The sequence below is a fragment of the Aegilops tauschii genome, chromosome 7 (genome assembly GCF_002575655.3).
Source record: "Aegilops tauschii subsp. strangulata cultivar AL8/78 chromosome 7, Aet v6.0, whole genome shotgun sequence".
NCBI classification, from domain to species: Eukaryota; Viridiplantae; Streptophyta; class Magnoliopsida; order Poales; family Poaceae; genus Aegilops; species Aegilops tauschii.
Window position 1 is genome coordinate 623,445,164 of NC_053041.3, and position 69,797 is coordinate 623,514,960.

Below are 69,797 nucleotides of genomic sequence, written 5' to 3' on the forward strand. Positions count from 1 at the left end.
ACTAATGTGATTAAAAGTAGTACGTGTGAACTTTATTTGAAATTATACTCTCAGTTTGATTGGATGATTTTTCACTTGAGTCATAACAATGTCAGATTAGCCATATTACTTCCTTTTAATTTTTTCTGTACGATATCAGATTACACGAATGAAGAGCAAACAATAAGGTAAAGAAAAGCTTGACCAAGTGGTAGCAAGTAAGAACATGTTCTTTGTAATCAACACTCACCAATGATTTTAGGAGTAAGAGCCACGATCTGGTACATAAATATTAACCATTTTTTTGAAACTGTCTTCAGCACGTAGTTTATTATTATCTGACCAGATTATTTTGTTGACCAATCCTCTTTTATATGCATCTGAAAATATATAATGTCCCTTTTTTCTGGTATTGTCTGCATGTTCAGTTGCAAGATCATTTCTAGAGGAAAAATGTCTGATGCGCAAGCTAGTGTTGTCGTTGCATCCACTTTGTCCCTTTTCAGTAGGCCAAGTTGTCTCTCTCAGATGTCAGGGGAGCTACATGCTGCTCAATGCACTGCAATGCATTAGTACATAATGTACCTCTTGTTGTAAAACTAATTGATGCATATGTGGACGAAGAGTAGCAAATAAGAGTTGAACAACGACAAATTATATCACCGTGGGCCTTCTGTTCAAGAGAGTTGTGTAGAAACAAGTTTTCTTTATGAATTATATTACCTGGTGTACACATTGTTTGAACTCTTTTGTATCTATGACAATATCATACAGAAATTTAAATATGATGCTGTCAAATTCCCTGGAGTTTATTCAATACACATCCTAATTTGATTAAACTTTTATGACACAATTGTATCCTGAATGAGATGAGTTATTTTATCTTGAAGCCTAAGTGCAACTTCTCCAGTGAGAATCAAACTTGATGTGCAATTCAACACTGTCAAACAAAAGCATCCCTTGATATTGTCATACAAATAAGCAGGTTTGGAACAATATCACAAAATATATGATTTTTGTTTTGTGGTTTAGCCAAGGATGCAGCTTTGTTACCTCACAATAAGCAAAAGCATCCCTTGCACAAATAAAAACAACAAGCAAATACAAATTTGTAAAACCCTTGATCAGTCTGTACGTTCACCTAAATAGCCAGTCAATTAGTCCCCGGTCTGATTAAACTACCGAACAATTGTCAAGCTGCATCAACGTATAAGTGGACAGAATTCAATAAACCTCCCGCAACACAAACAGTAGAAGGGAGCATCAAGTTGCATCGAAAAAGAGAACTAAATTTATGCAAAGATAAACAGTCTCGACTTAAACCGCCTAGTGAGTTGTTCCAACTGGAGAAGAACGTAAACTGGAACATCATTCAACAATCTCTCAGGTTGGATATCAGTTGTATTTATACAGCTGACAAACTCTACATATGAAGTCAGAAATAAATCTTGTTTGAGTCTTCTCTCAGTTGCTACAGTACAGTGCAAGAATTTCAGATGAACTTGCTAAAGTACAGAGCAAAAATTTCTGATGAGCATGTTCTCACTTAACTTGAAAATTTTCAGATGATGATGCTAAAGTATAGAGCAACAAGACACAAAGGAAAATAAATTAACAGTGCTCAGTACACATAGTAATAAGGTCGCACTAATTCAGCAAGTAGGCACATGAGCATGACATATAGCAGGTTGGCTACAAGTAACACAGAAAGACAAACCAAATGTTGGAATCTACATTAAGCTAGGCTTAGCAATCCCTTTCCATTGCAAATGAACGGAAATACATCAGTTCCAGAAACTTCCTTGTCAGGTCATACAATCTTTTCATCCCGGTTAAACACGACGAATGAGACATGGTTCAGTGCTAGCAACTTCCTGAAGCTAACAGTAAGTGCATCCAGAGTTACATGCATAGAACATATGCATGCTTCAGTGACACACTTTCAAATGTGAGCTCCTGGAAAGAACACAAGTAGAAAACCTCATCTCCTACAAATACCACCACCATTTCCAGCAAGAATGTGGACAACTGAATGACTTAAATAATTATCCGACCATCAAATCAGTGAAACCACCACCTCTACTTATCTGGGACCTTTTGGATGATATTTGCCCTGTAAAGAATAAGAAAACCGCATTAGCAAAACCGTAGAAAGGACATCATCATTTTTCAAATTTGTTCATTTTACTGCACTAGCATTGCCATAGAAAGTTCAATTGAACATTCCAGATGCCCTTTCCATTTAATATCAGCAATGTGGAAGAAGTTCATATAGTACACTAGTTCATGTACAATAACCCCGCAGGAACAACCAGTAATTAACCTACTCTTTCCATTACTAGTAGGCTTCTAGGAAATCAGTTTTTTCACATATATGCCGAGTCGTTCATGTACACACTAGCAAAGGTATATGAAAATTGTATGCAAATGAAGGAACAGAACACACAGAGCACATCCTCTCAACTATTTGCACTAATTGTTGTGATTACCTCTAAAAATTCACCATTATATCTACATCTGCCACATCAATTCCGTGCTCATACTATTCATATTCCCAAATGCCACTGGTTATTCTTTACTACAAATACAAATTAAGGTTCAGAACACTGCTTATTCAAGTTTGCATAGACTATTTCCACAATAATATCTGCAGCCGTGTATCTCATACATAAATCTGGTGCTCATACCACTTATTCAAGTTCGCAATGACACTAGTCTGGAATGAATTGGGGGGAAAATCGCAAAATTTGGGAAGAACCCAATATGACCATGATTAATGGATAATGTGATAAGAGAACATACCCTAGATTCTCGAGGCGCAGAAGATAGCCGGCTCCTTCGGGTAGTTCCGTCGTCGTCCCCCGGAGCTACAAGACAGCGGCGCTACATGTACGCGCTCGCCGGCGGCAATGGCGTCTTCGCTGGGAGCGACTCAGAGGAGAGGAGGGGCGCTGGTGCTTTAAAGACGTCGGAACTAGATACAAGATAGAAGGTGGAGAAGGTCCAGGAGAGGGGGCGAGAGAGGCAACGGAGCAGGCTCCCCGAACCCTAGCTCGCAGCTGGAGGGCCTGGTACAGAGGAGAACAGAGAGAGGTACAGGAGACAGGCAACGGAAGGAGACGATAGGATTCGCGCAAATGATTAACTATACGAGGTGCAAGCTGTAAAATGTACGAACCACCCATCTTCTAATGCATCTGGTCCATTAATTCTCGATCGAGTGGCTCAGAATCTACTGGTGCATCTGGTGCACCAGTCTGGGCATTTCATAGGATACGTTCTCATGGCTAATGATTATGTTTGGTCGACCGGTCTCAGCCTTTGGCGGTCGTGTCTCATGTGCAGCCCATCTCCGAGAAAGGTGACGACATAGCTGGGAGGGAAACAAGTCTGAACCTCGTTTAACACAAGGAGCTAATGCGTCGCCGACTGCCACCGACAACATACAAAACACGAACACGGAGAAGTCTGAAAGAAACCATGCCGCAATGAAAAGAGAGTGTCTTGTCGGGTGACGCCATAATGGCACGACCGAGCAATGAAACATCCATCACCGTCACCGGTAGGCATAGCACGTCCTGAAGAAACCAAAAACAGACGTCAGCCCTCACCGGCTCACTATGGCAGGGGCATTGTAGCAATAATCCTAGACGCAGAGAGCCATACAGGCGTCTCAAGGCTAATTAATCTCGCCCATTTTCATTGGGTAGGCCCTGCCTCACTCGTAAACTCCAATAAAAAACTGCCACCCAATTACAGTCAGTTGATTCCGTAACAAGAAGTCTGTGCGTCTACCACTGTCGTTGCGTTCAGTTGAGCCCAACAAAAAACTTGCCAGCTAGGTGCATGTGTGTGTATTGTACAACTTACTTGGCATGAATCCAACAGAAAATGAAGCGTGACCACATCAAGCTGCCAAGCCCACGTGAATGGACTAGTAAAAGACCCAAAAGCCCAGGTAGAAATCGTCTCTGGTGCCTACTACTACCAGGCTTGTTCGTCACTTGATCAATAATTTGGAGGTAATAGCATCCCAGGTCCTAGAACTTGTCTAGGATATGATAATTTGGTCCTACGACTTGCAAAAGACAACTATTTGGTCCTAGAACCTGCCTCAGATGTGCAAGTTTAGTCCTGAGCCAATCACACGCAGCCAAGTAGCGCCAGTTGGACCGAGCTAATCAAGTGTTGAACATTTGCAGATACCTCCTTGCCGTTTTGTGAACTCAACCCGCACCACCCACCCACCCAATGAAAAACGACCTCTCAGACTGTACACTATTGCCGGTCTGCCGCTGCTGCTGTAGATGGCAGCACCGAGGTTTCACCAATCCAGCTCCTTGAATTTGTTGTTTTGAACATGGACATTGTTGCCCTGAATAAGACCTGGCGACGAGCCAGGCACGTCGGGCGCGTGTATGGGCGCGCGTCAGGTCCGCGGCGGGTCGAGTGTGTGCGTGCATGTGGAGTGCACGGGCGTGTCCGTGGACTTGTACACCGTAGGTGTGTGTGTGTTTGTTCTGTTGGCAAGCTGTGCGGTCTGATCGGGCACGATCCGTTGAAGCTCACCGCGAGACGGGCGATTCCGGGCGCGGCGCGGGCGTGGTCAGAGCGAGGAGAGTGCGGGCACGATCGGGGGCGAGTGGAGGCGTGGGTGTGTGCCCGGTGCGCTGGCTCGGGGTATAAAGCCGCACGGTGGCGTTGTAACAGAATGATAAGTCGAGTTCGTGCTCGAGGGAAAGGAAGGAGGCGTTCGTGCGCCGGAAAATTCATGTGTCCACTGTCTCCCCTAGTCTTCTTCTTCCTCCTTCTTCTGTTGTTCGAGCGCAGAGAGTGAGCGAGGTGCAGAGAGAGAGAGGGGTAGAGCTAGGGTTTAGGGTTTAGCACCAACATTTGGTATCAGAGCCACGTGGAGGTCGGAGCTTGCCGACGATTTCCCTCGTCCCGTACGCCGGCGGATCGGGCGGATCGCTACCGCAGCCAACCCTGCTGCTCACCGGTGAGAACTACACCGCGTGGACGATGAAGGTCGAGGCCAACCTTGACGCAGGGGGGCTGTGGGAGGCGGTGGTGGTGCCGGAGGACGCGGCGGCGGTGATCGCGAAGAAGGACAAGCCGGCACGGGCTTACCTGCTCGGGGCGCTCGTGGAGGACCTGCTGTTACAGGTGGCGTCCAAGAAGACGGCGGCGGAGGTCTGGCCGAGCCTCAAGGCCAGGTTCGTCGGCGCGGATCGCGTGTAGGCGGCGCGCTGGGCACACTCCGCGGCGAGTTTGAGCTCCTGCACATGGCGGATGGCAACACGTTGGATGGATTCGCCGGCAAGCTCGGCGGCATGGTGGCGCGCTTCGCGGGGCTTGGCGACACTGGAGGACGCCGCGCTCGTGAAGAAGCTGCTCGACTCCGTGGCGGTGGCCGGGATCGAGCAGTTCCGCGACGTCACGACGATGCCGTTCGAGGAAGCGCTCGGGCGGCTGAAGGCCTTCGACAAGCAGACGGCGTGCTGATGTTCATGGCGGCGCATTGGTGAGCGCGGGAGCGGCAGCAGGGAGGTGCACGAGACGACGATGACGTGCAGAGCGTGGCGTCGGGCAACCGAGGCAACCGGCTCGGCCACTGCTACAAGTGCGGCGAGCGTGGCCACTTCAAGCGGGAGTGCCCGCTACTGCGGAAGGAACCGGTGGCGGAGCGCGCGCTACTGGCGGACGGCGTCGTCAAGGACGACGGGCTCCCCCTAGCCATGGCTTAGGGGGGTGAGTGTTGGCCTGAATAAGCCGTGGCGATGAGCCAGGCACGTCGGGCGCGTGTATGGGCGCGCGTCGGGTCCGCGGCGGGTCGAGTGTGTGCGTGCGTGTCCGTGGGCTTGTACACCGTAGGTGTGTGTGGGGGTGTTCTGTTGGCGAGTTGTGCGGCCCGATCGGGCGCGATCCGTTGGAGCTCACCGCGAGATGTGCGAGTCCGGGCGCGGCGCGGGCGTGGTCAGAGCGAGGAGAGCGCGGGCACGATCAGGGGGCGAATGGAGGTGTGGGTGCGTGCCCGGTGCGCTGGCTCGGGTATAAAGCCGCGCGGTGGCGTTGTAACAGAATGATAAGTCGAGTTCGTGCTCGAGGGAAAGGAAGGTGGCGTTCGTGCGCCGGAAAATTCCTGTGTCCACTGTCTCCCCTGGTGTTCTTCTTCCTTCTTCTTCTGTTGTTCGAGCGCAGAGAGTGAGCGAGGTGCAGAGAGAGAGAGGGGGGTAGAGCTAGGGTCTAGGGTTTAGCACCAACAGACATCTCCGAATATCCTTTGTTTACCGCTACTTGCTGGTGCTGCTGCCGTCGCGACATCGCCGGATGGTTGATGGTTGATTAGCAGCTCATCGCTTCGCACTTCACCGCCATGGGCGGCCGGTTGAACCGGCCGCAGGACAGCAGCGTTCCGCTCTGTCTTGGGAATCTCTGGCACGACTGCTGCTTCTTGTTCTTCTTGCGTGGTCGCGGACGCTGCGGCTTCTTCTTCTTCTTGCTTGGTCGCTGACGCTTCGGCGGCCACGGTGGCAGCCAATGCAGTGGCGGCGGCATCTTTCTGGCCCTCTGCCATGCGGCGGCCTCCTCGTCCAGCACGACGGACATGATGTGGGAATAGCCCTTTTGCAGCATTCGGTAGAGGAACAGGGCCGACATGCGGACCTGGTCGCGGTGCTCGTCGACGAGCTCCAGCCGCTCCGTGAACGACGCCGACCGGTCCGGCTTGAGCTTCAGCATCAGCTTCAAGGCCATGAAGGTATATCTATATGCATGATGTATTTTTGCTCTTCTTTACCGTCATGTTCTTATGTATGGCTAACTTCTGTTTGACGTTGCAGGAGGACAAGTTGAAGAGGCCGCTCTCAGACATTGAGTCGTGAAAGCTGGCCTGCGAGCGGAGTGATCGCGAGGATGGCGAGAGCCAGTACTACGGCAAGACCGAGGAGCACCTGGAGTCTTACACTCAGAACTATCAGAAGTTGCATCCGGATGTTCCTGTTCCTGAGGTCGCCCAGTCTCAGATCGACGACACAGCGGTGGTGGCCATCCAGGGGAAGTCACATGACCGGTATCCGTGTTTCGATGGCTTGATCACTCCTTCGATCTCGTACACACGGCTTCGGGCTACCAACCCGAGCCAGTTAGAGAGTACGATGTCGATGATGATAGCCGTGCATGTGGCAGTCGTGCCATACTTTTATGTTCATGAATGTTTCATGTCTTGCACTACTTATATGTTCATGAACTTTCGCCGGTGATGATCTTTAGATGATGAACTTGACTATGTTTAAATGATGATGATGAACTTGAGTATGTTTAGATGATGAACTGTTATATTTCTGCATAATCCCATATTATTCTGCTTTGAAATGCTGTCAAATGAATTGAAAAAGAGAAAACAGGGAAAAAAACTATGACTATGGCAAAGCCGTCGGCATAGTCGACGGCGCCGTCTGTTGCCGTTAGGCGAAAACACTGCCGACGGCTGACGCTCGGCCGTCGGCATAGACCCCTATGCCGACGGTCTGACAAGACTACGCTGACGTGATCTACGCCGACGGGGCTATGCCGACGGCAGCCGTAGGCATAGATCTATGCCGACGGGAAATGACCTATGCCGACGGCCCAGGGCCGTCGGCATAGGCCGCGAATCCGGTAGTGATGGGCCCATGGCTCGGCCCACCAGACAGGCCGTGGCGAAGGAGTGCGGGAGGATCCACGGCCTCAGCGGGGAGGCCGACGGAGCAGGAGCTTCACGTGCGCCAGCAGCTATGACACCGAGTCCGCCTCGCTTGCCGGCGGCATCCCGGTCGCCTGGCTGAACTTGCATGGCGTCCTTCTACTGGCGGCAGGCACATTGGCTGTCAAGTTGGACGGCTAGAAGTTGTCCTCTGACCAGCACACGCGTCCGGTCTGGAGGAGCACCACTGCGTCCTCCATTAAGCCGAGATGGAAGCAAGCCTGGCCCAAAACCAAGTACCTGCACACGAATGAATTGGCAATGGCAATCGGCACTGCTTGTTAAACTCACAAAACGGTAGGGGGTATCTGCAAATGTTCAACAGTTGACTGGCCCGGTCCAACTGGCACCACTTGACTACGTGTGATTGGCTCAGGACTAAACTTGCACATCTAAGACAAGTTTTAGGATCAAATAGTTGCCTTTTGCAAGTTGTAGGATCAAATCATCACATCCTAGACAAGTTCTAGGACGTGCGGTGCTATTACCTCAATAATTTGGTTTATTGTCGATCTATAGCCTGTATGATGATGGCAGCCGCTGGCCTTTTTGCTTCCCCAACTTGCCTCCCTCTGCTTGTCTCATCCTGCCTTATGTTCGCCCGAACGCCGGCGGCAAGCGTTCAATTGCAGATTGACAGCGGCAAGCACATAACTGCTGTTCAATTTCGAGGTAGTAAGATCACATCGGCACATCTTCCCCTCTTGTGCATGTTCTATCTAGTCCAGTATGGTAAAAAATTTGCCCTAGTTTTCTAATTGTTTTGCTTATGGACCTTGATTGATCTAGGCTATGGAACGGTATTTGATGCGGGCTCGCCAAGGTCACTCGTTAGACGTAAAATATATCAATTGTCGCAGCAAAGTAATCTCCTGAAGTCTTCCATTCAGAGAGAGATTGATTTAGATGAATTGCCTTATGATGCGACTCATCAGAAGAGAATTTAAGAGTACACACAAAATCCTAAGAAGCAAGTTGATATTTTAACAAGGGGATTTTACAGGCCACCATCTAAATTTTTTTATCCACATAGGGCACTGGAGATACTTGCATTGATAATGTGCGAGCAAATGAAAAGTTTGCCAATTTAGATGAGATTGCTGATCTTGCTACGTTAATGATCCAGACAAATACGCATGTTACTTTTCCTTTGGTCTATCAATTCTAAAGCTAGTATTAGTATTGCCAGTTATGAATATTGTCAATGAAAAGTTGTATCATAAAATGGGTGATCAGTTCATGAGTAATTGTCTAATTTTCGTGTGGAAAAAGTCATGTTTTCTACCATTAGTAACGGTGATATGTTTGAATGAAAGATCAAAAAGGGATGTCCCGAAATGTGAGTGACTTCACATGATTCTTTCGCATGATGATACTTTTATTTAAAACTTGTCAAACTAACTTATTATTTGTTGGTTTTTATATAAAGTGGAGCGAAACACTTTGTCGAGGAACTAACTTGTTGTTTTATTTAATGTTCCTAGGAAGAAGAGAAGCTGCATTTGAAGCCAAGAAGTTATTTCAGTATTACCCATTTGATTTTATAATTTCATCCAATTGGTATATCTCACACTCTTCAATTTTAATGTAACAAGTATTTGTTATAAGGGATATCATATTCCTATTCATCATGGTTTCTATGATAGTTATAATCTTGTTGTGATATGGCGTAAAATTGGACTTAGTTCAGTACCAAGTTTTCACAACTAGTCAATGAGTGAACCCAATGGCTAAATTTTCTGACTACGCCCCTGTTACTGGGCGTTGTAGTGGTTGGTCCCATATGTATGTCAATCAAAGAATGTTGACGTGACAGGTGTGTTGTGATGGATAGGCTGCATGTTTAGATAAATCATGCAGTGGGGATGAATTTCTTGGGTATATAGGATGTCAGTCTTTACTTTTATTTACCTACTCTATACAAAAGAAGTATGGACACACAGAATTCAGATGGAATCTGTAACGGGCGCTAGTATTGCAAGAAACTGGACGAACAGAGGGAAGAAACTTTACCCCTATGACAACGCCAGGTTTCCCTATATATATACTGGAAAAACGATCCGGCCGGACGACGCGCTTTCACGACAGAGAATGTCAATGGTTTGGTGGCGTTGCCGGTTCAGCCCCTTGTTTTTTAAACTACAATTTTCAATTTTACTTTTCCCTCTCTGATCGCTACAGGTCTCAAGAATCCCCTCATCATCATCATCAAAAACAAATAGTCTCCAACATCCCCAGCGGTACAACCGTAGCCCTCAATCCCCTTCCTCCACTTCGGCTGCCATGGACTCCATCCCCATCCCGGACGTCCTCTTGGAGGAGATCTTTCTCCGCCTGCCCGCCCCGGACACGCTCGTCCGCGCCTCTGCCACCTGCACCACCTTCTGCCGCGTCATCAAAGGTCGCGCCTTCCGCCGCCGCTTCCACGCGCTACACCGGCCTCCCCTCCTTGGCTTCATGGACGCCGCCGGATTCCACCCTGCCGAGGCACCGCACCCCTCCGCCCCGCTCGCCGGCGCCCTCACCCCCTGCGCTGCCGATTTCTCCTTCGTCCCGGCCGTTGTTTCTTCATCCTCTTACTACAAGAAAGATGACGGGAAAGGCCCCCGCTGGCGCCCCCGCGACGTCCGTGGCGGCCGCGTCCTCCTAGACTGGATCTCCCTCCACCCCCGCTTCATCAAGAGCTGGAGCTATCACTACGGCTCCGACATAAGCATCCTCGTGGACATCAGCGACGTCCTTGGGAGGGGACCCCACCACACGTGGACCAAACGGGACATGTGCAACGCCGCTGACTTCCACCTCGCTGTCTGCGATCCGCTGTCCCGCGGATTCATGCTGCTTCCAACAATACCCGAGGACCTCGCCGCCCTGCCGCAAGACCGCCTTGGGGCATTCGAGCCCGTGCTCGCTCCGGCAACCGGCGACGAGCCCTTCAAGGTGATATGTGTGGCAAGATACGAGACAAAGCTCGTCATCTTTGTGTTCCCGTCCACAACTATGCAATGGTGTATGGTTGAGTCCCCTGTCGTCCCTTCTTGGCACGTCATGTCCTGTTTTGACTGCGTGGGCAGCTGCTTCTACTGGACAGACCGTTATGACTGGACTGACCATTTGATGGTGCTGGACACACGTACTTTGAGGTTTTCAACTGTCAATTTTCTCACTGGCTACCATATGGAGCTCAGAGATGCTGACCTGAGCATTGGTCATGATTGGCGTCCGAATGCAGTTGTTGTGGGTAGTGAAGGAGCCATTGAGATGTTTTCTCTTGTCCCTCAGCACGGGTCCTTTGCTCTCCATCATACCTCTCTGCAGCCTGGGCAGGATAGTACTCATGAATGGAAGCTGGAGAAGATCGTACAGCTACCTAGGCAGGGTCATGGCTATTCCATTTCCACAGTGGGTGCGGCCGAGGGATTCTTGTTCTTCCAAGACATTCCTGCTGGCCATGAGCTTGAGAATTTTGATTGTTATTCAATGGAGGTCAAAACATATGAGATTATCAAGGTCTGTACAAAGGATTTCTTTGACAGTGCACGAGCTCATCCCTACTTTAGCTTCCCACCGGTGTTATCGGAACCAACTGTTTGATCAACTGGTAAGCCTAATTATTTTATTTTATGTTGCCATTGGGTCCACGCTGTACTTGTTCTACTCACATGATTATGTAGAAAGCTAATTATTCGTTCTATTGGGCTTGATTACCTTGTCAAACTAGTTTGGAGATGTCGCTAATCCACGGTTTGTCTCTGCATGCTTGTTTAATAATTGTATGTGATTGAGAAGGTTAATGAAAATAAAGAAAATCGCATACTCCTTCATTTTCATGATGTAGTGCATACAAATTTTCTACAAGTCAAACTTTACAAATTCTGACCAAAAGTTTATAAATAGAACTATTTATATCTACAATACCTAATATATACAATATGAAAGTATGTATTTTGATGTAGTATATAATGATATGTATTTGGATTTTAGATGTATATGTTTTCTCTACAAACTTAGTCAAAGTTTGTAAAGTTTGACTTTAAAAAAAATCTATACGCATTACATTGTGGAACGGATGGAGTACGATTTTGGAATCTAATTCTTATCGCTCCATATCTTACGATAGAAAATGGCTTTCACGCTTGCACCTTCATATGGCACATCTTTAGTCGTACTTAGCACTAACATATCATTCATTCAATTGAATGATGATGTTCAAGACAAGAATGTTGCATAAGCAGTAATTTGATGTATGCAGGTGTTGAGTCTTCTATTTATGAGTACCATTTACGAATAAGCAGCTTCTGCGCCTCTATTCTTAAGGTGTATAATATACGTCGAAATTTAGCACATGCCTCCTTCCAAAGGAAAATGGGGAGTAGTAAAGATTCCTGTTGCACCAACTACAGTTTATTCAAATTTCTTACCGTATACATGTATGCAGATCTGAAGTCACTCGCTACTTGCTCATTGGTCTTGCTTTGGGCCATACATGGAGTTGGATGGCGGATGTTCAGGATGGCGGAGATGTAGTTTGATATGTCTGTATTAAGCAAGATGTTTGTGTTGGAAGATTGGCCGATTGTGCTGACTTTGGTTATGTTAGTCTAGATGGTTTGTCGGTAATTGGGAGTACTAGAGTTTCTCTGTATGAGTGGATGTGTTGGTTAATTTCTTATATTAAAATGCTTGTGATGAGTTCATCTGTAATGCCTGCCAAATTCTGGATGAGCTGCTGTAGTTCAGTTTCTTGAGCACTGAATATGGATGTTTTTGTTAGCACTGTGCAAAACTACAATAGCCTGATGCATACAACCTGATGTTTTTGTTCTTTGGGCGAAGCGCGGCGGCTAGCGGCATGCGAGAATGCTCAAGGAAGCCCCGGCGAGTCATGGAAACTGCAGAATGCTCAAGGAAGCCCCGGCAAGTCATGGAAACTGCAGAGTCGAGTGTCGCCTCAATGTGTGCGTGCGCGTTGATGGATTGTGTGATGCCCAGCCGATAGACGATGGTGGATGCCTAGGGATAACTGCAAATTCTCATGAAGCAACCTCAACCATTTAATAGAGGCGAAGATGTTCTGTCTTTTGATGAGATGATAATTGTTGTTTTGTGTGGAGGTTGACTTTGATGATGCGACTACAGATGTGCAAAGACATCGCGCCTTAGCAATCGCTAAACCAACTCCGAGAGGTTATTTAGCACGATCAACCTGACTACGAGGGTCTATTTGGTCGTTGGACACAAACGAAGGACGCACAAACCGACCCTCACCCTCCTCCGTCCTGGAGGCCCATTTATATTTTTCTTTATTTTCTAGCCTTCAATAGGTGCATGAGGTAGGATTTGAACTACATACCTCTTCGTTTACTTCCACCCGTTGTAACCAACTGGGACAACTCACTTGTTGTACTTAGTTACTTCTTTTATCCTTCTTGTTGTGCATCTTCTCATTCCATTTTTTTTCCTTTTTTTCTTCCGTTTATTTGCTTTTTATTTCATAATTTTTTCCTTTTATCTTTTCTTTTTCATTTGCTTAAATTCGTCAAAGTTTTCCAAAATTCGTGACTTATTTTTGAATAAGTGAACTTTTCTAAATAAATAAATGTTTTCACTTTCACAAACTTTTTTCAAATTGTCAAATTCATGAAAATTTTAAAATTGATGAACTTTTTTTAATTTCATGAACTTTTTCAAATCTGTGAATTTTTTTATCAAATCCACAAAAAAGTCAAATCGATGAATTTTTTCCAAATTCGCAAACTTGTTGTCACATTCATGTACTTTTTTCAAATTAATGAACTTTTTTAAACCTGTGAACTTTTCTTTAATTCATTAATATCATTTTGAATTGTAGAAACTGGCAACCGTGTAACTAGACTGCCGAAGTGGGACTAAAACCACGAACGGCACATAGTGCTTCCTAGAGGTACTTACATGCAGACTGCAACAAAAGTGCCAAAACAAGTGTATACCTCGCATGCAAGTGATCAGCTTGGCCAATGGAATTGACGTCCCTGCCGCATGCGTGTTGGTTGTTACATGTGGCAGATAACTACAATAGCAACAAAAAAAAATGGTTTTCTTGGGTTTGCTATCGGTTCGGTCTTCGCCTCTTAGGTTTGTCAGTTTTTATGCCCACCTCTAGCTCCAAGGTTGAAAAAAGTTCACAAAATTGAAAAAGTTCATCGATTTGAAAAAAAAAAAGTTCGTGAAATTGAAAAGTTCAACGATTTGAAAAAAAAGTTCATGAATTTGGAAAAAAATCATGAATTAATACTTTTTTCATAGGAGAGTGCCTGATTGGGTCGGTCCATTGTGGCGTGCGGAAACAAGAAAAAATATAAAAATATATTTTTAAGTACATGTTAAATTATGAATTTTAATACCTTTTCCCTCAAACATTGCATGAATGCATACCATGGTTATGCCCACCTGAAGGCAAAAGTTGAGCTCATTTCATGAATGTCCAAAAAAACTAGCAAGTCCAATGGGGGGTGTTCGAGTAGGCCATAATGCTCCATCTTAGAGCATGCTATTTCGCGGCATCCTTTAAATGGCACTAATTTTTTCCATGGCCTTGTATGACCAATTCAAGGCACCATACCAAGTTGTTTGACTTCTCAACAATTCTTGTATTTTCAGGAGTTTTCTCGGTGAAAAATGGCCGATAATCGTCGGACGTTGCACAACTTGCATGCGTTGTCGAAATTCGTTCAAACCTCACATGGATACCTATGATGTGCATGCCCACCTACTGGAAAATTTTGGGGTCATTTCATGCATGTCCAAAAATAGACCATGTTCAACGGAGGGTGTTCGGGTGCTAAAAGGCTCCGTTTGATAGCACGGTTTTTTTCAGCATCCATCAAATGACCCCAAATTTGATGTGCTTATGTGACCAATTGAAGGCACCATGCCAAGTTGTTTTGATTTTTTGACAAATTTTGCATTTTTCAGGAGTTTTCTTGGTCAAAAAAGGCCGATAAATGATCGGGCGTGTCGCAACTTGCATAGTGTGTCGAAAGTCATTCAAACCTGCCATGGATGCTTACCATGGCCATGCCCACCTGCTTGCAAAAGTTGGGGTCACTTGAAAGATGTCCAAATATAGACCATGATCAATGGAGAGTGTTTGGGTTGGCGAAAAGGCTACCTCTGAGAGCACGTTGTTTCTCGATGTCCTTCAAATGGACCCAAAAAGTTTTCACCAGCTTCTACGACTAATTAAAGGCACCATGCCAAGTTATTTGAGTTTTCGACAATTGTTGCATTTTCTGGAGTTTTCACGATGAAAATGCCCGGACGTGACGCAACCTGCATATAGTGTCAGAATTCGTTCAAACCCGGAATGGATGTCTACCATTGTCATGCCAACCTACTGGAAAAGTTTGGGTTATTTCATGCATGTCCAAAAATAGACCATGTTCAATGGCTGATATTTGGGTAGGCCATAAGGGTTCGTTTGAGGGCATGTTTTTTGGCATCCGCCTAATGACCCCAATTGTTCCATGAGCTTATATGACCAATTTAAGGCACCATGCCAATTGGTTTTGGTTTTCGACAAATTTTCCATTTACTGGAGTTTTCTCGATAAAAAAGGCGGCTAAATGATCGGACGTGTCACAACTTTCATGTCGTGTTGGAAATCGTCCAAACCTGGCATTGATTCCTACCATGGGCATGCCCACCTGCTTGCAAAAGTTTGGGTCATTTTAATAATGTCCAAAACTAGACAATGTTCAACGGAGGGTGTCTGGGTAGGGCCAGTAGACTCTGTCTGACAACACATTGTTTCTTGACATCCTTGAAATGGCCCCAAATTTGGTTCATGATCTTCTATGGCCAATTCATGGCACCATGCCAATTTGTTTTGGTTTTGCATAAACTTTCAATTTTCCAGAGTTTTCTCCGTTAAAAAAGACCGATAAATGGTCGGACGTGTCACAACCTGCATATAGTGTCGGAAATCGTTTAAACCTAGCATCCGTCAAATGACCCCAAAATTTCCCACCAATTTCTATGACCAATTCAAGGAATCATTCCAAGTTGTTCGAGTTTTCGACAATTCTTACGTTTTCTGGAGTTTCCTACCATGGATGCCTCATATGTGTGTGCCAGGCTACTGCAAGAATTGAGGTCAATTATCCGTAATCCAAGAAAAACACCAGTTTAGAGCAGTGTGCTAGACTACGCTAGACAGGTGCGTCCATGAGCATGTAGTTTTTTCTTATTTAAATGCGTATATTATTTGCAATTTCCATCATTATCAATCAACACGAACATTTCCTTATATCATAACCATTCCTCAAAATTTGTAAACAAGTTTGTAATTTTCAGTTGTGTATGAAAACTTAAAAAATTTGAACAGTTTTTTCCAAAAATGTTAACAAATTCCCAACAATTGATATTGAACAAAAATTGCAAACCACGTACTTTTTTAAAAAATTATCAAATTTTTAAACACAAACATTTCTTATTTTTGTGAACAAAAAAATTCAAAAATAGGCACTTTATTGAACAGTTTTTATAGTTGTAACAATAACTGAAAACAAGAAGATGTTTTGGTATTCCAAACGATTTTCTAAATTTTTAACAGGTTTCAAAATGAATAATAAAGTTCAAAAATAAGAGAAATGAACTAACAAAAAAAATAAAAAAATAGAACAGAAAAAAATGCTTAGCCCTTGGCCCAACTAGGGGACCGCATTGCTCCCATCGGGCGCCTGTTGGGCTGGCCCAAGTGTTCGCATATTTGAAAAAGTTCATCAATTTTGAAATACAAATGTTCATGACCTTTTTAGAAAAATTGCAGGATTTTATTTTTTTATAAAATTTTAAAAAGGTTTGCTGATTTGAGAAAATTTGCATTTGTGAAAAAAATTCAGGAATTTGAAAAAAAAAATTCACATATTTAAGAAAATTTTCACGAGTTTGAAAATTTCACAGATTAAGGAAAAAAGTTCAGGATTTTATAAACAGCTCACAAATTTCGAAAAAGAAAAGTAAAAATGAAAAAAAGTGAAAGAAAGAGAACATATAACAGAAGGAAAAGCAGAGAAACAATGACCAAAAAAAAAAAACAACCTCCCGTTGGTTAGTGTTAGTTAGTGTTATAGTTTCCCTATTTGAAAAAAGAAGGTTAGTCCAGTTGGTTACTGCGGTTGTACCAAGTGTACATGTGTTGGGTTTGAATCATGTCGGGCACTCATTTTTTTGAAGGTTTTACAGAAGAGGGCCAAGGCGGTATGTACACAGGCCTCGTATCGTGCTCGACGCAGGTGACATACTTCTAAAAGAGACCATCGTACCCTTTATTATGAAGAGGTATGGAGAGATCTCCTCCGTTAATGTGTTTGGGTGTGGGGGGGGGGGGGGTGTACCTAAGCAGAAGTGTTTTGGAGGGCTGGCTCTTCATGATGCAAAGAGATGATATACTACAGCCTGTTGCAACTTGCAAGCAAACATGAATTTCTCATTAAATTTCAGACTACCAGGTTTCATACGGATGTTCTCAAATTTGAGTTGAGACTTGAGGGCATCAGATTTTCTATCAGTATGTGACAAAATCTAGAAACCTACTTCTACATGTTTAAAAGGTTGCAAACAGGAGCTATAAAAAGCCACTATTCAACAAATTTGCCAGCTATTCTAACAAATCAATCGACTTTTATTTGCAAAAAAAAAAATCAATCAATTTCCACTGACTGTTCTAGCAAACAAATCACTGGAAAAAAGAGCATCTTCTCTGTGTTTTACGACACGATTTAAACAAACATTGTCTTTACCCCTCAATAAATCCCAATGTGGTATACTACACAACCTAACATCCATGGCAAAGTGAGTCGAGATCCTGCATGCGCCTACGTCATGGTAGTATCGGCAGTAGGTCGCGACTGGGATGCGTGAGCCCGAGCTTCTGGCGCTCTCTCCAACACCTTGAGCAGGTGTGCTTCCATGTTCCTATTATATGTCGTCATTGATAATAGAGATGTACCATTCCCCAAAACATTCGTTTTATTTTATACTCCAAGTAAAAAAAAACTAATGTACACATAATTTAGAGGCGCGTCTTAAATAGATTGCAGAGCATAAATAGCTTTCGTGTTCAAGGAACCTTGTGTTACTTTTCATGGATGAGATGAATCACATGGACCTCAGCTATGCCACTCTCAAGTTAGCCAAGACATGGTATGACTTACATCAATTGTGTTTTTGTAGATTTCATTCAGCAAATCCACTTGCATGTTGTTACTTTCCACCATTGGTGGATCTATATATTCTTGCACCAACTCCATGACATGATTGTCCGTTGAAAGAGGTTCATTCCCCATGTTTGGGATGACCCGTAGTCGTGACCTTGCAGCGTAGGTGGTGCCCTTCTCGTGGTAGTATGGCTACTCGCAACATCCATGATGCTTAGCGGCAGCTCGTGGCGTATCCCAACCTTGTAGTGCTGGCCCAACGAGCAGGAGGGGAAGCGGGTGCCGTGGGCCTAAGATGGTGAGAGAGGGATGACGCAGAGGAGAAACCGGATGAATGGCCTGGAGAGAAGGAGAACAGTTACAAGGTGGAGCGATGTGTGGGCCCCCACAGTGGCACGCGCGGTCGGTTACGCGATCTCAATCATTTTCGGAAAGGTTATTTGCAACACAAAAGAACTTTTTGAAATAATAACCTACAAAACTGGGTCATACACCCAAGTCCATCAATTAGTCGCAAAGCCGCACCCGAGTTGAACAGGAAGGACAAAAGCCGCATCGATGACAGGCGGAATGGTACGCCTATCGCGATCCATACCTTTGCCCCGCAACCACACCATTGATAAAACATAGCGCCACACTGGAGAAGGAAAGAGAACAGGCGCCGCCCACCCGTCGCAACATGTTGGAAGTGAGAAGACACAACCACAACCGTGCAGGGGCCCTGCGAGGGAGGGGCACACATCTCGCCCGCTGCACCCCACAATGAAGTTGCCTACTCGCCCGCCGCAGGGGTAACCCCCTTTTCTGATTCCTCACCATGCCCACAAAGACACGTTTCCTGGCAAGTGGGGCGGCACGAAGGAAAAATATAGCGACCAAAGGTCGACGAAGATGGCCACATGCACCCCAGATCCCCAAGGCACAAGAAAGCTCCGTAGACCCCCCGACTGCTAACCAAACGGATCCACTAGTGGGCAAATTTACCCAACGCACGACCTGGTCGAAATTGATCGAGGGCAGCCAGGCAAATCGATCGCTCCTACGAGCTCCAACCCGTGAGAGCTTAGTAATTTAAACAAAGAGAAATTGGTCACTAACTAGGCCCATATATTGATCCATGCACTTCAAGGCCTGTGTCGACCACCGTTGCCGCAAACAATCTCCCAGGGCATTCTATCGAGAGAGGCAGAGAGGAATTGGTGGAGACGAGCTGCCTTATGATCCGGCTGCTAGGCAACGAATTTTAGAGGAGGGGGAAATAATTCTCCCCTCCCAAGGGAATTGGAGAGTTTTTTTTTTTTTTTTGAGGGTGGGAATTGGAGAGAATTGGTGGCATTCTAACTCGCAAGGAAGTTGATCCTCTTCGAACCCCTTAAATCCAAGTAAGATGAGGTCGGTCGGTCCATCGGTCGCAAGCCGCACCCGGGTCGAACAGCAGGGGACTCCGGTCCGGCGGCACCGAACCGAACGCCTCTTCTTCATCTTGCTCCGCAAGAAGCCCACCCCGGCCGCATAAGCCCACTTCCCCCGACCAGCAGCGGCGGCGACCCCCTCCCCTCCTCCTCCTTCCCCCAATCGAACTCGGCGGCCCCCGTTCCGGCGACTCCGGCCATGTCGGTGAGTACCCCTGACCTCCCCCGTGCCGCCTCCTTTCAGATCTCGATTCGCCCCCCGTCTGACGGCCCGCTCCCCTCGCCCCCGCGCAGATCTTCGAGTACAACGGCTCCGCGGTGGTGGCGATGGTGGGGAAGAACTGCTTCGCCATCGCCAGCGACCGCCGCCTCGGCGTGCAGCTGCAGACCGTCGCCACCGACTTCCAGCGGGTCTTCAAGATCCACGGCAAGCTCTACATCGGCCTCTCCGGCCTCGCCTCCGACGCCCAGACGCTGTGAGCCGCTCCCCAGATCCCCCCGCCCTCTCGCCTCTGCTCGATTTGTCTTGCTTAGGGTTTGTTTGTTTGCTTGTTTGTTGGCGTCGGCGCGCAGGTACCAGCGGCTCGTGTTCAAGCACAAGCTGTACCAGCTGCGGGAGGAGCGCGACATGAAGCCCGAGACCTTCGCCAGCCTCGTCTCCTCCATGCTCTACGAGAAGAGGTGAGGGTTATTACCACTAGTGCGACCACAGCCCGAATTTTATCGAATTATTATTCACTTGTGCAGAAAGATGAAAATTTGGACATGTTAACTGTAGTGTTATATGTTGGTGTAGCAATTTGTTCCAGGCTTCATTTATTCTTAGGTCGCTTATAAGACCTTTGGTATACAAACTGTAGAGTGATTAGAGGCAGCTAGTTTTATGACAGCATAGACATTGGCAATAAGTAGCATCACCATATAGCTTATGCTTAGTCTAATGTTTACGACCTGTATGAACATATAGGCGTATACTAAGAAGTAAGAACACAATTGCAAAGCAGGCGCCATTACCTTGACTATCAAGTGATTCATTTTGTGCCAGATATATATAAATCTCCGCAGGGTTTATAGCTTGCAAATTTGCTCAAAAGTACTATCCAGTATTTTACAGTGTAGTGACCTTTTGGAGGGTGTAGTACTACTTGTACTTAAGAGCTACATGTGGATATGCAATGATGTAGTACATGTACATTTTAGACTCCCCCCCTTTGTCCTTTTCCACTAAAGAGCTAATTAGGATACTTTTAACATGTTAGTTATTAACCTGCAATATATACAAATGTTACTTTTTCTTATTAAGAATCCAGGGGTAGGATGTTAGCTGAGCATCAATAAAATTTATAGATAGCTTACAAAGTAAATCTGGACACTTCTGGAACTAGAACCATAAGTCCAGAGCTTCCTTTTTCCAACAGTGAAAATCCTGGTGTTTAGCTGGCCAATTGTGTTAGATATAAACCACAATTTCTGATTGATAAGCATGATTCTTTAATGTTTCTACCTATGCAGTAATTACGACTTCTGGCATCGTGATAGTTAGCCTTTGCATATAGTAGTGAGCTCAGTCGTTGGCCTTTCATACTAATATTGACCTATGTCTTATCTATGCTAAACCGTGTGTCTTCATTATATATGATTTGATAACGGAGAGAGGTTAATCTAACTTTTTTGTGCTAATGAAACACTCCAGATTTGGGCCGTATTTCTGCCAGCCAATTATTGCTGGACTTGGACAGGATGACGAGCCATTTATTTGTACCATGGACTGCATTGGTGCAAAGTAAGTATCAGTTTCTTTTGTGTGTGTATGCTTTTGCCTTCTGCACATATGTTTTCCATGTATTTCATACACATGGTATTCTGGTTGATTATCTGCTTCTCATTGCTACCGTTTACTTTGTTGAGTACTATGCCTGGTTTGGTTCATGGGGTAAGGGAAAGTTTCCTTTACAATTTTTTAAATTATATATAGGTTCTTCAACTTTGCCAAAAGTGACCTGACTTAGGAAAATCAGTAAATCATCAACAAATTGGCTCATATGACTAACCATGACAGGAGGTTATTTTGCTTCTATCTCCAAAGTGAAAAACCTGATTTTTAAAGCACATAGAGGATTTGATTTGTATACCCACATGAGTAGTAACATGGCTAATTTCTTCTGGGAATTTTTGTTGAGCATATCACTACCCAGAATATTGCTTATTTGACTCACCAACCAATACCACACAATTGACACAATCTCTCTGTCCCATATAATTGGTATGCTAGGCAGTGGTAAACTCCCTTCAGCTGTTTCTTTACTAAAGCTGGCAATCATTTCCCCTTCTCATTCGTACGTTTCTTAGCCATATTGAAACGAGACCCTGGTACTTTTCATCTGTTTCATAGAGTACATCACTTAATTATGCTTTCCGCTGGGTATCACTATGGTTTGTAGATGTCGTTATGCCTTCCACACTCATCTAGTCATCTTCTTGCAAGCTAATTGTGGATATTTATTCATATGCAGGGAACTTGCTAAGGATTTTGTTGTCTCAGGGACAGCATCAGAATCTCTGTATGGTGCTTGTGAATCCATGTACAAACCGAACATGGTACGCATTTGTATTGCCAATTTTAGCCAGTGCAACATGCTTTATTTACTTGTTCTTGTGAGATGAAATCGTGGGATACATCAAAGTCACATTTCTCTTGTGGGGCTGCTATATTTTATACTGTTCCTTCGGTTACCATTGCCTTGTACTTTAGGCTGCAAACTTTTCTACCATCATTTCGTGTGATATAGAAGTGACCTGACACAACCTTATTTTCCATGGCAAAAGGAACCCGAGGAACTCTTCGAGACCATATCACAAGCCCTGTTGTCGTCAGTTGATCGCGATTGCCTCAGTGGGTGGGGAGGCTATGTTCTAATTGTGTAAGTTCACTACTCACCTCTGTTACCGGCTCATAGTTTGACCCTTGTATTGTTGATGGGGCACCCGCCTTGTCTGGAAATAAATCAGTACGTAGAAAACAATAAAGAATGCATGGATAGAAAGCTTGAAGCTGTATTGCATCCACGCTTAAGCCATTTGACCACTACTGTTAACCGACTGTTGATCTAGTTCCTTGGCATCTTGTCCTTTGGGTTTGCAGGACACCGACCGAAGTTCAAGAGCGAATTCTCAAGGGCAGGATGGACTAGATTATGCATGGCCTAGAATTCGTCAGCCGCTTTCCGATGCTTCTACGCATGCTGTTTCGACATCCCTGTTGTGCCCTGGTTCCGAAGTAACCTTGTACTGTCAAACTGATGATGTTATATTTGCCCGTAGAAAGAACATTTGTTGTCTTCTTATTTCTGCTTTCTATCAATGGTGAGACATCTCTGTCACGTGCTCCGTCGCCCCTTGACGGTGAAACATATGGAATTGTCATTTTCTCTAAGGTTAGGATACCACGCTCATATGCACGCGCCGAGTGCATTGTGCAATTGACCACTGGACTACGTGCTAGAAATATAATACAACATGGGATTGCACGGCAAAAGTGTATCCTGAAATCTAAAAAGTGTGTACGCACTATTTGATGGAACCGAGCAGCTCTCACACAAGCATGCAAGCAGTTTTGTGGTTCAAATTTTGTCTTTATGACATGTACTAATTGGAAGGTCAACACATCTAGAGCATCTCCAGCCGCGTCCCCAATAGCCCCCCCCCCCCCCCCCTCTCAGGAGCTTGTTTTTCGCCAGTTTGGGCCAAAACTGGCGCTGGTGGACCTAGGCCGAACCCAGCACGCCAGGGCAATCGATTTTGGCGCGAACGAACTGCGGGCCCACTCCGTCAGCGACCCCCCGCCTCGTCGTCCTCACAACGCGTCGGTTTCCTGCGGGGAATCAATGCAAAGGCTGCCGCCGGTCAGCCTTTCATTGATTCCTCACGGGCGGCACGGCACGGCGACGCACCCCCTCTCGCCACGCGTACACACGACGCCCACACCCCCCCTCTGCTATATAAGCAGCGCCTCCCCTCGCCTGTGGCCGCACCCCGCCCACAGCCTTCGAGCTCTTCCTCTCTCTCCTCTCTCTTCCCGTGCGCCGCTCCCCTCTCTCCTCGTGCCCAGCCGCGACGATGGGCGAGAGGTTCCCCGGCGATGTGGCGGCGGCCAATGGCTTCAGCCGCCGCTCGTTGCACGAGTGGGGAGCCTACTTGCTGTTCGAGGCCAACGTCCCGACGCCTCCCGACATGCGCGCGCCGGGGCGGTGGAAGCTCAGCGCCGGTGGCGTCCCCATTCCCCCGCTGCCCGACATCACCGCACGCGCCGACTACTTCGCCGACGAGGTCGACCACGTGCGGGCGTCGCCGACGGAGGAGCAGCGGGCCCTCCCGCAGTACGCCGCCGGCAACCACAAGGCGTGGGCGGCGTACTTCCGGCGCCGGCAGGCGGATCGGCTGGGCTCCACCAACAACGCGCCGGTGGTGCGGGGGACCAAGAACAGCGATGGCCACCTCCTGTGGTGGGGCGCCACCGGCCGCACGCTCCACGACGTCCTCCAGCACCTCGAGGGCGGCGCCGGCAGGCGGATCGGCTGGGCTCCACCAACAACGCGCCGGTGGTGCGGGGGACCAAGAACAGCGATGGCCACCTCCTGTGGTGGGGCGCCACCGGCCACACGCTCCATGACGTCCTCCGTTGAGGTACCCTGCCGCCCCGTTCCCCCGCCGGAGCGGCGGCCAAAGGATGCCGAGGAGGCCCGGCTCCTCTTCTTCCTCCTCCCGCTCCTCCTCCCACTCCTCCAGGTCGTTGGCGCTGTTCAGCGTCAAGGCCGAGCCAGCGGAGACGCCGCTCGACCGGCGCACCCGCAGCGCCGGCATCGTCATCAACGAGGGCCGGCGCGCGTCCTCCTCGGCTCCTCCCCGCTTCGTCAAGCCGAAGACGGAGCCGAGGCTCTCCGCCGTGAAGACAGAGCCAGGTCTCGCCGGCGTGAAGACGGAGCCAGGGCTCGATGACGCGGCGGCCTTGAAGTGGGCGCGTGAAGACTGTGCGCGCACGGAGCTGGAGCGCCAGCGCCGCGCCCTAGAGCAGTTCGCCGCTCGGCGCCGTGGCCGCGACGAGGGAGGCGTCGTCGTCCTCGACGACGATAGCGCCGCCACTGGTCCACCAGGGCGGCCGCGTGAAGGAGGAGAAGGACGACGAGGACAATGGCCGCGGCGGCGACGGGGGCGACTTCGCCTCTCTCAACGCGTTATTCGGCCTGTAGTCACGGCCTCTTTGTTTTTTTCTATGTATTTTATCTATGTAAAAAACTAATTCAGTTCGCCGAAGTAATGTACTGTTTCGCCGAATATTTGTCCCGTTTGCCGAATTTTAGTCGAATAAATGTTCAAAAAAAATTAAAACAGGCGCCTGGGGCCGACCCTGGGGGCGTCGGCTGGGAACCCGATCGCCCTCAGGCAGATTTTTAGCGCCGGTTCGCCCCCAAAGGCTGGAGATGCTCTTAATTCCATGTCTGTTGGATGTGCATATGCATTTATTCGAGTTTACAAATGTTTAAAAAGTCATATCTTTCAAACCATATGTCAGAGTTCAGATCCGTTTTCACCATTGGAATCCTCGAGACGAGATCTTTGAAACTAGATCCCGGATATGTTTTGAAGAAAAAAAATTGATGCCAACTTTGGTGCTATATGGTGCAACTCTATTACTACATCGTGGAATTTTAGTATAGCATGGTGCAACTTTTTTCAAAACCATTTTGTAAAGCTACATGATCAAAATTCTTATGAGATTTGTAACCTAGCAACCATGACAGCCAATTTTTAGTCATGTGCAACTAGTCTACTACCAGGCCAACTACCTAGTAGTCGATGTGCAACCCTCCCATTCTCTATTCATAGATGATATAGGTTTTCACTACTGTCGTACCATGCCCCACCTACCTTCCAGCTATATGTGCAACTTACTCTATTATTCTAGCTAATTTTATAGTAGTCAATGGGCAACTCCTTCCCCTTCATACTTGTGGATATTTAGTTTTAGTTGGCGGGGGCAATATGCGAACTTGAACATAATCTGCTAGGCAGTTGGTTGGGGCAGCAGATAAAGTTGCACATCTCACCGACATGGATCTTTGGATGGTGAAAAGATGCATATCCATAAGACCATGAGGGCAGAGAAAAGTTGTCTATAGTGAGACCCTAAAGATGCACATCTCACTAGTGGGGTGGGTGGGAAGGGGTGCTAGCAATGAAAACTACACATCCACATGAATGGAGAAAAGTTGCACATCGTCCATTAGGTAGTTGGCCGTGACAGTTTTCGAAGTTACACATCCACTGCTAGTTGACTAAGGTGGCAAACAGTAAAAATTGCACTTCCAACTATAGGGAAAAGGTTGCACATCGACTACTAAGAAGTTGACTGGGACAACAGACGAAATTGCACATCTCAGTGGGTAGTTTGGGGTGAGGTGCCATCAATGAAAATTGCACATCCATGGATAGAGAGAAAGTTGCACATCGACTATTAGGTAGTTGCACATCAACATCTGGGCAGTTGCATAAAATCGAGACAAAATTGCACACAAAGAAGTTTGTCGAAACATACTCATGTGGGATCTAGTTTCGAAGAGCACATCCCGAGGATTTCAACTGTGAAAGCGGATCTAAATTTTGATGTTCGGTTCAAAAGTTATGACTTTTCTAAAATTTTAAAATCCGAATTAAATGCGTTCACAGTTGTTCCCATGTGTGCTTTTCCAATTTTGTTTAAACATGTTGTATGATCTTTGTCTTTTTCTTATTAGGAGGACAAACTATTTCCTAATTTATTTGATTAGGACAAAAGTATACTAAAAAGGAAGGCTGCCATGGAGTGCTACTGAGCCAAGGCCGCTCGGTAGACACGTCCAAAGTGTATCTACTTTTTGTAGGGGTCTAACTCAAGCAAGACACTCCGCTTCCAATCTTGTGGTTATGGGACAAGAAAGGAAGAAGGGATAGCTGAGATCTGAGTTGAGTTCTATAGGCACTAGAAGAGATTGCTGAGAGTTGGGTTGAGTTCTATAGGCATTGGATGACCTGGAAATACCGAGTTGAGTTTGTTACAAGAATGAAGTCGAGTTGTATAGGCCAGACAAAGAATTATCGTCTGGTGTACATTGCATGGTACTCTCCCCTGTCGTGTGACGCTCGCTAATAGACACATGAAAGTTCCATCCATCTGTCCATCATGCTCAAATGGGCCAGAAGACACAAAACATGTCTTGGTGGTAGAAGGTGAAAGAGGTTTGGGACAAGTTAGGATTGTATGAGGTGATTAATAGAGTTTGTGCTATCGATCGGGTGGGAGAGATAGTTCTTGAATGTTATTACTTATGCCAGACCAAGAATTATCTATATTGGGCCTCCAGAACACACATGAATTGATCGTTGTAACAACTTGGTATCTATGGTGGGATAGACGTAAACTGGTTCATGAAGGAAAGTCTCAAGATGCATATCAAACTTCGATGGGGGCTCGTGCTATAACGACGAACTATGTTAATGCACACTCCCCTAAGGCAACTAGTAAAAAAGGGGATGAAGCAGACCTCCTATGGGTTTTGTGAAACTGAATGTCGATGCTTCTTTTGATCATGATCTGCTTAGGGTCACGGCGGGGGCTGTCCTCAGAGATGACAAATGAAGGTTCATTGTTGGCGGAAATTGGAGGATCGATTGGTGTGCCGATGTAATAACATCAGAAGCACTGGCTCTAAGGTTTGGCTTAATCCTTGCACAGAAGGTGGGTTGCAATCGCCTTATAATCAACTCTGATAATATGGAAGTGATTCACACAATGAAAAATGAAGGACGGCATGTGATTTTCCTGTTACTAGGTTTGAGCATTGTAGTAGGGAAGCAAATAAGGCCGCTCATGAATTCGCGAGGCCAGCGAAATTTTCCGATACTAGGGATTGGTGTGAGGAGCCTATGGATGACATTGTATCTTATTGATGATGTAACTGCTATATCTAATTGACGAAGTGTGTTGTTTATTTCAAAAAAAAAGTCGAGTTGTATAGGCTTTAACTTCTTTGCCAGATCCATGTAAATGAGTGTTTGATTGTAGGCAGAAGTGAACGAGTTGCAAGTATTTAGATTTAGGAAAAAATGCACTACTTCCGTCGCCTAGAGGAGGTGACCAGGGCGCGAAACCCTAACCGCCCTGCCTGCCCCTATCCCCCGCTCCCGCCCCTCGTAGCCCCCCTGAGGCCGCTCTTGGACAAAGCCGGGCATCGCCGGTAAAGGGGGCGGCGAGGATCTGGTGCCTCTCAGCTCCTGGCGCAATGGTTAGGAGGGAGGCCATCATGTTGGGTATCGGGAGCCTCTCCTTCATTCTACATCTGGGCGTCGAGGAGGGCCAACATACATGGGCATCCTCCAGGGTGGTGGCCCATATGTGGATCTTTGCCTGGCCGCTCAAGCGGGGAGCTGCCGCTCGGGGATGGGGCAGAGCGTGCTCGGCCCCCGGGAGATAGCTGCGAGCGCTCGGGACCGGCGGCTCGAGGGATGGTGCAGGGCGCGCTCGTTCCCCCACGGGAGTTGGGTGAGAGCACTCAGGACCAGCGGATCATGCGGGCGAGGGGGTGGCGGTGGATCAGGATGTGCCTGGATCTAGCATTCGTATTCCGCCAGCGGCGTGGGCTATGGGCAGCGCAGGCCGGTATCCTACTCCCCCGCCATGGTGGCGATGGTGTCGACATGGTGGAAGCAGCAGTGTGGTGATGGTCCTAGTGCTCTTATCACATCACGGCAAAGATCTGCATGATTGGTCCTCCTCAATCTGGTCGTCGACGTGTTCCGGAACTGCTGCCGGAGATCTTGCCCAAGGATACTGGATTGGATTGATTCTGGTCGTGTGCGTCCATATCAACCCAAGAAGCTCCATGAGGGCGCGGCGCGAAGATATGTTGTTTCTTGGAACCATGGGACATGTCGGTATCTAGATTTGCATGGCCACTAGTAGAAAATAGGGCTTTAGTTCAGGCATGGCAAGCCCATTAGTCCCGGTTTAGTCACAAACCGGGACCCATGGGGGCATTCGTCCCGGTTCGTGAGCCCGGGGGGCCGGCCGGGGCCTCGTGGGCATTGGTCCCGGTTCGTATGGACCCATTTGTCGCGGTTCTAGGCACGAACCGGGACCAATGATCCTCGCTCCTGGCCCACAACCATTGGTCCCGGTTTGTGGCTCGAACCGGGACAGAAGGCTGAGCTTTAGTCCCGGTTTCTACCACGAACCGGGACAAATGAGTTGCCTATATATACCCCATCGCCACAGCAAAGCACTCCACAGTGCTCTGTTTTTTCTGGCCGGCGAGGAGAGGGCATTTGGGTGCTCTAGCTCACCTCCTATGCACATGAGGTGTTCGATGAAATGTCTGAGCCACACTAGTTAATCTTTCTCCTCTCGAAACTCGACCTCCGAGCTCCATTTTCCCCGAGATTTGTCTAGGTTTAGCGGTCCGTCACGTCCCGTCCCCGTCTTCACCGCCGCCGATCGTCCGCGCCGATCTCGTCGCCAGCACCACCGTGGTGAGCCTCTTGTTCTTATCTTCTTTTTGAAAGAAAAAAAATCTTACTTTAGATAGATACTTGTCTAATTTTGTTACTTTTATTATTCCTTCTTATTACATAGTGCGATGGTTTTGGTATCCGCCCCCGTCGGTCCTCGTCCTGTCTATGATTCGGATGTGGTATATATTATCTTTTTATAACTATTTGGTTCATTTATTGTTCATGACAAATATGCCGACCAACGTGACATAGATTTTATTTATCTAGGAGGTGGTTGAACCGGAAATTCCAACCGACCCTATTGTCGAGAGGTTAAATTTAGTTGAAGAAAAAAACAATTACTTGAAGGAAAAAATAAAAAAAAATTGAGGAGGAGAAGATGATATTGGAGTTGCATGTTGCGGATGTCGTCGATGATCACAAGATCAAGATGGATGCAATGCGCTTGAAGATTAGAAAGATTAGAAAATATGCCATTCATACCGAGGCTTGGTATCATTATGCCGTTGGATCAATTGTTACCTTGGTTGCGATTATGATCGCATTTGTTTTCGCATTGAAATGTTTTACATAGTTTCAATGTATGGTTTAATTAATTAGATGCTCTGGAGAGCTACATGTTGTTAGATGAGAACTATGTATGTACTTTGGTTTTAATGTGATGATGAACTTCTATTAATTTGGTCACTTAATTATCTATTCATGATGTTCTGTAATGGTTTTTGACACACTTAATTATATATAATGCACGCAGATGAACCGGCAATGGATGTACAGTGACAGACACACCTCCGAGTACATTAAGGGCGTGCATGATTTTCTCGAAGTGGCTGAGGCAAACAAGCATAATGGTTTTATGTGTTGTCCATGCCCTACATGTGGGAATACGAAGTCTTACTCTGACCGAAAAATCCTTCACACCCACCTGCTTTACAAGGGTTTCATCCCACACTATAATGTTTGGACGAGGCACGGAGAAATAGGGGTTATGATGGAAGACGGCAAAGAAGAAGAGGACGATGACAACTATGTGCCCCCTGAATACGGTGATGCTGCAACGGGGGAAGCTGCTGAAGATCAAGAGGACCAGATGATGTGCCCAATGATGCTGCAAGGGGGAAGCTGCTGAAGATCAAGAGGAACCAGTGCCCGATGATGATGATCTCCGCCGGGTCATTGTCGATGCAAGGACGCAATGCGAAAGTCAAAAGGAGAAGCTGAAGTTCGATCGCATGTTAGAGTGCAAATGGATCGCATGAAAGATGGTATTGTGGTTACATAATGGACATATGGGAACTTGACTACGGGCATGATTTTAAGGTCCCTTTGTTTAAGTGCAAATGGGTCAATCTGTCAGGCGGCAGGGTACAGGTAGACCCACAGTACGGAATGACAACAGTGGATCTGAACACTCTTGGGTACACTGACGAACCGTTCGTCCTAGCCAATGATGTGGCACAGGTTATCTATGTGAAGGACATGTCTACCAGACCGAGAAAAAGAAAAGATAAGGAAGCGAATACATCATACGATGAGCCAAAGTGCCACATAGTTCTTTCAGGAAAAAGGGACATTATGGGAGTGGAGAGCAAGACAGACATGTTTGAAGATTATGAAAAGTTTCATGAAATTCCTCCCTTCAAAGTCAAGGCTGACCCAAGCATCCTGATAAACGATGAAAATTATCCATGGTTACGGCGCAATAAGCAAATGACACAAGCGAAGAAAAAGTGAAGACTTTCTCCCGCAACTATTATGATGATACCATGCCAACTTTGTAACAGACGAGTATGATACCATTGTCCGTTTTGTACACGAAGTGCATCTAATTTTTTCCGTAACCCTCTCAACTTTCTTGCACATGCTATGTGGATGAAATGATGATACCATGTCAACTTTCAACCTTTTCAGAGTTCATTTGAAATGCTTTTCAATTTTAGGGTCTTATAGCTCAAAATAATTAGTAAATGCATGAAAAATGATGCATGAAAAATAACAAATAAAATAAATAAGTAATTAGAAACAAAATAATATAAACTTTATTAAAATATATAAGTAGAAACAAAATAAAATAAACTTTAATAAAATTTATGAAACTAAAATTAACAACGTATTTTCTGTTCAAAACATTATAAGAAACCTCTAGTATTATTGAAACTAAAATCATATAAAATTGATGCAACTAAAATTATCGAAGTATTTTCTGTTCAAAATCATTAAAAGCAAAAAGAATTTTCATAAAAAACTTTTTTTGATAGAAACTTTAATAGCAAAAAGAATTATCATAAAGTAAAATAAATAAGTAATTAGAAACAAAATAAAATAAAATAAATAAGTATTTTGTTGTAAGTAGAAACAAAATAAAATAAATAAAGCAAAAAAGAAAACAAAAAAACTGGGAAAAACATAAAAAATGCCACCTACTAGGCCACCACGGCCTGAGTACGACTAGAAACCCATCAATGGGCCAGGATTCAGGCCCGCAGAAGGCCCAGCAGGCCCACAGGCATAGCAGTGCAAGATTAGGCCCGTAAGCCTGCAATGGAGAGGAGCTCGAGAGGGTTGGCGCAGCAGCGCTTATAAACCACTCTCGAGCTCTCTCAACTAGCTGAACTATTGGATAAATATCAAAAGAAGAGTGAAGAGAAGAATGCTTATCGGCCAAATCATGCAAAGAAACCAAGATCACCCCCAAGGTGCAAACATGAGGATCGGTATTGGCAAAGTGAGGACTTCAATGCAACATATTCATATCCTTGTTTTGGGCCACCAATGCCAATGCCGTGGATACCTCCCTATGCTCATGTAGATCCATATCCATCATGAGACAGGTATGATACAAGGGCACATTCTCCATCTCATTTTAGACCATCTCACCAATATTGTGCAACTCCGAGAAGATCAACATTTGAACATTCACATGTCAAAGACTGTTTCAATCATAAAGAATCGGTCCAAAGCTCAAGGAAGAAGAAAGAGGTGGTCAAGCAAGTATACCAGGTCAAGAAAGATGGTCGTAAGTGTGCTACTTCAGATTTGATCTCAAATAATAAAGAGCCAATTAAAGTGTTGACATTGGCTACAAAAGGCAAAGAAGTGAAGAAATCAATTGATAAAAATCAGAGTGCCAAATCTGAAAAAAAGAAGTTAAGGGTGCACAAGGCCCAAAAAGAGTTTCCATTGGTTGAAACAAAATCACAGTCGAGGTGCTCACTCGGGTTATCGTATTGGCAAACGAAGGATTACAAAAGCTTAGTGCACAAGAGCTGAGAAACAAGAACATGGCATGGATTCCCAAGAGGAACAGTCTAAATGAAAATGATGCATGTCCTTCTATTGCACCAAGTGTTACAAAAGTGAAGAAAGGGAAGGATGGAAGTGGAAAACAATTAAGCCCAAGGTGTGCATCATCCCATCAAAATCTTCGGTTAGCACATCATCCATTTTCTTCAACCATGCCATTGATTCCTTTGCCATGGAATTAATCCCTAGGTATGAGCAATTATCCTCCATGGATTTATTTTGATCCGATGCAACATAATTTTTCTATATCATGACAGGGTATTACCAAATCACTATACATTTGGTTAGTTACATTTTTGTTGCTAATACAAAGGGGCCGAAATATTTTATTGCTATTTCATTTGTTTATTTCAGTTATTTATGCTTTGGTGGGTGAATTCTACATGGACCTCATGGTAATGGCCGATAATTATCTATCGCCCTAAGAATATATCTAAGAATGGCCGGTGTGGTATTCTAACATCGTCCTTAGTTTGAGTAGAGATTGAGATAAGTGCTTGCATAGAAATCTGTCAAATTGATGTCATTGAAGATATTATGCATAGACCAATTCACCAAAATTGCAAAGTGGACTTACGTTTTGATTGGGTGTGTTTTGGTTTATTAGTTTTCAGAATTTACGTAAAGCCAAATCATGGTTGATTTTATTATTGAGCATCATATTGACATCATGCATAATACTGATTTTAGCTTTATCTCTCTAGTACCATGGTGATTATATATTGATGGTTAAATTTGTAGCAATTGCCAAGGTGTTGGTGTTGTTTATATATCTTCTTATGGTGCTATTCTGTGAAGCCTCATGCCGCTTAAAATATTTATGCACAAATGATCAAAGCCGAATATGCATTTATTCGGATTGAAGATTTTCCTTGCTATAGGTGATGTGTACGGTGAGGCTTTCAGTGATTCGTTATTAGTATAGTGCAAAAAATATCCAAGGGTTATCAATGTTTTGACGAATCACTTTTAGTTTATCTTGAGATATGTCTAGACGTCAAATTTACCTTGGGATGTTTTAATATTCGTCATATATCTAAACATGACAATTGGAGAGAGTTAGCATAGCAAGCATCCATCTACCATGTTGGTCATGGTGTATTGCACATCTATCAATAGCCGATGCTTATTCTTGCCAACATAGGTAAGGCCGAATTGGAGCTCACCACCTCGGCCACTAATGAAACTTTTATGCAGGTGAAGTAAGGATTGGAGAAAGTTCAATCTTCTTTATCTACAAAATCCTAGCGAAAGGGTGAATAGTATGGTTCAGAGGATGGCTTTGAGATACATATCTATGAAACCTTATCATCGGATTGTTATAGAAGTTGAGAAGTTTTCACCGAAGTTTGCATCAAGAGGTTTAAACAAGCACTACTAGGAAAAGGGCTATAGACAATATGCATACTAATGGCGCACCAGACATGCGGTGCGCCACTACTATATAGCAGTGGCGCACCGTGTGCTGGTGCGCCACTACTAACCATTTTTTTTTCTTTTTTCCAGAAATACTAATGGCGCACCGTGGGGCGGTGCGCCATTAGTGTCTATCACACTAATGGCGCACCACAACTAACAAATTTTTTTCTTTTCTTTTTTCCAAAAATTCTAATGGCGCACCGGGGCGCAGTGCGCCATTACTAGTTTTAACTAGTAATGGCGCACCAGTCACCCCGTGCACCACTACTATCATTTTTTGTTTTTTTTTGCAAAACTACTAATGGCGCACCGCCAGCTGGTGCGCCATTAGTAACCAGGGTTACTAATGGCACATTTTTTGGTGGTGAGCCATTAGTAACCTGGGACCAGCTAGATATTTTGGACAGCCACCTACACACTCACTTTCCCCACTTCATTCTCTCCACCTCCTCCTCCAAGCTTGTCTCGGGTGCCTCCTCCTCCTCACCTCATTTGCACCATAGATTCATCCAAATTAAGTGGTTAAATTACCTTTTTTTGATAGGTAAGTAAGGGAAAAGCTTTCTTTATGTTGTAGATATACTTTTTTCTCCCTCCAACAACGTGCACATGCACTTTTTATGGCCTAGCTAGATCTATGTATGTTTGTGGTGTTGCATATATGTTTGTGTTTGCAGGTACCGGTATTTGAAATGCGATAGTTGCCAATATTTTGCCGGAATGTTGATTCATTTCCGTTTCGGCGAGAATTTTGGCACTATGCATTCTTTTTGGTCCTATTTTTAGGCAAAGTCATGCCAAATTTTTTCTTGATTCTAAAATATCGTTTTGCTCTACCCCGCAGGCGACCATGGTCCGCACGATGACCGAAGGCATCGTGATAGGTTTTTGAGCTCCGCGAAGGCCGAGATGCTTCAAAATAACGAGACGGAGATAAGATCTCCGTGTCGAAGATGCAAGCTGAGGAGCCTTATGGACCCGGATTCCGTACAGGTGCGGGACCACCTGCTCTTGCGTGGTTTCATGGATGGCTATCGGTGGCAAGGTGATGAAGATGATTATGAAGTCGTCCATGGGGGCCGGCCGGCAAGAAATGAGGAAGGGCGGCAAGACAACCGCGGCAAGGGCGGGCGAGAAGACGAAGAATCTCCAGGACATGATCACGAAGTAGATGCAGTACACAGTCATCATGTAGAAGATGCTGGACATGATGATGAGGAAGATGCCGGAGCAGACGAAGGGCATGATCATGAAGATGAAGATGCCGGAGCAGACGACTATGGACCATCGATGGGCTGGGTGCAGGACCCTCATATTCAAGAGCTGCTTCTCAAGCAGACGGATAACGCAAGAGCTGCCGCCCGAGAGAAAGCCAAGCTGGATCAACTGGAGATAGACGCGGTTACTCCATTGTATGAAGGATGCAGGCCCGAGGATACCCGCCTGAAAGTAACGCTCATGGCTCTGGAGGTGAAGGTAAAACACAAAATGACCGACGCATGCTTCGACGAGAACATGTCATTCTGGCACGAACGTCTTCCCAAGGGGAACAAGTGCCCGACCAGTTTCGAGGAGGCGAAGAAAATCGTGTGTCCTCTGGATTTACCGCACGTGAAATACCATGTGTGCATGAACAATTGTATCATTTATCGGGACGAGCACACAGAGTCTACCATATGTCCGGTGTGCGGCGTCACTCGATACAAGAAGAGGAAGAAAGCTCCTCAAAAAGTGGTGTGGTAATTTTCGATCACTCCTCGTCTACAGCGGTATTTCGCGGACCCTAAGGTAGCAAAGCTCTTGCGCTGGCACGCGGATAGGGAGGAGAAGAAGCAAGAAGATGACGCAAATGATCCGGAGATAAATAAAAAAGACAAGATGCTGAGTCACCCTAAGGATGGGAGCCAGTGGCAAGCAGCGTTGAACTTCGAACACCCAGAATTTGGGAACGATCCAAGGAACATCGTGCTGGGCGCATCGGAATGGATGGAGTCGCCAATGAGCAAGACTTCGACAAGTACGGCGACCCGAAGATGGAACATGACGACGACGATGAAGTACCAGCATACACCACAAGAAGAAGCAGGACCACCCTACCTAAAGGACGTCCGTTCAAGAGAAGAACTCCATTTACGAAAAATAAGGGCAAGAAGATTATGAACAGATAGCTAGCTAAGATCGATTGTATTTAAATTGTAGCCTTCATTTCTCGATTGTATTTCATGGGCACTTTTTGAACTCATGAATATTTTTAAATTTCATGGGCACTTTTTGAATTTATGAATATTTTTTCAAATTTTATGATATTTTTTCATATTCAATATGAAAAAATATTGAATATTCATGAGGACACTCGATCTCGATCCCCCTCCATCTCGATCTCGACCCCCCTCCATCTCGATCGCTACCCCCCTCCATCTCGATCTCGATCCCCCCGCACCCTCCGCCGCCGCCGATGACCCACCGCACCATCCCCCGCTCCACCGCCACCGGCGACCCCCCGCACCCTCCCCGGCCCGCTCCACCGCCGCCGAGCACCCCCCACACCCTCCCCGGCCCGCTCCACCGCCGCCGAGCACCCCCCGCACCCTCCCCGGCCCGCTCCACCGCCGCCGAGCACCCCCCGCACCCTCCCCCGCTCCACCGCCGCCGACGAACCCCCGCACCCTCCCCAGTAATGTCTTACCAATTCACAAATGAATGCAACTAAAAATCCAAAAAAACAAATTTGATTATATTTTCAAATAACAAATTTGATCATATTTTTCATATTCATAAATATTTTCAAATAAAAAATTTGATGATATTTTTAAAAAAATTATTACTGTTTTTATAAAAAATATTACTGTTTCATATTCATTTTAATTTTCTAAAAAAAATTAGATGCAACAAAAAATAATAATAATAAAATTACTTATGGCGCACCGCTGGCTGGTGCGCCATTGCTGTGCAAAAAAAGGTTACTTATGGCGCACCGCTGGGTGGTGCGCCATTGCTATCTAAAAAAAGATTTCTAATGGCGCACCGCTCGGGGGTGCGCCATTGCTATAAAAAAACATACTAATGGTGCACCGCTAGGGGGTGCGCCATTAGTACTCTTCCCCCCTAGCTAGCTAATTCGCCCGATCCCTTCGTCCCTCCCTCGCCACACTTCCCCCCCGCAGCCCCGACCCACGACGCCACCGCCCCTACGTGCGCCGCCGCTCCCGCGCCCCCACCACTGCAGCTCCTCCGCCGCCCACCGGACAGCAAGCCGCCGCGGCCCCCAACCATCCCGCCGCCGACCCGCAACCATCCCACCGCCGATGACCGCACGGGGTGCAGGACGACGACCGCCGCCGACCCGCAACCATCCCGCCGCCGCCGACCCCGACCCCGACCCCTCCGGCGACCGGCCGCGCCCGCCCAGGTACCTCTCCTCCTTCCTCCTTCCTCCCTCTCCACCCTTCCTCCCCATTCCCTCCCTCCCCTCGACCGTGGCCTGAGTTGGATCTAGTACCTTGTTCCTCTGCCTGAGTTGCTCCTCTCACTGCCCTGCCTGTGTTCCTCCGCAGCAGATCAAGAACTACAGCAACTAGAGAGTGAAGAAGCAGATTAACAGCAGGGGAAATAGCAACAATAGATCAAAGAAGTACAACAGATCAACAAGGCAACAGTGGTAACTGAATTTTCAACACTTCTTTGTACTGCATAAACATTCTGTGTTTGATCAAATGATTGTAGCCTTCCCATGGACTATTTTTTTATAAAACTGTAGAATATCAGATTGAAATATTGGGGAGTACAATACAAGTTCACGAACAAGGGACTTTTTTGCAATTGTGAACTCTCAATGCTCAAGTCTGGAAGTGTTTACAAATTCAAAGAGTTCACATGACTACTGGTCAAATACTCTAGTGTATTTAGTGTAAATCTAGTCTGAAACTAGTAGAGCTCTTGGTGATTCGCACATTCAGTTTAAATAAAAATTTAGTACATGACTACTGATCATGTATGAAAGATGTTGCTACTGGATGAGCACAAGAACTACTCAATAGATTTTGATGTACTCCTGATCATGTATGCAAGATGTTGCCACTGGATGCATGGATGCATGACTGGGACATGACTACTCAGTAGATTATGACACCTGATAATCACAGTAAACTGTTAACAAATTACAGTTTACTGTCCATTTTAGCCTAGCATTCAGTTATCTTTTCACCCTTTTTTCTGCCCATTCAGTTATATTTTCAGTAGGAAAATCTGTGTAACAAATTACAATTTACTGTCATTATCAGTTTACTGTCCATTTTTGTTTTGATTTTACTGTATGCATCTTAACTGAAATTTGACCATGTCAGCTGTAAGTTGGTTACCCAGCATTTGTGTGGGCTTATCACACTGAACTTTCAGTAATCTTACATACTGTTCTGTCACATGATGGATAGCACTGAAGAATATCTTGAAATGTAACATTCGAGTAGTTCACTTACCATGACTATCAATTAATAAGCATGATATTGTACCCTTCTTTTAAAAAAGAATTCCCCTGTGGTTGAGATCCTATAAAACGGTGCCCCTCATGAAGCATCCACCTTACTAAGCCATTACTTGTGTGCATCTCTAGTTTCCTTGCAGGTTATAAGTTTTTATTAGGATAGCTGTAAATTTCTTCTGTTTTCTAGTAGTACAACTTGTACTGGTTGGGACAAAAACACTGCTTTTGGTGTACATGTACTGTTCATCACCATGGCCACTACTATTCGGCCCTCTGTGTCCATCACCATGGCCACTACTATTTGGCCCTCTGTGTCCAGCAATATCTTTAAGGCAAATCTGGCTGGCAATTTGGCCCTCTGTGTCCATCACCATGGCCACTACTATTTCAAACTGAAGAAAGAAAGGAAGAGATGATTTTGCAGGTACCCCGAGAGGCCCTTGAGTTTTCCGGAATGTCGATTAACTTCCGTTCCGGCAAATTCGGGTACTCCATATGTCCTATTTTCAGCAAAGGTCATGCTGAAATTTTCCGTGAATTTTAGCATGACTTTGCTAAAAATAGGACATATGGGGTACTTGCGACTAATGCATGGGCCGGGGTATCTTAGTACTTACTTAAGTAGGATCAACTACCCCTTTATTCTTGCTGCATTAAACCATAGGTGGCAATAGAGCCAAGTGATTAGGCCCAACTTAGAGTCGACAAACCCTAAATTATAAAACCTTGGCTTTTAGGGTGCCTCGGTGTCGATAAAAACCTAAATGATGAAAGCTTAGGCTTTTAGGGTGCCTCGGCGTCGACAAACCCTAAATGATAAAAGCTTAGCTTTTAGGATGCCTCGGTGTCGACAAACCCTAAATGATGAGACCATGATCTTGTTCCTTGACAATAACCAACTTTTTGACCAAACTTTTTTCCTATTTAGAGCGAAACATGGCCCACAACGATGAGGCCGGCGGTTCGGGCGGCAAGGCATTCTGGGAGCTGTCCCAGGAGATGGAGGAAGAACCTCACCGCTATGAGGACGCCGCGGAAGACACCGATCCTGATTACACAACCCCTAGTGGCGTCGGGCATGACACCACTGATGGTGCCGCCGAGGATGCCACCACTGATGATGGCAGCGCACGCACAGATGGCAGCCAACCGAAGAGGCAACGGAAGGACCGGCGCCCGAACGTGTTCGGCACCGTCAAGGAGGAATTTACTGAAGTGAACTGCGATGGGGATCCAACGGCGCCCAAAGAATTAGTCAAGGGGTACTCGGTTCAGCTCGGGTGCATTCTCCGGAGCACCGTCTTGATCAACACCGAGAACCTAAGGCATAAGGACCGAGGGAATTTGCGCAACCTCCTCTTCACGAAGCTGCACGAACGATACAAGTTCCCCGCTGAGTTTGCAAACACGCGCCTCTCAGGGAATAAAGTGAACAATGCCGCCCTCACGAAGATGAGCACGGCCCTGTCTACTTGGAGAAGCGCGGTGAAGAGAATGATTAACAAAGGTGATAGTTATGAGAAGATCAAGGCGAAAAATCCTTCGATCAGCGAAGATGACTACAAGGAGTTCAAGATCAAGTGCGAGAGCGGCGCATCCGAGGAATCAAGTCAGTGGGGGAAAGAGATGCGGGACTTGAACTTAGGGGTCCACAAACTCGGTCCCGGCGGTTACAGAGTGGCGGAACCTATATGGGACAAGGAGGACGCGGAGCGTGCCGAGCAAGGCCTACCGCCCCGCTTCGAGAAATACCGTGAGAAGCAGACCAGGAACTATGTCAGGGCCCGGTACAAGGAGGACCCGGTAACAAAGGAGCTTACCACGGATCCGAAGACCAAGGCGCTTGAGAAAGTTCTGGTAAGGTATACACCCCCGCGTAATTAGCTACATATATGGTTGCATTCTAGTTAATGAAGCCAAATTTCTACATGGTTCACATTCCTTCCGCAGGAGACTGAAAGCAGTAGCGCGGGGTCGTCTCAGAGCTCCCCAGCTTGGGACAGCACTCTAAATAGGGCGTTGAACATAATGAAAAACAAGGATAAGCTCAGTAAGCCATCGTCAGCTGGTCGTGTGGCCGGCAAAGGCTTGTCCACAAAATGGTCGTCATACTATAACGCTGGTGGGCGAAAGGAGAAAAAGACCAGCTCGGAAAGCCAGTCGCGCGAGGTTCAAGAACTCAAGGCACAAGTGGCGCGGATTCCGGAGATTGTCCAAGAGCAAGTGCAACAACAACTGGGAACGACGCTCACCGCCATTGTGCCTAGCTTGATTGAGGGGCTGCAGGCGTGGATTGCGGGCGGCCAACAGGGACCGCCCCCGGTTCCCAGCTTCACGGCCAGCAACTCGCACAACGCGCAGGCGGGGCCATTGGTGTCTCCGGCGGAGCCGTATTGGTGTCTCCGGCGCCGGCACGGGCATTGGAGCTTAATGCACCCGGGTGTACGCCGGCCGGCACCTCGCCAGCAAGCGGCCCCTCCGTCAGTTGCACGCCCGCCGTTGGCGGTGCCTCGACATTAGCCGAGCTCGACGCCATCACGGTAACTAAGCCTCTCGGCCGATGACTTCATATCCTTGCCTTTGACTGGGCATCCCTGACGCCCTACATGTTTTCGCAGGGCGCCGCCGACGTTCCATGCACTCTCCTGCACTTCGTGGGCGGCGAGTTGATCGATGTCGCCAAGGGAAGAATCGTTCAACCGGGCAACCCCGTGTTCCACGGTAATCCGATGCCACCCACCGTGTATAGGGTTGAACTGGTTCGGGTGCTGCCAGGCTGCGACGAGTTGTTACCTCCGATTCGACCCGCTGGGGCCGACGAAGATGATGTGATGACCCTCAGCGCCTGCGTAAGCTGGCCCCTGCTTTGGCCGAAGAGCCAGATTCGTTTGGGGGCGGGGGACACCACCCCACAGACAACACCGCCAGTCGTGTCGGCGCCAAGGCATGGCAAGACCGCCGCAACGCTACCGGACATGCCAGACATCCCTATGGCACAGGATCCGGACATGCATATGGCACAGGATCCGGACGACGACGACACCGACGACGGTACATTTAACAACGTCGATAAGTACTTTGCCGAACATGGGTACAGTGACGAATTCTTCGGGCCTCCTTCTCAAGAACCCAACCCTGAAAAAGACGACCGCGATCGAGCTGGTACCGCGGAGAAACCCAATTGCAAGAAGCGTCGTCTGGCGTTCAGTTCTCAGGAGACGCCTCCAGCTTCCGCCTTCACCGAGCCTCAGATAGCCGAGGTGCGGAATATTATCAGCCCCAACACACTCAAGAAGGCGGTCTCTGAGCAGAACTCGATCCCATTACAGGAGATGAGGAAGAAGGGACGGAAATGAAAGAATAACAAGGGCGGTGCGAGCCAGTCGGCACCGAGTACGATCCGTGCTCAGGACGGGCCACCTTCACCTAAGGATATCTCGAGGAGGGTCCATGTGGTGGCTAGGCCGATGCTACCGACTAATCTGCTCAATGTTGCAACCGGTGCTATGCGGAGTCTACATGAAAGTGTTCTTTCTTTGGAGAAGCGGCGTCTCTCCGAGAATGATGTGGCATACCCGGTTTTCGTGGCCAAGGTGCCAGAGGGCAAGGGCTTTGTGGATAGCGCCATCGGGGGTACGATCGTCCTGCGGTTTGATGACATCTTCGCTATGTTTAACCTTCATCCGCTGCACTACACCTTCGTTCGGCTATTTTCGCTGAGTATGGAGATGCGGATCATTAGAGACAAGACCCTGGACATCGTGATAGTCGACCCCTTCTACATGCGTGCCAAGATCTTGGGCAGCGCTGGGGACCGGCAAGTCGCGAGTTCATACCTCGAAGGCGTCATTCTGGCAAACCCAGATAAGGATAACTTCCTCGTGCCTTACTTTCCCGAGTAAGTCATCCCCTCACCGCCCCGTAACATATGATTTCTTAGATTTCGATCGTTCTTTTTTTTTTTCTAACATTCCGTGTTTTGTGTAGTGACACACATTGCACACTCATCCTCTTAAGCCCGAAATATTCCATGGCCACGTATTTCGACCCGGACCGTCAGTCGAAGATAGACTACACAAATATCAAGAAAGTTCTTGATGATGTTCTCCCCGGCTACGCCAAATCTGGAGGCACCTTCAGCAGGCCAGTTCGTAAGTACGGCAAGCACATCCTCAGCCACAATACGACGTTCTCCTGCATCAAGCAGCCGCCTGGCGGTCATAAGGATGCCTTCTACGCTCTCCATCACATGCGGGCGATCGTACGGGACCATAATCACCTTCTGCTACCAAATAATCTCCAAGATTGGGCCGCACGCTTGTTGGCAATCCAGGACGCGGACATCATACAAGAATTCTTTCGCATCCAGTCGGAGTTTGCGGAAATCATCCATCAAGATGTCCTTCGTACCTCGGGGCAGTTCTATCTCAGACATCAACCGTCCAACAGTGAGATAGAAACAACGCTACAAATGCAGGCTGACAACGCCCGCGATTTCATGACCATCACGAAAGACGGCGGCTTCATCCACGCTCCGGTCCCTGAGTCGAGTCGAAAGTAGTGATGCTATGTAGTTCTGAAATGTCGATTGGCTCATGTTGTAATATTAAACTTTAATGAACTTGTATGTCTCTTTGGTTTGGACAGTCGTTCAACTTATATGTAATCGATGCTATTTATTAGTAGGACCATGAATCGTGCTATTAATGTGTTGCTTTTCTCTTCCGATCCTTTTGTTGCATACTTATATATTGCTTATGTATTGTCTGTGAATTGCTACTAACGTTTTGTTTGGCTAGTGCATATATAGAGATGCCGTCATATGTCGTGTACAAGGGTAAGGTTCCCGGAGTCTACGACGACTGGGAGGAGTGTCGGAGACAGGTTCACCGTTTCAGCGGTAACAGTTACAAAGGGTACACCACTAGGGCGGAGGCGGAAGTTAGATACGCGCGCTATCTAGCGGGAGAGAGGAGGGAGCGGAGGAGGAACCGGATGAAGACCAGTTTCATCGCGATGATGCTAATCGTGATGACCGCAGCTCTCTTCTATGTGATGGTAGTTTAGATGATCGATATCGACTTGTAATGTGAAGACAAACTCGCTACTCGCGGTTTCGAGACTTGTAATGTTATAACTTTGTTCGGTATTTGAAATTCGGAGACTAATATGATGAATTGTATTCGGAGACTAATCTTCTATTGTATTCGATAAATCTGCTTATGTTGTGCTCTTTATATTATGTGCAGTAATATGTTTTGTAACCTGTGCAAATATCAGAAAAGAAAAAAAAATCCCTAATATTCATACTAATGGCGCACCACTTAGCACACTAATGGCGCACTGCAGAAAGGACACTAATGGCGCATCACCCCCCAGTGCGCCATTAGTATGCCAAGGCACATGGGTAAATATGGCCCCTGGGAGGCATACTAATGGCGCACGGTGGGCTATACTAATGGCGCACTGCGTGGTGCGCCATTAGTATTTAATTCTAATGCCGTGGTGCTAGTGGCGCACCAGTAGTGCGCCATTAGTAGGCAAAACTGGTGCGCCACTAGCAGGCCTTTTCCTAGTAGTGAAGCAATGGACGATTAAACTTATCATCCTAAAAGCATATAAATGGCCGATGGAGTGTTGACATTGTCCTTAGAACCAGCACGGAAGAAGTTATTTTATGGTTTTGCCGAAAAACAGGGGGCATGTGTTGACGCTCAAAAGTGGAACAATCATAGAGAATAGCTTAAGTTATATCAAGACTAATTCAAACTTATGATTGGAGGTCACCTCCGTATGGCTCTCTTGAAGAAGATCGAGATGGATATGAACATGGTATAAAACGGAGCTCTTATGCAATAGTTATGACAAGTTCAGAGATGCTCATGTTGACACCAGATCAAAGAATGGCATGAAACTCAATTAAGATTGCCTCTGATGGAAAATGTTTCAACACGAAAGTTGTGCGTCTCGTCGAAACGGTCGATTCTGATATAAAATTTGTCTTAATCCGAGATCGTATGCAAAAGTTAGAGCCATTCGAATGCAGCCCTGCCACGAGGCTACATATGGCGCGCCCCACCAGACATGATGTCTGATGGGTAGCGCCAACAATCGGCTGTCTTGCGCGAGCGATTCGGACCTGAAGATGGCCACGAATCGAAAAAATGTTCAACGTGAAAGTTGTTCGTCTTGTCGAAACGGTTAAATTTGCTTTTGGGCACATCTTCATCCGAGAGTCAAAAATCGAACTAATGTCTCAGACTTACCTAAATCCGAATTCGGTTAATTTTGAAAAGATTTTGACATGATTTGGAGTCCTTTTTGTTGTACGGGAAGTCCATCCGCCTCTTATATACCTAAGGGGTGACGACCGATTGAACAACACACAATCGAACAAATCATCTACCACTTTTTACCTTTACTTTTATCCTCTCCCTTGTTCTTCTTCTTCCTCGTTCTTCGCTCGTTCTTGTTGTTGCAGGGCGGCGATCCACGAGGCCCTAGAGGCGATCAGGCTGACCTAGGAAGCCCATAGCCGCCACGTGCCTTGACGGGGTCCCTCCCGGGCGTGTGGGGTTTCGGGTCCTCAAAGGCACCCGCCGGATTGCTTGCGTACCGCGCTTCCGGACGGGTCTCCTTCGACGTGAGCTACGGTGCATCACCCTCAGCGTTGGAGGTACACGGTGACGTGTTCGTGTGCGAACACGTGGGGCACCGTCGACAGCGAGTAAGAGTAGAGCATGGGAGGCCGCCGGTGGTCAGGTCCTCGGAAGGCCATGGCTCTTTCGCTCCGCCGAAGCCAGGCTGATTGGTTTGCTACCAACATTTGGCATTGCCAATATTTGACAAGCCAACATTTGGCAAAATCTAAAGTTGTTAACACTAGCAACCTTTTGTGAAATTGGCAACAAAAATTAGTATGCAACCAATCTCTAGCCAACATTTGACAGTTGTCAAAATTTGGCATGCCAACTTTTGACATCAAACCAATTAGGCCCTTAAATTGCCAACTGATTTGGCGCTTGCAGGCTGCGGGAGCAGAGCTTCAGTTCCAGGGCTCATGGCATGTCGGACATAGGGAACGGACACCGACGGCCATTTAGATTAGGTTTGGAGTACGGTTAAGTCCAAATATGTCCGAATGTGATGGGTTTCCTTCTGTTGATGAAAAACATCCGGTTTTATATAAAAATTATTAAAGTACGAATTAATATTGTATAGTTTGTTTAAATATACATCAAATTTGCTCAATTTCGTTAAATTTCTTTCAAAATGTAAACAGACATATGCGAATAGCTTTGCATGGTCGGCTTCCGTATCAGTACACAGATCCCCGGACCGCTGATGGATGCGGCGTTCCGTTTGGGATCCGCCTTGTAGAACCCTTATGAACAGTCAGGGACCTGTGTAAGCACGTTGCCGAAATTTGATGGAGCCCTTGCGGATGGTGACGTTGCCGTCCGTGGTGCGAGGAACAGCGGCGAACCGTGTGGAGATTGTGATGTGCGGCGGAGAGAGTCCAGCGAGGAGATGAGGTTGCCAGTTCCCACATGCCACCGCCCTTCTCTATCCTGTGGCCATCAGGACGGACAGCGACACAACGACACCACGTGCCTTGCTAATGAGGACCTGCTGGACGTGCTGCTCAGGCTCCAGCAGGAGCACTCTTTGGAATTTCCTCTCACCACGGAGACAATGGGGGCCGTCTTGTTTGTGAGTATTTCTCTCAGCTTCAAGTATTCAATTGTTTATTAAGCAACCAGAATAGTAATAGTAACTTCAAATAGTAGTGGTAATCCACTTCTGAGCCCAGGCTCAGCTGCACCCGCCCGGACGGAAAAAATCAAAAGAAATAGTAGAAAGATTCAAGAAAATCAGGTTTTTTTGTGTGATAGATAATTTGGTGCGTGAGGTTCGCTCCAATTTTCAAATCATTTATACATCTGAGCAGCTCTTCGCAAAAAAGACAAATTTGGGGTCTGTTAAAATGTATACTGTTCAAGCATTGTTCTAACCCGATTTGTCTTTTTTGCCGCGAAGGAGCCTAGATTCCTGTTAATCAAATTTGAATCGCTCAAAATATACACACATTTCAGATTTGGGGTTTGAATTGGTGAGACTTGTCCAATCCAAACCACCGCCGACGTCGATAAAGACAGGCATCAGACGGTGCAGCACAACATAAGGGATAAATAAGCGAGATGATCGCGCGTGCGATTCTCAAGAGAGAATGCTACTCCACTTACTGGTACGTGAATTAAACCAGGAGACCAATGAGCGCAATAACTTGTAGCAACTCCTTATTCATCAAGACAACAGCTCACGTCTCTTGGTCCGGATTGGACTGCTTAGCGTGATCTGAATGCATCTTAACCAGGAGACCAATGAGCTGCTCTTCCAGGTCATCTTCCTTGCTCCGCCTGCTCACGGTTGTCTTCCCGGTGCTTGTGACCATGACAACCACGTCTTTGTAGTTCGCTAGCTCGTTCGCCACCACCACATTCATACCATACTTTCTCAGAGCCGCCTCTGCCTTCTGTATAAGGATGTCTGGATCCGTCTCGAGCTGCAGTTTTGCAGGTACGCATTGCGGACAATGAGAATCAGTATGCTGCATCCAGATCATAGGATGGCAACACTTGCAGGAAGTGCTGAGTTTGGTTACTTTTCTTCAGAGCAGAAAAAAGGGGTGACCATCACTACTAGCTTACATCAGAATTTAGAAGGTGCAGGAAAAGGACAGAACGAAGAACCTGACCTTGAAAGATACACAAAACGCGGAAGGCGCCCAATGGTTTCTGAGGATGAAAAGCATCTTAGGAACTTGATTGAGTTGCATGTTCAAAGGGCCACCTGCTGACTGGATTTTATGTTTAGCCTGCGATAACGATTGTGTCAGGGATGAATAACAGCTGAGACCTTGTAATGGTGCCAAACTATTATGTATCTTAGAAGAAGTTCCACGGGCCAGTTCTCTGACAGCTACCAACAAATATTAACCTCCAGATACTAGTGCAACGCCACCACAAGTATGTGTACCATAATGCTTGCAAGGCTGCAACTACTTGTGCATGTCACTTGTAACTCCCCTCCTGCAAATGCGAATCTCAGGAGGGAGGGAGCATTTCAAGATTTGTGTGTTGTCATGTAAGCCTAACATGTTGCTGAACGATGGACGGTTATCTATTAAAGAAGTATCAGGCAACATGGCAGCATAAGAGGACAATGAACACTAGGCATCGAGGCAGTTTGAACATTTTTCTCACATATGTTTTTCTATCAACAAACTGATTTTCGTGGACCAAGTGACTCAATTTTATGTTTAGCCTGTGATAACGATTGTGTCAGGAGGAATAAGACAAGGGACCTTGTAATGGTGCCAAACCATTATGTATCTTAGCAGACATTTCACAGACCAGTGCTCTGCGTGCTATCAACAAATATTCAAAAAAATTCAAACTTTCAAGTTTAAACCTTTCAACAAACTGATTTTCATTGGACCAAGTGACTTGCTAAACCTTGCTATGCCCTCTACACAACTCCAAAGCAAATTTATAAATCAAGTACACCGACGATGGCAATATAGAAACCTATCGTCGTGATCATCCGCTATGCACTAACATATCTGTTTGTTTAAATATAAATAGTGAGCATACAAAAAATAAATGAAGATAGATCCTACCATACTCTCCCATGGAACATAGAAGTCAGACACTGCAGCAGCACAATAAAACATTCCATGGTGCTCCAAGCAATTCATAGCAGTGGATACAAGCTGCAGTAACTGTTTGCAATACAAACAGAAACAGGTATTGCATCAGTATCTCATTCACATGGTGAACGCATCATGAACCTGTAGCTGAGCGTTTACTGAATAAATAAATAAATAAATGACTAGTTGCCACAAGTATTACATTCCATTTCTAAGACTGAGTGCAAACAAAACATATTATATCCTACTCCCTCTGTTCACAACTATAAGATGCTTTGGATATTTCAATATGGGCTACATACGGACTGAAATGAATGAACAAACAGACTAAAACGTGTATATATACAACCGATTCAGAAACAAGTTAGAACATCTTATATTTGTGACCAGAGGGAGTAGTTTTCTTCCAACATTATCCTCGGTATAACCCGGTAAGGCACTGAACCAAAGCTGTGATGAATTCATGAGAAACCACAAAAGACAATAATATACCATCTCTGATCCAACATACTACAAAAATGCTCTATGGGCAGTATTATATGCAGCAGCATGTGCTGGTAGGAAATAGGCGTGCAATACCTGAAGGTACTCAAAAATTGTAGTGAAAGGGAGTTTCAGAAGTAGACCTTCATCAATTGCCTGCAATCAAAGAATACAAGTCAGTGGTCATGGTAACATTATCATCAATCTGACTAGCAGCTGATGTAAAGTGAATTCGGCATAACTAGGGGTGTTTGTAAATTATCAATATACCTACCTTGCGATAACTGCTAATCGCTGCCTTGACCACAGTGGTGTGAGACTCTGGGACTGAGATAAGTAGCTCAAGTGAGCACATAAGTTCCAAAGGAGGATATTTACAGAGTGATTTACTTAAATTACTGCACAGCATCCAAGTGAGAAGACTGAATAAATAAACGAGAAAGAAGAAGACAGGAGGTAAAGAACATAAAACAGCATGGATTTGTAACAAGAGTGAGAAAGAAACACAGATGGATCTGCTACGGTTTCTCTTGCATGAAATAGATAACTCAGGACTGCAATCACAGAGCAGACCTTGGATCTCTGATCCTTGGCCGAGCTCGAAAAGGTCGAGAAACGAGTCCTCCGGAAGAAACCTGCAGAAAGGCTGCTTGCTCCCGCTGCAAAGAGGAGCAGAGGGAGTGTCAACTCTCGACTCGCTGTTGACATTCATAACTGAATAAAAAATTGCTACCGTGGAAACCAACTAGGCTAGCAACATCTGAATTAAAAATTGATCCACTAGTTGAGGTAGCCTCGTCGAGAAATCTGTGAGCCAGAAAGACTCACCGGCGATGGACGAAGACGACGGCGTAACCGGCCTTGAGGAAATACCTGCATTTGCATTTGCATTTGCATTTGCACGAACGGTCGTCAGTCTGTCAGTCTCGACAGGAAGAGACGCGGCTGACAGCAGGGGATGGGAGCGGGTGCCGTGGGTACGTACTCGGTGGACGCGGCCCCGCGCTGGCCGGAGCTGAAGTTGTCGATGTAGCGCACGCAGCGCTGCTCCAGGGGCACCGTGGTGCCGCCGGAGGTGACGCAGACCACCCCCGCCACCGCCGGGGGCCCTCCTCCTCCTCCTGCTCCGGCGCCTGCAGCGCGCACACGAAAAGAACAGTCTTTTAGTTCCGTCGAGGCGAACCTAAAATTGGGGATTGATTGATTCGTGGAGACCGGGAGACGGGGGGCGACTTGCCGGCGGCGGAGCGTGAGCGGTGGCGGGCGACGAAGGCGGCGAGGCTGGCGGCGACGGCGTCGCGGTCGCGGAGGGGCGGCGCCGCGCGGAAGAAGGCCGCCGCCTCGTCGTCGGGGCTCCGGTGGGCCGCGCTGGTTGGTGGATCCATGGCGGCTGCCGCGCTGGTGTGGTGGGGTGTGGGCGGGGGAGGGAGGGAGGAGAGTGACACCAGTGACGCGGTGCGAATCTCAGAGGAGAGGATGGAAAAATCGGTGGAGGAAGAAAAAAAAAAGGAACCGGATTTAAAGTTCGGGGGTTTGAACCCGACGTGAATCGAACACGCAACCTTCTGATCTGGAGTCAGACGCGCTACCATTGCGCCACGGATCCGGTGATGTCCGTACAACGATATTGTCTCACTCTACTCCTGCCCCCAAAGATTAGTGGGTTGTATTAGTCCTCTTGTGCTGCGTCATGGAAGCTTGAAGCCAAATGTATTCTTTCCAAATGCAAATCATCTTTAGAGAAAATCAATTGACATGCTTTCCCCGTGTTCTAAAGGAGCCAGCACAGTGCTAACAACATGAATATAGAAAGCATTTCTGCAAAATAACCCTTTGTAACACCACCTTATAGAGATAGAGATGACTCATGGTCCAAAAACCATACACAAGTTATGGAGAAAAGAAATATAGATTGGCTTGATATAAAACAGCAGATAGTTTCCCCTAGCATTCCCCTATAAGAAAACAATGTTTTGTTGATTTACAAAAGTAGAAAATTAAAAAAAGGGTGAATTATGGTGCACTTTTCAAATGAGTAACTTTTTTTTTGTTAGGAATAGACTAAAATCAGTCTAACTTATAATAATTTATACGTCGGGAAATTAAAACCACCTCAAACACTTCGGGCCATTCGAAATTCGCTGGCTTCCAAAGTGGTTAGCTTCTTCTGGAGGCAGCGCAAGACAGCTTCTCGGGGAGCCGGCGCTGCGTTCGGCAGCAACGGCTGCTCTCGTTTGCATGGCTGTCAGCCCAGGAATCAAGAATAAAGCCCATGCGGATGGTTTCTGCTGTCGCTCTATAGCTCGGGTGGGTTTCTGTATATCGATTCGGTATGCAACCTCACTTCGGGATGGCATGCCCTGTAAATTTCCTTAACTTCTCCTTCCATTCTTTTAGGAACTGCTTTTCTGTTGCTTCGTAAAACGTTCTTCGTGAGGCTGTCTTACAAGAGCTGGAGCGTTCGGGGTGGATTCTTCACGAAGATGATCCGAATGGACCCTTCACTCAACAAATGCACACTAACGGATCAGAGCACCACACCCAAAAACACCCATGGTGTAAGAATTTTTTCTATTTTTGGGGAGCTTCCTACCTACAAAATAGTCAAAGAGTGTTGCTATACACATGACAAAATCGCGGCCGATGTATGTACGATTGTATGTGACAGCACGAACAGTGCGTAGGAGGCGCTGATGCTTAGAGCTGTTGGGAGGAAGTATCGTTCCCAGTTCGTGCGGTCAGTGTCTTCCATAAAGCAATTTCGATTGTCAAAACCCTAGTCTCTAGCCTTCTTCCACGAAATCCTAGCCAGGCCTCAGATCTAAGATATAAGGCTGAGATTTGCTCATAGAGAGCACGAGACAATGTCCGCCACAAAGACGGATGTGTCCGCACCTGCAGGAGCAGCTGCCGCCTACCGCAATCGATATTTATACCGAATATTTTTACTTTTACATTGACCTCTGTAACTAAATATTAATGAGATTTTCTCATTTGTGTCACATTTATTACACATCATTAACTATGATTTGCTCTGTAATATTTAACATTAATAATCATAGAATTACATTGGTAATATTATAGTTCAATTTTACAAAATTAGATGTATATTAGTACGAATAGAACAATGTTAAATTATGAACCTTTTATACTGGAAAGTGCAATATTTTTAGTTTCAGACTTCATGTCAAGTGAATTATATATAATCTAAACTACATATAAACTATGAGAAAACCACATGCAATATATTTATATGTTATTGTGCCTATTTTTTGAATTTTGCCTTCTACTTTATTATATATAGAAATATCTTGATAGATTCTTATTATGTATAATACACGGAAGTAGGAGAAACAACAATAAGTCAAACAAAAAGGTATAGTTCCAAGTTTTGAAAACATTATTCTTCCAAGAGTGCGCTGTCAGGGTGATGCTTTGCATACACGCTGGCTTCCCTAACGGCTTGCCCCTCATAGCCATGTCTGTTTTCTTACATTCATGTTTACATATCACCTATTAAGATTATACTTCGCGGTTAAGTGGACTACAAAACATGGCCTATGTAATAATATGTGTGTCATAAGGGCATGGCTATTTGTAAGTTGTTTTAAAAATATTGGAGTCAAAATTTTCTCCAACTTCTCATGTTCCTAATGCCTTCCTTCCTCCTTGCCTCCATCTTCCTCCACCACCCGCTTGCCTCCATGCATCTCCTTCGGTTGCGACGGCGCGCCTCGCCACCACTCACCGCCTCATCCCTGCCTTTAGCGGGTTTGCTATCTAATCCAAGCATGATTAAAAGAAATAGAAAAGCCCCCACCCACCTATCAAGCCCGCTTTGCCTCCACTTGAGATGTCATGACTAGTCTCGTCGTCCCCGGCTCGTGCCAGGCTCCACCTCGCCAATGGACCCCGTGCCTTGTTGTAGCTCGGCAGCGCCCCCATCTCTGCCTCGAGGTCACACTCTCTAGAAATTGACCGCTTAAGTTTGTGGTCAAATGGAAGTGCGGTTGTGCTTGCACTTTAGCGACTCAACATTAAGTGGCAATGCAAAATTCAACATAGCGTTGCAAACTACCTCCAGTTTGACCCGTTCTATGAATTATATCTAAATTAGTTGTACATGCTCAATAGAGTCACTACAAAAAAAAAGACACATCCGTGACATTTTGGGCCAAACGAAATTTTTTTTCTGTCATACATATGACACTTCTATGACGATAATTGTGACAAAACCCGGTATCATCATAGATGTGGTGGGCTCCTACTTCTATGACAAAAAATCATGACAGAAAATGGGATTTTCGTCCTGGACGGGCCGGAGACGCAGCTGCATGACATTCTTTGGGCCGTCCATGACGGAAAAAACCGTGGTAGAAGCGAGGGCGAGGAAAATTTCGGGGAGTTCCCGGTTACGGTGGGAGGTCGGGGGCCGAGCGATGCGCGTTTCTCTCGTACACGTATGCGCGTGTGTGCGAGGCGTTGGCTCTAACTGAACCCGAGCGAGGCGTTGGGCTCTAACTGAACCCGAGTGATTGCACTGCAGGCTACGCGTTACTGAACCCGAGCGATCGATCGATGGCTGTTAACTGAACCCGATCGAGCGATTCCTTCGCTACTGCTGCTAACTGAAGTCGATCGATGCTGCCTCTGGATGAACAGTGAGCGCTGCTGGGGGGGTTTGGATGAACAGTTCCCGGTGGGGGTGGATGAACAGGACCCCGTGGTGTTGCCTCTGGATGAACAGGACCCCGATCGATCGAGCCGGTTGGGGCTGGATGAACAGGACCCCGTGGAGGGCAGGATGAACAGTAGACGGCGGAGGGCTGGATGAACAGTAGCCCGTGGAGGGGTGGTTGAACAGGAGCTCGTGGAGAGGGCTGGTTGAACAGTAGCCGGTGGAGTAGCGCGTGGTGGAGGCTGGATGAACAGGAGCACGTGGATGAACAGTCGCAGGTGCTGGAGGAGGTCGACGGTGGATGAACAGTAGCCCGTGGTGGCGGGAGGGGGTCGACGGTGGAGATGAACAGTGTCCCGTGGAGTCCCGTTTTGCGGTACGCCACACCCCTTCCGATGAACAGGACCCCCGTTTCGACCGTAGCGCTCCAACACAAGTCCGTTTCCTCCGTTTTGCGGTACGCCACACCCCTCCCGATCAACAGGACCCCCGTTTCGACCGTAGGAGGTCCGTTTCCTCCGTTTTGCGGTACGCCAGACCCCTCCCGATGAACATGATCCCGTTTCAAACGTGGCCGGTCGAACACAAGGCCGTTTCCTCCGTTCTGCGGTACGCCAGGCCTCGTTTCCATCGGCTGTTCCGTCCAAGCCCTCCCGATGAACACGACGGCGCATTCCGTTCCGACCCAGCCGGTTGGCTCCCCATGAACACGACGACGACGTTGTTTCTCCGTTCCGACCCAGCCATGTACACGAGCCCTGGCCGTACGTATGCGCGAGTAGGCGTTCGAGACCCTGCCCGTATGTACGTATGTGGCCGTATTTTCTTTCTTGCACACTGGCCGCTGTACGTACGTGTACATGCTACGTGCGCGCCTCTACATCGACCAGTATATACGTACACGTTCGCGACCAGAATAAAAATGCTACGTACGCTTCGACCAGGTGGGTCCCAACTGTCAGGCACTTCCTTACCTGCGAAGATGTAGCTGGTGGGTCCCAGCAGTCAGGGGGCGAATCGTTTTTTTGCCCGGACGCACTTCCTTGCGTGCGAAGATGTAGCTGGTGGGTCCCAGCAGTCAGGGGGAAACGTTTTTTTCACGAAATACAGTGGCCCGTCCGGTGGGTCCCAGCTGTCAGGTGGAGGAATCATTATTTTCCGCATAATAAGGAGGCACTTCCTTGCTGCGGCCGTGGACCCAGCTGTCAGCCTCTCCACGTACAGTCCACGTCCGATGGAAGTCGTTCCTTGACCACGTTGACCACGCTGTGCCGAGAGCACCAGGGCGGTGGATGACGGCGAGGCCTAGGAAGGGGACGACGGGGAGCCGGGGAAGACACGGCAGTGGAAGCCCGCGCGGAGAGGAGTACGAGGGTTCACTGGTTCGGCTGTGGTGTGAGGCTGCCGTCGCCGCAGGGCCTGGCCAGCGGTGGGAATAGTAGGGGGCGGTGATGTTGGGGAACGTAGCAGAAATTCAAAATTTTCTACGCATCACCAAGATCAATCTATGGAGTTTACTAGCAACGAGAGGGAAGGAGTGCATCTACATACCCTTGTAGATCGCGATGCGGAAGCGTTGCAAGAATGCGGATGAGGGAGTCGTACTCGTAGCGATTCAGATCGTGGTTGATTCCGATCTAAGCACCGAAGAACGGTGCCTCCGCGTTCAACACACGTGCAGCCCGGTGACGTCTCCCACGCCTTGATCTAGCAAGGAGAGAGGGAGAGGTTTGGGAAGACTCCATCCAGCAGCAGCACGATGGCGTGGTGGTGATGGAGGAGCGTGGCAATCCCGCAGGGCTTCGCCAAGCACCGCGGGAGAGGAGGAGGAAGAGGGGAAGGGCTGCGCCAAGAGAAGAAGAACTTCGTGTGTTGGGCTGCCCCTTTGCCTCCACTATATATAGGGGAGAGGGAGGGCTGCGCCCCCACCTAGGGTTCCCTCCCCAGGGGTGGCGGCAGCCCCCAAACCCATCTAGGGTGCGGCCAAGGGGAGGAGAAGGGGGGGCGCCACTAGGGTGGGCCTTAAGGCCCATCTGGACCTAGGGTTTGCCCCCTCCCACTCTCCCATGCGCCTTGGGCCTTGGTGGGGGGGCGCACCAGCCCACCTGGGGCTGGTCCCCTCCCACACTTGGCCCACGCAGCCTTCTGGAGCTGGTGGCCCCACTTGGTGGACCCCCGGGACCCTCCCGGTGGTCCCGGTACATTACCGGTATCACCCGAAATTTTTCCGGTGACCAAAACAGGACTTCCCATATATAAATCTTTACCTCCGGACCATTCCGGAACTCCTCGTGACGTCCGGGATCTCATCCGGGACTCCGAACAACATTCGGTAACCACGTATATCTATTCCCTATAACCCTAGCGTCATCGAACCTTAAGTGTGTAGACCCTACGGGTTCGGGAACCATGCAGACATGACCGAGACGTTCTCCGGTCAATAACCAACAGCGGGATCTGGATACCCATGTTGGCTCCCACATGTTCCACGATGATCTCATCGGATGAACCACGATGTCAGGGATTCAATCAATCCCGTATTCAATTCCCTTTGTCTATCGGTATGCTACTTGCCTGAGATTCGATCGTCGGTATCCCGATACCTTGTTCAATCTCGTTACCGGCAAGTCTCTTTACTCGTTCCGTAAATCACATCATCCCGTGATCAAATCCTTGGTCACATTGTGCACATTATGATGATGTCCTACCGAGTGGGCCCAGAGATACCTCTCCGTTTACACGGAGTGACAAATCCCAGTCTCGATTCGTGCCAACCCAACAGACACTTTCGGAGATACCTGTAGTGCACCTTTATAGCCACCCAGTTACGTTGTGACGTTTGGTACACCCAAAGCATTCCTACGGTATCCGGGAGTTGCACAATCTCATGGTCTAAGGAAATGATACTTGACATTAGAAAAGCCCTGAGCAAACGAACTACACGATCTTGTGCTAGGCTTAGGATTGGGTCTTGTCCATCACATCATTCTCCTAATGATGTGATCCCGTTATCAACGACATCCAATGTCCATGGTCAGGAAACCGTAACCATCTGTTGATCAACGAGCTAGTCAACTAGAGGCTTACTAGGGACATGGTGTTGTCTATGTATCCACACATGTATCTGAGTTTCCTATCAATACAATTCTAGCATGGATAATAAACGATTATCATGAACAAGGAAATATAATAATAACCTATTTATTATTGCCTCTAGGGCATATTTCCAACAGGTGAGGCCTCCGCGGCAGCACAGCCGACCACGGGAGGCAGGAGCATGCGGCACGACCGGCGCTGCTTTGGGCGGCGGAACAAGAAGACCAGAGGTTGAAGAAGCACTACGGCCGTTGGATGGACATCGTACGGTCACTGGAGCTAGAATCGTTCATATTGACTAAAGTTGACAAAGGCCCCCGTCCCAGTCAACTTAATAGGCCCACAAGTCAGCCTCCCACCATGGTGGGTCCCAGCTAGCAGGGGGGTATTCATTTTTTGTGCGTAATAAGGAGGCATTTCCTTGCGTGCGAAGATATAGCTGGTGGGTCCGAGCTGTCAGCGGCGGTAACATTTTTTTCATGAAATACAGAGGCCCTTTCGGTGGGTCCCTGATGTCAAGTGGAGGAATCATTATTTTGCGCGTAATAAGGAGGCATTTCCTTGCGTGCGGCCGTGGACCCAGCTGTCGGCCTCTCCACGTACAGTCCACTTCAGATGCATGTCAGTCGTTGACCACGTTGACCAGGCCGCGCCGAGAGCACCAGGGCGGTGGACGACGGCGAGGCCTAGGAAGGGAACGATACGGAGGCAGGGAAGACTCGGCAGTTGTTTCCCACACGGAGGGGAGTACGACTGTACGAGGGTTTACTGATTCGTCTGCCGTCATCGGAAAATAACAACAGGTGTGGGTGAGTAGAGGGATGGCTAGGCCAGCGATGGGAGTACGGTGGGGCGGTGAGGCCTGCGCGGCAGCAGAGCCGGCCGCAGGAAGGAGGGAGCAGGCAGTCCCGCCGGCGCTTGTTTGAGTGGCTGAAGTAGGAAGAGCAGAGATTGAAGAAGCACGACGGTCGTTGGATGGCCATCCAACAGTCACTGCTTGTGCGTCAACCTTTTTTTAGGCCCCACATGGTTTGCCTCTTTTTTTAACATAACACCTCAAGTCGCAATTTGTTTGTTCACCCGTGGTAAACGATCCTTCCTCCACCAAGTGGACAACCAGTAGACGTGCCAAATTACCACATGGGCTGCCTTTTTCGTACAGAAATGAGCTCCACCGTGTACCGCGCGGGTGTGGTTGGGAAAGAGACGGGAGTACGTGCGCCGTGCATGCACCTCTTCTCTTCGTGCACGTCCCCCACCTACGTGGGTGTGTGTGAGAGATACAAACCGCGTTCGTGAGTGTTTTTTGTTTTGGGGTGGGGGTGGGGTGGGGGTTGATTTCGTGAATTATTTGTGGGAATATGTGTCGATGACATCTCAAACAAAATTTTGCATGCAATGTGTGTGAAATGGAGGCCTATCCATATCATACATAGAGGGTCGGGCAATCCACGAGAAGAGAGGGAGGGGTCATAGCTATCGATAGAGTCGAAGAGAGGATCAAGTGGGTGGGTGCGAGATCGATGAAGAGAGCCATCGAAATTGTGTGTGTGTGCAAGTCAAAGATATAGGGCGACTGGCCTACCGGAACGTTAGAGGGCACATGTCAAGTTTGTGTGTGGCAGGGAGACATGACTAGAGCGCTCGATGGATCGGTGTGTGTGGGGGGAGGGTAGGCAGAGGCCTAACTATAGAGGTAGAACGACTCGTATATGTGTTGAGAAGGAGAGACCCAGCTATGTCTTGAGGGAGATCGGTCGACATCCATACATAACTGAAGGACGGGAAATATGATGGGACAGAGAGAGAGGAGAGAGAGAGGGAGGGAGAGGGAGAGAGAGGGGTAGAGTGCTGGATGGGTGATGGAGTTGCTTCTCGAAGATGGTGGGAGAGGCCTACTAGACAAACTGTGGGTGGAACTGCAATGTTATCAATAAGAGTGGGGATGTGTTTATGTGTGTGCCTGTGTGCGATAGATCTGTCGGGACGCATCCATGGATGATGAAGGGGAACCATGTGTTTGGTAAGCAAACCTAACTAGATCGGTAGATCAATTGTTGTTTGTCGGATGAAGGGAGAGACACAACTAATGAGGTAGATCGATTGACGTGTGGGTAAAAACGAGTTATAAGGACCTAGCTAGCTATATGTATAGCGAGAGATCGGTCGGTGTACGTCCATTTGTTAGAGGCAAATAAGGCCCAGCGAGACGGATAGACAGAGAGAATGGAGCTAGGAGGTGGTGCGAGAGGCCCAACTACTAGCTAGATAGGGGGAGGAGTGTGCGGTTGTGAGATCGATGAAAAGAGGGGCGAGAGTTTACACGTGTGTCTGACCGTATGAGAGACACGAGGCAAGGACACATAAAGGAGGAGATTGAAGGTGTGTGTATGTTGTAGGCATGCATCGCTGGAGAGGTTTATCGATCGGTGTGTGTCGAAAAGGAGTTGTGGAGACTCTGGGAGAACGACCTAAAGAAAAAAATGAATGTGCCCGGTGGATCGAATGCCGAGGGAGGGGAGGGCGAGGAGGGCGTGTGCATGCACGAGAGAAAGTTAGTGGTAGCTACAAAGGTTAGAGGATTGTGTGGGTGTAAGAGACTAACAAAGATCATAATTTGATATGAAAGCGGATTCATATATTTGAATAGGAGATCATAGTGTTTTAAACATTGCATGCATGAATATAGCGGTGATACACGTGTTGTGCACATGTTATACCATAATGTGATAATGCATGGCGTTTGCAACTCACAGCTAAATGCCGAACAATCTAAACCATACTATACATCAAACAATCTCACATTTTATTTGAATTTGTGATAATATGTGGCATTTGCAGCTTACAACTAAATATCGAACAATCTAAACAATACTATATATCGAACATTCTCACATTTTATTTGAATTTGTGGTAATGTGTGGTGTTTGCAACTCACATCTAAATACTTGTAGGCTTAGGGGGCGGGGCACCATACATAATGTGATAAACACATTATACATATGAGACATGGTTTAGATTATGAAGATCTAGCTAGAGCTAGAAATGTAATGTGATTTGAAATCAAAATAAAGTGGATTCAAAAAATCTAGTTCGAGTTCATATAGTACACATAGTTCATATGTAACTCGAGACTAATCATGTGGTGTGCTGTGAAGATAATACACAAACGATGGTTTAACTTGACAATAATGATGATTGTAGATCTTATTAAAACAGAGAAACGAATTCAAATGCTTTGACTTCACAACAATCATTACTGTAGATCTTATTCAAATAGAGAAACGAATTCAAATTTAGTTCATATTGAAGCGGTAGTATATACGTTTGGAATGCACTAAAACGTTCATTTGAGTAGTAGGTTGCATGCATTATACACGTAGAGAAATATTTTAACATAACATGAATTCAAAGTTTTGAATGACATTTGTAGTGCGCATTGATTTAGTACAGTACACGTTAGGTGTAGGAGATATGCCCTAGAGGCAATAATAAATGATATTATTTATCTCCGAGTTCATAATTATGTTTATGTTCCATGCTATAACTGCTATGGTTCTCGAGTCTGCAATAACCACGAGGCTCGGAGGAAGACTCATATGCACGTGTGGAATAATAAACGGTAAAATGTATTCCTAGTCTGGCCTCTAAGACTAGCTCAAGTGTTGCATGATGGTTATGTTTTCCTGATCATGGGCATGTCTATGTCAGCAACCTTGAGGGCACAATGTTAAGAGAACATTTGTGTTGAATCGACCCGGATTGATGTTATGCTATGAGATTCATTCGTCACAAGTTTATTGGTACATAACACAGAGATGGTTAACGTTTGCATGATTCCTTAGACCATGAGAGTATCGAGTTTCTTCATGCTTGCTTCATGAACTTTGGGATTTGTTAAACGTCATCCGTAAATGGGTGGCTATTACGGCGGCTTACGGGTTCATGGAAAAGTGTGTCAAGTAACTTGATAGCTCAAGATTGGGATTTGCTCCTCCGATGATGGAGAGATATCTCTGGGCCCTCTCGGTGTTACGGTATCCATCATCGTCTGGCCAGACACTTTGTGATTTGATCACGGGGATGCCGGAACACGATAACGAGAAAAGAGAACAATACCGGTAACGAGGTAACTAGCATAGTGGACAAGTTGTTGATCCACGGGAATGCCAACATGTCTCACCTCGGGTATTTGTAACATATCGCGAAGCAACAGGAATAGCACACGGCAACTGGAGGTTCACTCGAATATTTATTCGTGTGGGTATAGGGGTCAATATGGGTGTCCACGGCTCCGATGTTGATCATTCATCGGAAGGGGTTCCGGGTCATGTCTATACTTCACCGAACCTATAGGGTCACACGCTTAAGGGTCATCTATCTGCTGAATACTAGACAGGGAGTCTGAGAGAAAATCACCGAAAAAGTTTCGGACACCGAAAAGTTTCGGACAGCGGAATCGTACCGCAGAGAGAGGTCATCGGATAAGTTTCGATGATACCGAAAAGTTGTTTCGGGATACACCAAGTCAAATTGGTTTTGGCACATGCCTGATAATTCTTGGAGGATGCCAGAATCATTCTGGAAGCTTTTTGGAATTTTCTGAGATAAAAACCGGAAATGTTCCGGAGCTGCCGGAGCCACTTCAGATGCGTTTTCGCAGATGAAAATCACTAAAACCGGAATTGTTTCGGAACGCGTTGAAAATCATTTTAGTGGGTACTGGAAATGTTCTTAGCCCACATAAATATTTTCAGTTCGATCAGACGCTGAAAAATGTCATCGTGAATAGTGAAAATCAGCTTTATGGTTACTTTATGGAAAGCCACCTTTTGGGGCTTTGCTCCAAAAGATCTTGGGGATGACATGGATGGATAGGAGCCATTTTTTGGGCCCCCCATGGGGGTGTGGCCGGCCACATGGGGTATCCCCCCTTGGGGACCCTCTTGTTCCTTGGTTTCACTCCTAGGTCCTTGTGGAAGGACTTCATTCATGTGCATTTTGGGTTTTTTGTGAAACTACCCTACCCCCTTGGGATTTCCTATAAATAGAGGTGGAGGGGCAGCCCTCCACACTCATCCCTTCTCACATACAAGTGCCATGCATGATCTGGCTTCTCTCTCCCTCCCAGCGAAATAGTTTCGTAGAGCCGAAAGGCTGTCTGGGTTCCGGTGGGGACTAGTTCTGGACGGCGAAGCCCTGCCGGATAGATGACACCGTATGTGTGCAACTCTGTAGAGAGATCGTAGTTTCGGTCTTAGTTCGTGAGTGCCTCCCGAAGGGCTGTCCGTGTGACCGTCCGAGTTTCGAAGGTCCTCCCGAAGGGCTGTCTGAGTGACCGTTCGAGTTTCGAAGGTCCTCCCGAAGGGCTGTCCGCGACACCGTCCGGGGGGCTGTTCGACCGCCTCCCGGAGGGCTGTCTGAGGAGCAAATGAGGGTATACATCCTCGCGGTTGGGAGGTTGTAAATCCTAGCTGCGAGGATCTGCACCGCCGATCGTCATCGACTCTACTTCCCGCTGCGCTACGAGTCGGTAACGAAAAAGATCAAACCGTGTATGCAGTCTCCATAGTGGTCCTGGGCTGGTGCGTAGGTCGGAAATTTTTTGTTTTCTGCTGCGTTACCCTTCATTAGGCTTGTCCGGAAATTTCAACCCGCACCTTGTTAGTCCGAAATATTTAAGATATATCTTTGTCTCGTTGTGCTCTGACAACTCCCTCCATCTCAACCCGCGCCTTGCTATTCCGAAATTACAACGCGCGCGAAAACTCCCACCTCCTGTGAAATCCCGAGATGCGAAATGCCCGTGCTACCCCTGAACCGAAAGAACCGCCTCAAAACGGTGGGGTACTTTCGTAACTTACCCCACATTTCGGACAAGCGCGTCTCTAAGCCATGGTTCCCCACTGCCATCCCATCCGCCCACCCATTCGTACACCGAGGCCGCGAAAACCCACGACGAAACCCCACACCCTACTCCGTCCGCCACCCAGCCGGAGCCTCTTCCCCGACGACGTCGTCCACAGCAACACCTCGACGTCCCTCATCCATCGTACCAGATGAGGATTCGTCGTCGATCTCATCGTCCCGCCAGTTCAGCCACCCCGTCCTCCACCTCCAAGGAGCTGCCCCGACGTTCCCCTCGTCTTTCGCGCCACCTCCATTCCCACACCGCCGTCTTCACCTGCACCACCGGAAGAGCATCATCATCACCGTTTCCTCGGATGAAGTTGCGGCCTAATCGGCGCCACCAAAGAGGTTGTACACTAATCGCCGCATTTTCTTCTTGATTCGATCTCACGGTGCTGCCGGCGCTCGGTCCCGAGCCGACACGGCGCGGCTCCATCCACGACGGCGTCGCCGGCCACTTCCTCCACGGTGTCGCTCCCTCGGCGGCGACGTCCACATCAGTAGGAGCTGTTGCTGCTTTAGCTCTCGCTCGCGCTGCTGCTCTGCTCTTGCTCTCGGTTCCCTGCCTGGTCTGCTCTTGCAATTGCTCTTGCTCGCGCTGCTACTCTCGCTCTTGCTCTTGCTTGCGATGCTGCTCTGATTTAGCTACACTTCAGTCGACTGAATCGACTTTTGGGTCAGTTGATTTTCAGGGGGTGGGGGGGCTCGCCGGGGTGAAGGAAGAACCAGCCACAGCGGGGAGGGGGGCTCGCCGGAGAGGTACCCCACTATCTATCTTAGGGTTCAGGATGGGGGCGGTGGTCGCCGGCGGTGGCGGGACGTTGGCGGGGCGGTGGTGTGGGGATCGCCGGAGAAAAAGCTCGGCACGGGGGGGCCTAGAGGGATGGTCGGGGCGGCGGCGGACCGGCGGTGGGGAGTGTTTTCAGGGCGGGCGGGGCGGCGCACCGCCGGCCGCGGGTGGCGGGGGCTACTGTTTGGCCGGTGGTGGCTGGCGGCTCAGGGGGTGGAGGTTGAAGATGAACCGCAGGCCCTTGATTTCGTATCCAACGGCTGCAAAATCGACTGACCAGAGATGAAAAAGTCAGTCGACCGACGTGTAGCCTCACCTTGCTAGTGCGTTCAGTTTCGACAGCAAAATTCAGTTTCGACAGTTCAGTTCAGTTTCGATAGTTAAGTTCAGTTTCGACAGTTAAGTTCAGAGATGAGCGGCTGATGTATTTTACATCTAGCACTTTGTGGTTATGTATTTTACGTCATGTATTGGAGATGCTATTAGAATTCCACTCAGGTTAACGTTGTTCGTTGTCTCTCTTGTCCTGCTTCAGCCTCGGCGTCGTACAACTCACCGGAGCTGCTCCAATGACGAAACCCTCCATCACAGCGAAGCAGTACCTCGGGCTCCTGACGCCTAAGATCTTCTTCCCCTCCTCCGACAGCAAAGTCAGCCGGAGCATCCTCACCGGCCAACCCAATCACGCTGAGATCGACATGGCTTCGCCAAAGAGGTTGTACACTTGTTGCATCTCTTTTTTACTCTACATGTTATATATATTGTCCACTGAGCACACGGATTTGTTCCTTTAGTGTCTCCTTGAAAGAAAAAAACGTAGGAATTTTAATTTTCACTTGTCCTCCTTTTCAAATTCCTATTCATGAAGCACAAGACTAAGAGATAGTAGCATAATAGCATTATAACCGTACATTTTCTTGTGGTTTGACTTAATCTCTCCATGCTTCTTTGCATCCTGTGATCTTCCAATTGTTGTGAATCAAACACCCAGATTGGCAGAAATCCTGTGTTTTTAAATTCTCTGTTTTGCACGTGCATTCCTATCCTATTCCTGTCTATTTTCTATCCCTGCATTGTTGGAATCCTCCAATTCAAACGAGCCCTTCCAGAATTACTTCTCTTACAGATAGTTGTCAAAGAAAACCTTGCGTGGTTTGTCCCGCTCCTGCTGCGCCGTCGTCCACCCCAGCTCAGCTGCTCCAACGATAGAAGGGTCCAGCACAGCAGGGATCTGGCCTCCAGACTGTCTTTCGCCGCCTCAGATCTTCTTTCCTGCCGCTGGCAGCCATGAAAACTGCATTACCATCATCAACCGAGCATATGACCTCGAGGACTACACGGGTCCGCAAGAGAGGTCGCACTCTTTCGTGTCTGCTTACGTTATGCATCGCTTAATATTACATGCTACTTTATCGTCCTGTTCACTGATTAGACTCTGAGTCAGCTCCAAACTAATGGTCAAACTTGAGTTTTTAAATGGTTGTGGGGTACATATCGGGGCCGCTATCAATAGTATCTATCTACTATCTGGTTAATCTCTGGTGTCTACTATGAGTTTCATGTTGGGTGGCAAACAAACAGTAAAGAAGCCATTATCTGTATTTTTTAACTGAAGCCATTATCTACCTGCTATTATTGGTTTTGGGTCTATCCACAGGTTGCTACCATCACTCTGGATTTCTGCATGCACTCCTTACATAATCTCACTATGTTTTATTCCTATGCATGACAGTTATTGTAAACAATGGAACTGAACATGTAGAGCAAAAGAGACGAGCCTTGCGTGGCAATAAAATTTCATGCAGACGTCGCTCCATGGTAGGCGCAAAGGCAGCCCCCCTCCACGCATTTCTGATTGTAATCGAGAGGAAGATATCTGTTCTGAGGGGGATTCAGAAGGAGAAGACAACTCCTATTTAGCCCCTGAGGTCTTCGCTCTAACTTGGCATGCTGATGTTGGTTATATCATGCATATGGTGTCTTGCATTGCTTACTTTACATCTGCTTAGTTTAGACATCCTTTGTGCGAATGCCATCTGTTTAGTTTATTCATCGTTTATGTGAATTATGCAACGCCATCTTGTTTAGCCAGGCATCATATATGTGAATTTTGCAATGTCATCCTGCTTAGCCAGTCATCTTATATGTAAATTATATCAGGCTATCCTTTTTTTTGTTACATATTACATTTGTCAACAATGTTAGTACATTCAACTGCTCTTCGTGTGCATCAGCCATTTGACACGGTGATGGCAAATTCTGGAGTGAAAACAAGGTCTTCAGAGCAGACTATGTTATCTGACGAAGCGCATATCTCGCTGGTTACGGATAGCTCCTCATAGGAGGATTCAGAGACAGATGACCAGTCCTATTCCCCCCCGAGGTGTATGCTCTAACTTGGCAGGGTTATGTTGCTCATATCGTGCGTATGGTGTCTCGCATTGCTATGTCATTTGATTAGTTTAGACATGCTTTGTGTGAATGCCACCTGTTCAGTGTCTAATTACCATATATGTGAATTATGCATTGCCATCTTGTTGCAAGACATTATATATGTGAATTATACAATGCTATCTTGTTGCAAAGACATTATATATGTGAATTATGCAATGCCATGCTGTTTAGCCAATCATCATGTATGTGAATTATATCATGCTATCATTTTTTTGTATTACGTGTTCCATTTGTCGACAACGTTTGTATATTCAACTACTCTTCCTGTGCATCAGCCATTTGAAGCGGTGATGGAAGTATCTGGAGTGAAAACAAGGTATTCAGACCAGACAATGCTACCTGCTGAAGCAGACATCTTGCTGGTTACAGAGAGCTCCTCAGAGGAGGATTCAGAGACTGATGACCAGTCCTATTTCCCCCCTGAGGTCTATGCTCAAACTTGGCAGGGTTATATTACCCATGTCATGCATGTTGTCTTGCATTGCTTAGTTTTTACATCATATATGGATTGTCATCTGCTTACTTGCTTACTATATAAATCATATATTTGAATTATATCATGCCATCATGTTTACATAGTACATACACATCATCTATCTGAATTATGGCATGGCAACCCATTTAATAAAGACATCATATAGTTATATCATCTCATCCTGTTTAGTGTTATAGTCATCATATTTTGAATTATGGCATTCTATCCGTGAATGTATGTGAATTATGGCATGCCAACCTATTTAATAAACACATTATATAGTTATGTCATGTCATCCTGTTTACATAGTCTCATATTTTGAACTATGTCTTTCCATCTTTTTTAGTTAGCCATCATAATGTGAAATTGTGTCATGCTATCCTGTTTAGTTAGCCATCATATATGTGAAATTGTGTCATGCTATCCTGTTTGGTTAGACAACATAAATATGAATTATTTCATGCCCTCTTTTATTCCCCACTATCCATTGCACCTGTCTATCATACAATGCCTATACTTTCAATTACTTTTCTTGTTTATCAGCCATTTGAATTGGAGAGCGTGATGGCAGTATCTAAGGGAGTAACAACACGGTCTTCAGAAAAGATAGTGCTACCAGTTGATGCAGATAGAACCACGGTTGTACTTGCCAAAGGACCAGATCCACCACACATAACCCAGACTCTCGCAGATTGTACCCTACCCAGTTGGACAGAGAACCAGCTACACCCCTTCTAACCCCAACCCCGGCAGATAGTAACCTAGTTCCAGTTGACACAGCACCGTCTCCACCATAGACCACCCAAACGAGCAGTTAGTAAGGGAACTGGAGTGCCCAAAGCACGAGGACCACCACTCCGAATCCCAACTCAACGCTTAAAGGAGAAGAAGATTTGTTCTCAGGTCAGGTTATATAGCTATGATTCATACTCCTTTGCTCTTGCATTACTGTATTTACTCATACCAACTATTTTCAATTTTGAAGGATGGAATTAAAACTCCAATGGCGCAACAGGTATGTTTTAAACCTGTTTCTTTAACTGGTTTGCTGTTGTAACCTGCTCTATGTTGATTTCAGTTTCAATTGAATAAACAGTTATGTTCTCATGTCATGCACATTACAAGTGTTGTTATTGCTCTATAGTTACCCACACTTATATTCTGTCTATTCTGCTTTGTCTTGAACAAATATTATTTGAACTGTGTCTCTATCTTGATTTGGCAACAAAAACTAGAATGATATAGACCATAAAGTGACCATGGTACATAGATATATGTTTGTTTCATGCTGTTATCCTGTCCACTTTACTACTGAACTCATTTACCAAAATGAGTTTCATATACAACATGGTACACATGTGATGTGTCTGCTTGTTTCTCTTTTAGAATGCGGACAAAATATTGGAGAACAGTACCGCGTTATCCAATGGTAAAGGAAGTAATGCAGATAAGGTTCAAGATAGTGAGACATCCCTGTTGGTCTCCAAGAAAGCTGATAAAAACTATCTTGACGACAGTGAGGGAACCCAAAAGTCCTGTCTTGATGTAGTGTTCGAGTTACTGGCCACTACTGCTGGCACAAGCTCTTCGAACTCGCTGCCTGAATCAGTTCGTCTTCTTGAGTCTCAACTTCAAGTTGAAAGACATCGATCAGATGTGCTGCGACAGGAAGCTGAAGGACCGAGGAAGTCCCTGCAGAATTCAGATGCATATTTTCTGGTGCAACAACAAGCGCTGGAGGATTTAAGCGCCAAACAAGAGAAAGTTAATAAGCTTGCTAAGCATCTTGCCAGCATTATGGGTACCCAGGATATTGTTTCTTGAGATCTTCTGAAGTGGTTTCAGTTCTGGATTTGTTTTGCTCCGGCGTTTATTTGCGCTGGTCGCCAACTTTGACAACCAGTGTATATGATATGCTGCTTTCTTCCCTATATTTGCACTGGTGGCGAACTTTGATGCCCAGTGGATGTAATATGTGTAATAGCCGTGATAGCCTAGCGTTAGTTGCTTGCTTATTTATTTCCTTGTTGTCTTGTTTATTTGTTTGCTTGTAGTCATTGCAGTTCTTTTTCTGCGGTTAGCTAGTGGCTGCAATAACCTATTATTTAAAACTAGGCCACAATAACCATGGGCTAATATTTACTGTAGTGACACTGGGCCTCCTACTGGCCGTAGAAACAGTGGGCCTTCTACGGGCCGTAGAAACAATGGGCCTTCTACGGGCCGTAGAAACAATGGGCCTTCTGCGGGCCGTATCATGAATGGGCCTTATACGGGCCGTATGATCGACATGGGCCAAACAGACCGCATTATGGCCGTAAACGGGCTAGAGTTGGAATCGTCCGTTCATGGCTGACCATAACGGGCCATCGTTAATAGGCCGTATTTGATGACGCTATGAAAACGGCCCAACGTATTAACGGACCACAAATGGACCGACTGTAACCACGGGCTGAATTTGGCCCACAAGCAGAAAATGACAGTAACGGGCCGTAAGTAAACGAATGCTGAAAATGAGCCCAAGAATAAATGGGCTCTAAGAAGGCCGAAAGATAACATGGGCTGGAAACGGCCCAACGGAATAACGGGCCGTTAATGGGTATAAAGTAATACACTGTTCATTACGGGCCAGTTTCACCACGGGCCGTTAATGGGTGTAAAGTGATACACTGTTCATTACGGGCCAGTTTCACCACGGGCCGTTAATAGGCCAAGAGTTACATAGGGCCTCATATGGGCCGAAAGACGTCATGGGCCATACATGCGCCAGAAGTGAAAACGGGCTGGAATCATATTGGATGGCCCAGATGACGCTACTGAGCCTAATTCGGATAGGGCGTAACGGGCCTTGGGTTAGCGGGCTGTAAATGGACTATATGCGAACAGGCCGTTAACAGGCTTTCCATGGGCCGGCCCACCACCTTTTGACCAAGTCAAACGGGCCGGCCTTTTCACAGGAATGGGCCTCTGTTGGGTCGTGCCACGTGTCGACGTATCATAGGCGCCTTTCGTCCAATGAGTGGATGACATCTGTCCCAACGATGAGCCGACACGTGTTTCCTCCAGCCAATGATGATTTTACATGTGGAAAATCCCCATTGGTCGGGGCTGTTAACGGGTTATCGGATCCAAAACCCGACCCGATAGCTTAACGGCGTTCCGTTACGGTGGATGCCACGTGTTGGTCACCCTTGAAGAAAGCACTTCTGTGACGCGCGATTTATCGTCATGGAAGTGCACACTTCCGTGATGATAATTTTGGCAATGTCATGGAACACTTCTACGACAGCATAGGTATGACTATCTTGATTCTGTCATAAATTTGTCATGGATGTACATGCATGACAGAAAACGCGACCTACTGTGACAAACACGTATCATCACGGAAGTGTATTTTTTTTGTAGTGAGTACTGTGTGAAAATGCGTCTTGAGCCCCGCGTGACATGGGACATGGTATCCAGTGTGCACATCCTCCTCCTGGTTGTGATGCATGCCCTTTTTGGCCTTTGTATTCATCACACCATTATAGACCGTATATATTTCAGTTTGGGATTTCTAAAAAAAAAATCAGTTTGGGATTTCGCACAATCCACATGCCCCTCCTTTCATGTGATTTTCTTATGTTGATGGACTGGAGGGATGTTGGACATGGTCTTATTCACTGTTTCAGTTTTATGCAACATAGATATAAGTTGGACTTACAAAAATATTTTCTGGACTTGATTGACAAGGTAACATACAAATTTGGACTTGATTAACAGAGTAATCCGAAGATCATGTTTAAGCACTCCAACAATTAACAGTGGACATCAAGCAAACATTTGTTAGCATTGAAAAAATTGTCCGTCTAGTGACCAGCAGCTAGCCACCAGTCCACAAGACAGTGATTACAACTTAATCCAACACGTGAAATAAAAAAACACACGAAAAGATCATCAAACGTAAAAAGGGAAGTAGAACCAGCCACCTCCTCGGCGAGATCCGCATCCAGAGCGCGCCAAACAACATCACTCCCGCTTGGCTTTACATAAGTGCAGTACCAGATGCATATACCGGTTGGAGTGGGAGTTAAACCCCGTTTTGTTTTGGGTCCTCTTCTTCTCCGATCCGTGGATACCG

At 46.7% G+C, this 69,797-nt stretch overlaps 3 protein-coding genes, 1 long non-coding RNA gene and 1 other non-coding gene across 5 annotated transcripts; 2 read left to right on the forward strand and 3 right to left on the reverse strand.

The window, feature by feature from the left end:
• Positions 1-1,610: 1,610 nt before the first annotated feature.
• LOC120968385 (uncharacterized) lies at positions 1,611-3,145 on the reverse strand. The gene is made up of 2 exons (XR_005762827.3): positions 2,782-3,145; positions 1,611-2,092 (listed from the first exon to the last, which is right to left on the reverse strand). It is a non-coding gene; the product is annotated as an uncharacterized lncRNA (long non-coding RNA).
• Positions 3,146-10,006: 6,861 nt separating this feature from the next.
• On the forward strand, positions 10,007-11,379 carry LOC109768363 (uncharacterized). Its single transcript, XM_020327093.3, has one exon. The coding sequence runs from the start codon at positions 10,007-10,009 to the stop codon at positions 11,315-11,317; it is 1,311 nt and encodes a 436-aa protein (XP_020182682.1). The 3' UTR covers positions 11,318-11,379.
• A 7,953-nt stretch (positions 11,380-19,332) lies between these two features.
• On the forward strand, positions 19,333-22,678 carry LOC109768358 (proteasome subunit beta type-3). Its single transcript, XM_020327087.4, has 7 exons — positions 19,333-19,539; positions 19,629-19,810; positions 19,908-20,015; positions 21,028-21,117; positions 21,848-21,932; positions 22,161-22,255; positions 22,477-22,678. Exons 1-7 carry the CDS (start codon positions 19,534-19,536, stop codon positions 22,523-22,525), a joined length of 615 nt encoding a protein of 204 aa, XP_020182676.1. The 5' UTR covers positions 19,333-19,533; the 3' UTR covers positions 22,526-22,678.
• A 23,450-nt stretch (positions 22,679-46,128) lies between these two features.
• LOC109768359 (phosphopantothenate--cysteine ligase 2) lies at positions 46,129-49,809 on the reverse strand. Its single transcript, XM_020327088.4, has 9 exons — positions 49,512-49,809; positions 49,260-49,407; positions 49,103-49,147; positions 48,848-48,933; positions 48,549-48,601; positions 48,371-48,430; positions 47,762-47,863; positions 46,838-46,957; positions 46,129-46,645 (listed from the first exon to the last, which is right to left on the reverse strand). The coding sequence occupies exons 1-9, from the start codon at positions 49,657-49,659 to the stop codon at positions 46,400-46,402; spliced, it is 1,008 nt and encodes a 335-aa protein (XP_020182677.1). The 5' UTR covers positions 49,660-49,809; the 3' UTR covers positions 46,129-46,399.
• TRNAW-CCA (transfer RNA tryptophan (anticodon CCA)) lies at positions 49,809-49,880 on the reverse strand. The gene has a single exon. It is a non-coding gene; the product is annotated as a tRNA-Trp (tRNA).
• Between the last annotated feature and the right edge of the window lie 19,917 nt (positions 49,881-69,797).

What these genes read in the sequence shown, in the direction of transcription:
- LOC109768363 (XM_020327093.3), top strand. Translation starts at nt 10,007, where the DNA reads ATGGACTCCATCCCCATCCCGGACGTCCTCTTGGAGGAGATCTTTCTC.
- LOC109768358 (XM_020327087.4), top strand. An exon ending in CCATGTACAAACCGAACATG is followed by an intron (nt 21,933 to 22,160) that starts GTACGCATTTGT and finishes CCATGGCAAAAG; the next exon opens with GAACCCGAGGAACTCTTCGA. An exon ending in GGAGGCTATGTTCTAATTGT is followed by an intron (nt 22,256 to 22,476) that starts GTAAGTTCACTA and finishes TTGGGTTTGCAG; the next exon opens with GACACCGACCGAAGTTCAAG.
- LOC109768359 (XM_020327088.4), bottom strand. Translation starts at nt 49,659, where the DNA reads ATGGATCCACCAACCAGCGCGGCCCACCGGAGCCCCGACGACGAGGCG. An exon ending in CGATTAGCAGTTATCGCAAG is followed by an intron (nt 48,431 to 48,548) that starts GTAGGTATATTG and finishes CTTTGATTGCAG; the next exon opens with GCAATTGATGAAGGTCTACT. An exon ending in CGTTTTGTGTATCTTTCAAG is followed by an intron (nt 46,646 to 46,837) that starts GTCAGGTTCTTC and finishes GCAAAACTGCAG; the next exon opens with CTCGAGACGGATCCAGACAT.